The 71058-nt window shown below is 49.8% G+C and overlaps 2 long non-coding RNA genes across 2 annotated transcripts; one reads left to right on the top strand and one right to left on the bottom strand.

Annotated features, from left to right (window-relative positions):
- Positions 1-22925: 22925 nt before the first annotated feature.
- LOC114017418 (uncharacterized) lies at positions 22926-33817 on the top strand. The gene is made up of 3 exons (XR_003562486.2): positions 22926-23013; positions 32545-32728; positions 33626-33817. It is a non-coding gene; the product is annotated as an uncharacterized LOC114017418 (long non-coding RNA).
- Positions 33818-45153: 11336 nt separating this feature from the next.
- Positions 45154-48626, bottom strand: LOC114017665 (uncharacterized). The gene is made up of 2 exons (XR_003562848.2): positions 47482-48626; positions 45154-47319 (listed from the first exon to the last, which is right to left on the bottom strand). It is a non-coding gene; the product is annotated as an uncharacterized LOC114017665 (long non-coding RNA).
- Between the last annotated feature and the right edge of the window lie 22432 nt (positions 48627-71058).

Here is a 71058-nt window from a genome sequence, read left to right as displayed (position 1 = left end):
TAGCCTGTTAAATTTGGGGCTGAGGTATAGCCTTTGATAAGACCTGAACCTTAACTTTCCCTAAGTTCACCTGGCTTTGGTCTTAATTTTATTATTTGGATAACTATAAAAGAAAAGGCTGAATCTCAGTTCCAGATCTGGTTTTGAATTAAAAATAGCCAATAGAAAGTTCAAGACTATCCTTATTCTAGCCCACCTCTGTTATAAAATATGCAGACCTGTGTACATCTGCGACTATCATTCATGGTACTAGAAATCAGAAACTCTCCTAGTTAATAATAATATATAACACATGTGTAAGACTTTCCATCCTTCAGTACTACACAGGCGACCAAGTGTCACAATGAACCTGTGAAGTGTTTTCTCCGTGGCAGAGATAACATTTCATCCAGAGGTTGACTGTGTTGGTCAAGGACACCCAGGCTATACAAAAGCAGAGGCTAGAGCTGTGTGGTAGAGCTGGAGCAGGTGGGGGTAGCTGCACCTAACCTTGTCTTATACACTGGATTACACATCAGGGTCCTTGCATGCTTTCCTTTTACATATTTGTACAGAAGTTTTTCACATCACTGGATGAATATTTAGGAAAGCATTTCAAAAAATGATTCAGCTGGCTTTCTGAACAGAGCTGGAAGAAAATACTTGGGTTTTGTCTATGCTAAAACCTTTCTGCCAGCACCGCCTTTGAGCATTTTCAGGGCTTGGATCAGGGATCTCAGCACTTGCCAGGGCAAAAGGAATCATTTTTTTGCTGGCCCTGTGCAAATTTACCCTAGTATGGGTCTGCTCTAACCCTCTGAAGGACAACCTTCATTCCTGCCTCAGCACAGCCCAGGGCAAGCAGTGTCTGCAGTCGCTGCAGGTCCAAGGCTGCTTTGCCAGGGCTGGCTCCAGGGCGGTGTTGGCAGAGCCAGATTTTCCCTGCACTTGCTCCTCTGGATTCTTAAAGGCAGCAAAGGAGCTGGATGCTGCACATGTAAGCATTGACAGGATGACACAAGTTTTCAGTACGTCTCCTGGCACTGCCTGGGGATAGGAATGGGAAGTATCCAGTGTTAGAATGCAAAAAAGGCAAACGGAGCCCTAAGATGGAATAGATGAAGAAGGGCAGTAATGCAGGGAGCAGGAGCAGATGGGGATGAAAACCACACAAGTCACTCTGGGGGATGGAGGTCAGTTACCACCTGTTAAGAGGCAATGGTCATCTTCAAACCCTGACAATGTGTGTAACTCCCATCCCTCTAGATGCTTGGTGAAGAAAGGTTTGCTACAGCTACCAGCCACACCATTAGCTCAGCTGTTGGACATCAATGCCAAAAGCTCTGCTGGGCCAAAGCACCATTTAAATCTTGGCAGCCTTCCTTTTGGTTGTATCTTTGCTTGCAAAGGGTTTTCTCCCTTTTGCTTTTCAAAAGCTGCTGACAGTACAATTGGAAAAAGAAGCAACTTAGACTGTATTGAGGATGCAAAATGGACTGCTGACATCAAATCACCTGTGCAGCTGGATTTGGTGCCTCTGGGTGCAAGCACACCACTAAACAAAGAGCCAGGGAGTGAGGCAGAGCATGGAACACAGGGTCACATTCACTGCTGAATTTTACCTCTGCTCCTTGACACTGAACCAGAGCAGATGACAAACGCTACACCAGCCTGGGCTCCTCCTGCTATCCCCACTACCTAGCTCCACTGCTACCCCAGCAAAACTTGTACTTTCAGCCACCCCTTAAGCCTCTAAGGTGTGCTTCATGCTATGTCATAGATTTTCATACCATAGAAGTCCACTCTGGTGGGCTGCAACACAGCTCTTCTGTTACTTCAGTTGTTTTAAATGGGGGGAAAATGTGCAAGTGGTCATAGTCATCACATTTTAGGACCACAGCGGATGGTTCCTCCAGGCCCAGAGAAGATCCAAGGCCATATTATTTAGGTATAGCCACTCTGGTTTACAGGAAATACCAATGTACAAGCTATTTAGTGTCTCTCGTCTTGGGGACGTGAATTAACCTCTGCACTCTTATTTAGCACTACCAGGGTAGGCTTCATTTCTGGATTACGATGCTGGGAAAGCAGGAAAGGCAGACAGACCTCCTCAGCCCTGTGGCCGGCCACAGCACCCCCAGCCTGGAATGGGGGATGGACCGAGTTCATGTCCTTCCTTGACATCATGCAGAGAGGCAGCAAGCAGGGAAACCAAGGGAGGTCAGACACTGCTATCTGAATCCCCTTTACTGGCCCAGCAGTCAAACCACAGGCACTTCCAAAAAGCAAAAGCTCAAGTTTTGGTCCAGAACTGGACATGTGTCCTTCTCTACATTTGAAAAAAAATACTGTTGTCATTCCACAACAGAGGGGAAAATAACCTTAAAAGCCACTGACAAACAGATGCCATCCCCTGGTACCCAAATGGATAGTGCTGGGGGAGGCAGAAGGGTTTGTGTGGAAAATTAGGCTGTTGCGATTGGGACTGCTGCATTCTTCATTGCCAAAAATGGCCATTGGTAGTGAGGATGACAGAAGGAGATGTCACAGTCATGGGATTAAGGCAAAAGGCTTGACACACTGATTTGTATCCCTCAGCACCACAGAGCTCAGACTGAATGCTAGGAAAGTGGCTTAACCCAAAATCTGTACAGGTTGCCAGGATCTGGGTGATGAAGTCCCCTTTTGTGCGGTATCCAGTCTGCAAGATGAGGGGTTAGATCTGCACTCCGTGCTGTGGTGGGAAGCAGGGGAGCCATAATCTGTACATACAAAGTGTGAAATATAAGGGAAAACAGTGTTCAAATTGCCCACCTGAAACTAGAGACAGAATTTGCCATAGTTTTGTCTCCTTTCTTTCCACTGTACTCAGGCCTTTCCAAAGAGAGGCGATAATCCCTGTGGGGCTCAGCCTCTGACTGTTAGTAAAATGTTTAGGAGCTAACATGGTGAGCAACCTGGCATTCAGCAGGCGTAAAGAGAGATGCAGAGCAGCTGCCCACCAAGTGAACATCCCATGGCTGTTCCCAGCAGCAGGGGTGGCAGCACCCACTGAACACAGGCACCTTCACATCACGGAAAGATGCATGATAAGGAATCAAACCAGGAAGCAGGGAGTGCTGAAATCAAGAGATGCACTTGACAACATGGCAGGAAAAGGGGGGAAATGCCCTTGGCAGTAGATGGAAGGGATTGCAGCACCTGGCTGGAACAGACTTGTGCTCACTGCTGGCTCCAGCCAAATTGATTTCCCTGCCTCCGCTCCATCAAGCAACCCACAGCACCGAGCTCCTGGGCCACTGGAGTGGGAAGTGTGCTTGTCATGGATTGCTTTTTCTCCTCCCTCCTCTTCCAGTGTGCTTTTCCCCTAAGCTGTAGTTCCTCCCAGGTTTTGGCAGACCAGATGAGCCCCGGAAGACTTCACATCTCCTGGCAGGAGCAGCCAGAGGGTCCCTGGAGTGGCAGCTGTCTCTGGATACCAGCACTTTCAGGGGTTCTCAGCTGGCAGCCAGCAGCTCCCTTCCCTTTAACTGCACTTCCAGCTTTCAGCTCTGGATGCAATTTCCAGCCTTGGCTCCACAAAGCTGGAGCCAGGACAGACAAATACCAAGCCTAGGAGCATCGTCTTGCTTTAGCAGTTCAGCATTTGTGTCTCCCAGCTTGGGAATAGAGGCAGAACCCCATGGCAGACATCCCAGGTGCTGGATTGCTTGTTTGCTTTGCTTGCCGGCTCCCTAGCATCGCTTTCCAAAAAGCACCTGCACGTCCAACGTGCCAACAGGCAGCATCTGCACGTGGTCTGAGTTTGGAGTAAACTACAATAGAAATACATTCAGGCTGGAATAGGTGCCTTACACTTTGAAAAGGCCAGCTGGGGACTTGGCCTCTTTATTTCGCTCTCTTGCAGCCCACTCTAATGCTCAGGTAAAGTCAAAGCCTGCCCTCAGATAAATCCCTGCATGGCTTGTTGATTTGAGAGACATCAGTATTTCCTTGGGGATGGGAGGGGAAGAGCTGCCACCCAGCTGTAATTTTTTTAGTGCAATTTTCTATTCTCTCCCTCCTGCAAGAGATTTTCCGCTCTCCAGAATAACCCCAAAGTGCTTAAATTCAGCAGTCCTGACAGGGGAGTTAATCAGAGCTCTCATCCCCCACACTTCAGTTTTCCAGCCAGGCTCCAAGCTCAGTCAGTGCCCCGTGACAGTGGATGGAGTGTCATTGCTGAAGCAGCGGTAACCACACAATGAGGGGATGGGGACAGGCTCTATGCCCAGAGTGTGGACGGACCACAGAGACAACAAGGACATGAGAGGGTGCACGAGTGGAAATCAAGGAGGGTGGCACATCTGGTTTCTCAGGGAGAACTCAGTATTTTCAGGAGGAAGAACACATTTCTGGTGAGAAATGTTCAGCCAGACATCCAACTGTCCACTGATGTTCATGTCTGCCAACTGATTCCAACCAATCCTGACTCAATGTTGGTGTTTTTAGTGAGCTTTCAGGAAATTTCCATCACAATGTCATTATATCACGCGGGCCTGGCAGCTCAGGCTACACTAAGCTCTTAGACCTTGCTGCGTGCATCCCTCCATATGGCTACCTCATGAAGCAGCCACAAACTTTGCACCTCTGGGGGTGACTAAGCCTTTGTTTTAAACCAGAGAAATTTGCATTGTGGTAGGTGCTTTTGGGGGCTCAAACCCTTGCCAGGATTATCAACGAGGAGGGAGTATAAAGATGAAGGAGTTCTTTGACTCTTTTTGTGAATGTTGTAGTGTTAAGTAAGATACACTGTGTTGCCAACATGAAAGATTAATGGTGGCAATGTGGCATATTTCAAAAAAAATGTAAGCAGATTTCTTTATATTCTTTGTTCTTAATTATAGGAATGCTGTTATAAGCACAGGTAGAAGCTGTTACAGAGTGAGGTGACCTGGAAAGGAAAAATCTTTAGGCAAGGCAGTGGAAGATGTGTTAGATATCCTGTTAAAGGTGATAAAGAAGACAGCAATGACCAAAGAAGGGAGGAAAAAACAAACATGAGGAATGATGCAGGGGGAAAATAAGAAGACCAGGCAATGTTGCAAGGATGGAAGCTGGTCTGGAGACACTGCAATCCCAGCCTGATTTACGCTGGGTTTTTGACAGGGCACCACCAGGTAATGGCTCACCTTCGAAGCCTGGCTTGACCCATTACTGTCATAGCCAGTGGCAGAATTACAATCAAAACCTAGATCCGATTCCCAATTTTGGAGGTGTTCGGACGTGAGAGTTTTATTTAAGGCTCCCTTTTAATAAAAACTGGGCAAACTGTGATCAAGGGGAAGGAATTGTCTCCATTTTCATGATTCACATCTCCCGGCACCCAAAAGATATGCATTTCCATGCTCTGATCTGTGCTGCTCTGAAGGACACAGCTGAGAACAGAGCAGGGAGCTGCCGACTAAACGGCAAAAGAAAGAAAAAAAAATGCAGTTCCATTTTATTCTTCCTAACGTTTTGCTAAATTGGTTCAGCAAGCTTCCCCGAGTCTGGGGAGCTGGGAAGGGGAGGGAGAGAAACTTCATTAAGTGAAAGATTCTCGGAGATAATTGGGAGGCCAGGGATAATAGTGGTAGCCTGCATTGTGCTGGGAAAAGAGGGCGCTTGCTTCATATTTGTTAATTGAAGAAGCCAAGAGCAGCTTTCTGAGGGGCCAGGGCTCTGGCTGGAAGACTGAAGGGGATGTATATTTTTACTGGTTTAAATAGACATTAGGGGGCTCCATTTTTTAAAAAATAAGTCTCTGAGTTGCGTTGGCAGCCTATGCAAACAAGCACAAGCAGCACAGTCTGCAGCCTCCCCCACCCTTCTCACTGGCAGCCGGGTCCAGGGCTTGCTCTGCAAAATACTTCAGCCAGGGGAGGTGCCGCTGGATGTGGCGGGGGGACAGAGCCAGGACCCAGCAGCTCCTGCGGGAGGGAGTGTGGGAGGGATGGAGAGGGGGCTACCCAGCCGGGCAGAGGCACATGAAATTTTGAGAGACGCGGAACCTTCCTATGTGGCATGCCGGTCACTGCTTGCAGACTTTGAAAATTAAATTCTCCCCACAGTGCAAGTTTGCAGCTTTATCATGCAGACATCAGGGGTTTGTTAAATAAGATTGCAGTTCTTCTCACTGTGGAATAGATGGAGATCGGTCATTTTTCTAAAGACAGTCTTCTTTTTGTAAATACGTCCAGAGTGCTGTGCCTGGTGATATTATTTGCACATCTATCCACTTGTGCCCTAAAATTATCCAGATTTTTAAAAAAAGAATCTCTATCTGCCTAATTAAAAATCATTAACATGATACTGTCTTACTAGTTTCATGAATACTGCCTTGTCTTTCTTGACTCTTCCATGCAAATCAGAAACATTTTGGGTCTGATTCTCCTTTGCCCTAAGGCTCATTTACTCCATGCAGGAAAAGTCAATCAGCATCAGAAGGAAAGCAAGCAAGGGCTGCACCCACTGCAAGCTTTCTCTGTTCCCCAAGTGGCATAGAGGAATTTCAGCATACAAAAGAATCCAATCCTTGCACATCCAATGCTGTGCAATAGGCTGGGTCCTGTAAACTGCCGAGGAACGTGTTTTTGCTGACGTCAGTTATTGTTTCCCTTCCAAGCTTCTTGCAGTTCTAGGTCTGTTGTGACAATTAGTGATAAATCACTGCTGGGACTTTGGGCCATCCATTGGAAAAGCTCCCAGTAGTCAGTCACCAGGAGAGCACCGGGGCACACAGCAACGTCATGCTTCATATTCTCTCTGTTTTTAATGGTGGGGGGAGGAGGGTTACACTTTAGTTCTGCATATACTGTGTCAGGGTAAAATAATGTTCTTTTCTGGCAGCACTGAATCAGCACGCATCCAAAATTTGCCTTCTTCCGCTGCATGTGCTGCCCCCATGGAAATCAGCAAAAGCCTCATGCAGGCATATGAGGGCAGGATTTAGCCCGTAAATCACAACCCAGATCATAAATACATGCTTGAACCCTCTCTTAATATGATTCATTAAGAAGGAGCTTTTACGGTTGGGGTGGTTTTAATTATCGTTGTGTAATTTTATTGTTATTGTTTCCATTAAACATTAACAAACGTTCCTTATTTTTGGTTAACAAAGATCTTTCTTAGATTGCACAGTAGTTAATGAAAACCACATAAACGCATGCAGAAAGATACCAGGACTCTCATTCAATTAAATATAAAACTTAAAGTAGAAGATCTATAAAAATCCAGATTGTAATGAATCATAAATAAATACGGAAAACTAACAACTGCCTTGGGTAGAGTAGTAAATTTATAGCCTGAAGATTTGCATTTTTAAGGTCTGCAGCATTGTCTGCATTGCATTCGCTCTCACCCAAAGAAGATGCACATCCTCAGTGGCAGAGTCCCCAGCCTCATGTCATTTTCTCGGCTTCTCTAGACAAACCCTACAATTGCCACCATGCCCGGAGTTAAACCTGCCTCTGCCCGGCATGATCTCCAAGTCTCTGAAGCCACTTTCTAACTGAGGAGTGAGAAGTCACAGGCACACCAGGTTTCCTGGGTGTTTGGCCACTGGAGGGCTGGAGATGTGTCCAGCAAAGTTGTCCCCACGCATGCTGTGGAGGATGCATCTGGCACCCCCAGGGCAAGACCTCTCCTCCCAGACATGTTGGAGGAGGAGGAAGAGAAATATGGAGAGAGCAACCAGCTCCTCACCCTTGGCTTCCCACACCAAGAGGGGGTTCTGCAGCCATTTGTTAGGCTGAGGTTGTCCTGTTTTTCCAAATCGGTCTGGAAATCAATTGGCTGTAACTTCCAGCCAGTCATTGGCACCTGTATGAAAAGGGATGGATAAAAGGCTGCTTCAGCTACTGACACACAGTTCTGAGCCCATTGTACATCCAAATGAGTTTTTGTTGAGGGGTATGAAGTAAAAAGGTTTTAGCTGTGTAAAAACAAGCCCACTAGGATGCTCAACGGTCCCATAAGGGCCAGCTAGCATGCTCTTGAGATAGATATCAAGGGCATAACTGGCACATGCACAGACTCCTGCCCGTTGAATGGTGTCAAGTCACTAGTCACCAGCCTCAAAACTCATGTTCCAGCCTCCTTCAAGATTCACGCTGACATTTTAGCTTCGCAAGTGTGAAAAAAATTTGGAAACTCTTCCAGTACTTCTGGAAGCAAAGCAAACTGGTCTCCAGACCAGAGGCTCCACTGGAAACACGGGAATGTCAGCATTGAAAGAGTTAATGCGCGAGAGAAGTGGAAGGATTTGATCATGGCAAAAACTCTGAGGCATCTGCTCCAGCGTTATGAGTGTGTGTCAGTCTGTCTGACACAGCCGTTGCCATGGTGGCAGGGTTCTCCCAAAAATCACAAAAAGCGGACAAGATGGATGAGTGCCTGAGCAAGACACAGGAGAGGGGAGATGGCTGCAGATGGGGATGACTTGGCCTTTGTAGGTGGGGCTTGGTGCTGGTACTGTAGGCCAGCTAATGTAAAAACGAGTCTCGTGAGATCCATGGTCTTTTCCAGCTGGACAGATGTTTCAGGGGCTGGAGCCAGCTGTTAAAAAAAATGGAAATCCCTGGAAGTTTCACCCAACCTAACCTCATCTCCATTGTTCCAAGGAACGTGGCATGATGCAGGGAGCCACTGCCTGCAGTAGTCATAGGAATGGCTGTAGAGAACCTTGAGAATTAAGGCTTTCCCAGGCAGCCCAAGATTCTGAAAAATGTGTCCGTGTGTCTGCTGCAGCTGTTTGGACAGGCAGGAGTCTAGATGTGACTATTAAAGTGAAGAAGTCCCTCAGCTGCTGGCCTCCAGCAGCCCTGGGAGGGAAAGGCTGGGAGCCCTACGCATGCCAGGAGCTGGGGCCAGCTGGGGCTTGCAAAGCACAGGGGGACCAAGGCTGGACATGCTGGGGAAGCAGGGAGGGGTATACACACCTTTGGGCCTGGAGGGGCTTGGAGGAATGGGATGGGGCAGTTGGGGCAACAGAAGTTGAGATAGGAGCATCAGGAGCCTGCTAGAAAGAATTTGGGGTATTTGGACCCTGAAGCAGGAGAGAGAAGGACTAGAGGGGCTGTGAGTCAGGGGTTGCTGTAGTTCTTGAGGACAGTCACCACCTGGGCCCTTGTCACCATGCCCCATGCAAGCACGCAAGGAAGTTCTAAGCTGGGGCTACTTCAGCCTCGATGCAACACTGACAGTGCGAGGAGCCATGCTTGACCAGGAGCTGATGCTGGCACGGGGAGGCTGTAGAGCCAGACCAGGGATTTGTGAGCCCTGAGCAGGAGGACACCTGCTGTTCAACACACTGGATCATCAACAGCGTATCAAATGAGGTCAGCAAGGGAGCTTTAAGCAGGGGTAAACTCATACGAGCAAGGCAACAACTGAGGCAGTGGAGCTGACTGCTCTGGAGTTTGCACATCTGGTAGCATGCAGTTTTCAGTACGTTTGTCTTTCCCTCCATCTTGCCCCTCTGATAAGAGGAACTGGCGGTTCAGTGCTCCCTAAGGAGCAGGCTGCCGCAAATGGGGAACGCAAGCTGCACGTGAGCAAAGAGGTTATCTTTCAGCTCACCAGCGGGAGTGCGGCTCTGACAGCCGAGCCACATGAACCTCTCGCAGGCTGAAGCTGGCCAAGCTGCAGCTATTGGCGCCAGCACACGGGTTGCATCATTCCAGCGCGGCTAGCGAGTATTACAGAACAAGTCAGAAGTATGCTCAACAAACCACAAGCTTAAAAATAAGGGAAAACACATTTCCTCTCCTCGCCAAGGTGGGAGAAGATAGCGCTTTCTCGAGCATTGCCTTTACTAGCACAGTGAGGATAGATCTTAGCTGGTAATTCTTTAAAAGTGAAGCCAAAACAAAACCAAAGTGTTTGGGAGCATGGGCTGGGGGGACCCGCACAGAGAAACCTCTGTATTCATACACAGCGTGAGCAGCAAGTTGTGGTCAGGCCAGCCATACAGGTGAGTATTTTCATGGGTCTGATGCACACCTGCCACATTGTGACAATTAACACTTCTGTACCACTCTTTTTTTAAGTGGAAGGAAACATTTGCAGTTCTTCTAGCCTTGGATCAGGTGAAATAATTTTCTAGTCTTGTTACTTTTCTGTTGTGCATGGACTTAATAGAAGTTACCTTGGATATTAAGGTAGGCATGTTTATGTTTTCTGGTTTTAATCCAGACCTCCAGCACCAAAAGGGGACAACATTAAGTAGGTAAGTGGCTTATATGCCAAGAGTCTTTTTTTTTTTTTTTTTTAATTGATAGACTGTTCGGTTTTGAAGGATCGTTTATGGATTATTTATTGTGGTCTCCAGTGTCCAACTCCAATATCAAGAAGATGGACTGCAAACCCTTAATTATACTTGCATGTCCTGTACATATTAAGAACCTATAAAACAAAGCACATGCATGCTTCAGGCTTGCAATACTTTGATGAAGATTTCTAAATTTTTCAAGCTGCCAGTTCATTTCAAAAGATGGATTACCTCTCTAAGGATTTCATCTACCTAATTATTTCTGTCCTGATTATGTAACTGCCCCGTATTTTTCCTCCTGCTGCTGCCCCTGAGTAGCACCCAGAGTTCAAGTGAATTGGTGCTACTGCTTAGCAAGGTGACAGGCAGTAGCAGCTCGGCTGTATTTGTAGAAAAATGCTGTTAGGGAGGTATATGGCATACGAAGCGCAGGGGCACCAGGCTCACCCCATTGTTTCTGCAGGTGGCAGACAGATAAGAGCACAGAAAAAGCATGTGTCCGGTCAGGTGCGTTTGTACCTAAGCTCTTTGCAACACAAAGTTATCACATAGCAGGGAGCACAAAACGATAATATGATGGTGGGTATACTTAGGTGTCTACACAAGGAGACCTGTGAATGCCTAGCAGGAGGAACATCGCCTGTTGATGGCACGCTGTGGTCCTGCTGGCCTCACTTCCCCACTCTGCAGGAATGACAGGCAGCATTTCAAATGAGACTTAGGAGCAGAAAGCTCTGTAGTGGTTTCAAACCAGCCAAGCAAGCTGTGAGACTGTCCAAGAGAGACCTGCTCCACAGCACAGCACGGCTACAGTTCAAACAAAGCAGCAGTGTGATCTGAGCAGGTCTTGCAGCTGGCAGCCTCCTGCTCAAGGCTTGACGACACACACGGATATATGTGTCTACAAGGAAGGTTTTGTCTGAGCAGAGGGGAGGACAAGTGCTTTCTCCTCTGGAGCCTCAGAGGTCTACATGGCTAAGGGACTGGAATGTCTGCCCCCAGGCTCCAGCTACCAGCAAGGCTCCCCAGATACAGAATTCCAAGCCACCTCCAAAGTTTCCATGTCATAAAGTAAAATATGATAGCAAGCAAGCTTTTTTAATAGTATGACGCTGCAGCTGAGGTTTTAACTGTTGATAACATAGGCAAGGCTCTTAATATTTTTTGCAGGAAGAATTACCCCTAATTGCAGTGCTTTCCTTCTGAAGCCAGCCATGCCATGGATCAAACAACACAAGAAGATGGTGTTTTAAGTTTCTCTTACTTCTTCTTCCCCTCCCTGCCAGTGTATGGCCTTTATTAGCATTACGGCTGTGTAACTCCTCTGTAGCCATCACAGTTCAATGAGAACACCTGTCATTCATTTTCAGTGCAAGGAGGAGTCACAGCATGGGTTTGAAGCCCCCCTCAGTGGGGGTGTGCTGAGAGCTGCTCTTGCCCGTCTTCATGGCAGTGGGTCTGGCGGGGTCCCTGTTGCACTGGCACCAGCACAAGTTTTCCAGGGGTGGGACGCAAAGGTGCCCGTGCTTAGGAGAAGGGGCAATGGGTGCTTCCCCCAGCCATCGCGGTGCAGCGGGATGCAGCGAGCACAGGGAGCACCTCGCTCCTCGGGGACTGGGGAATACAGGTACATCCTGGTGGTGGTTTGGTGTGTCAGGATCCAGCCCAGTCCCAGCATCAGCGTAGGACTGGGCAGCAAGCAAGTTGAGGCAGACACACGTGCCCCAGCTGGTGCTTGGTGCTAGGGCAGAAGGGAACAGTGCAACTTGGGGGGGTAGTGGGTGAGGGGACCTGGCTCGCCCCTACACCTGCCCCACCTGGGTGCCCCGCGCAGCCTGTGTGCTGCCCTTTGGCTGATGCTGCGGCCGGGAGGAGGGCCAGGACCTTTGAAACTGCTGCCCACCCGCCCGGCGCAAGCGGCCTGCCCTTGAGCGATGGTGGGCCTGAGTGGGGCGGGAGGGGAGCGGGGGGCGACCAGGGAGGGAGCAGGAGGGGAGCTGGGGGAGATCAGAAGGGGAGCAGGGCAGGAGCTGGGGGAGATCGGGGAGGGGGGCGGGGAACAGGGGAGATCGAGGGGAGATCAGGAGGGGAGCAGGGAGAGAGCAGGAGGAGAGCACCCCTCGCTCCCCAAGCTGCAGGGTCACCCCCTCTTCTCACACCCTGCCAGGAAGGAGGCATTTGTTTCCAGCAGATTAATTGCAGCCTCTGCACCTGTGGTTATCAGCTTCAATATACTTTAAATTTAACCTGCATCATCTATTTATACACCCAGGGCCCGAAACACGTTTTTCTGTGGACTTGGTGTGGGGGTAGCAGCCCCGGGGAGGGTTGGGGCTGGCTGGGGAAGCTGTACAGCCAGGCTGATGATCCAATTAAGTCAACAAAGAGCCCCAGTGATACGATCTAAGGGTTCAGGAGCTGGGAGTAAACAGGGAACTGCGGCAGAAGGCAAAGCCAAGCAAACATATGGAATAAGTTACGGGGGAGACGGTTGAGACAAAGTGCAGAAATGAGTTCAAGAGATGCCTGGGCTTTTCTCAAGAGAAGGAAAAGGACTCGAGGGGGTATGCTTGAAAAAGCAGGAAGGGAGGATTAAGATAAAGCCAAAAGATGGAGGCCTGCTGTGCTGACTGGCCTTTGCTTGTTCCGGGAGCTTTTTTTTTTTTTTTTTCCCCTGGTTTTTTTTCCTCTCTTTTTTCATTTGACTGTAACAGATATTAATGTAATTAAAAGATGAGGGAGCTACTGGAGAGATCAGCAGTAAGTTAAGGGCAAGCTGAAGGGAGTAGGAGTGGGAGCTACCTAGCAACCAATGCACAGGAGCCAATAAAATGTACGGATAGGCAAAATCCAGGGGAAAAAAATAAAATACAAAGCCCAGGACCATGAACAATGAGCTCAGACGTTGCAGCCCCAAAGTCCTACAGTGGCGTAAGCAGGAGAATTGACAGCTATGCAGTGGGCCAGGGGATGTGACACCAGTCCCAGGGTCCTGGGACAAATTCCCACCTGCCCCCATCTCTGTGTTGCTGTGGCCTTATGCCATGGCTTGATCGTGTCCAAACTCTGGCCAGCACTTTGTAGCACCTGTTGAGGGTTCAGCTGGGTTTATGGCCAGGGCAGTGTTGGCAGGCAGGTGGAGAAGGTGAGAAGCACAGGTCCCCGTGCTGGGCAGCTGAGGGTAGTAGAGGCAGCGGCAGCAAGACCTGGGAACCCAGAGGAAAGTGTCTATAAGTAGTGGGGGCTATTTTGACTGCTGTCTGTAACCCCCAGGGATGGCAGCGTCCCCCACCCCTGGGAGCAGCCTTCCTGCTGGCTCCAAAACCCAGCCTCAGTGGGGTGAGCCACGCTCCTTGCCCAAGGAGGAGGGAGGGGGGAAACTAGCCCACAAAGAGTGTCCCTGCTATGCTTTGACCTGCTTAAGAGCTTTTTATAAAACTTACTTGCAGTTAAAGCTGTGTGACTTTTTATTTCAGGCAAGACCTCACATTTGATCCCGTAATTGTGGCATGATTTATTTTTTAAAGAAGACAGTGTTACAGAAAACGACACCCAAGAAGAGCTCATCCTCAGTCTTGCTGTGCTTTCGGGAAGGACAGTGGCCTTTCTCCAGCAAGCAAACCCCCAGTTTCCATTTTGAATCATACTTCCACATTATTATTGGATGTAAAACTTGTTTGGCTTCAGAGTGTGGAGAATTATCCCAAAAGGTCAAGTAAATTGGACAAGTTGCCTTCTAAATTACCAGGCTGTAAAAAAAAAAATAAAATTATCCAGATTTGAAATTTTGTCCTGTGTATTCTTTCTTTAATGTGGGTTTTTATTTACTAAACTGCTGTTACTATATCACTGAGTTTTTCACCCAGGTGAAATGTGTTGACAAGCTATTTCTAAGAAAATATGGCATGATTAAGGCACTGAGGGGTAAGGAGGGCTAAAGAATTTTTTGCCCTCCCGTGGCAGATTGCAGCTGATATCTCCACTGGTGTCATACATGTCACCTTGCCATGGGCTTTCTCCCAGGCCCTGGGCAGGAGCAACCACAGAACTGAAGAGGAGGGCTAGAGCTCCACTGCATGCTTCAGGGCTTGACCACATCCTTATGTTTATTTGGCCCCCACTCGTGCATGCTGCTCCACACTAATGCCAGTAGCTTCTGCCGTGGCTTCCCTCGGTACACTTGCATAGTTAAAAGTAAGCACATTCATGCTTGCAGGATCAGGGACTTGTTTTGCAGTAATGGATTTGTTGCAGAATTATAGCTAACTAGCTGTGTCTTCTGCAAAAAAGAAAAAAATTGGTTATGCTGGTTTTTGAGTTTCAGGCCATTAAAAATTACCCAGAATGTACAGTCACTCAGTAGCAGCTTCATAGATAAGGATTTAATTATAAGCCCTGCACTTACTTATACTCTTTGAATACCAAATGTATTTTGTGATTGCTTTCAGAGCACACTATTTTTTTTCCCCAGAAATTTGAAGGCAATTGAGCAATTTTACAGTCTGGAGTCCTGATTCAGCAGCCTTCCCTGTTCAGCAAAGAAATGATGTGCATAATTCCAATGGGACTTGGGCATATGCCTAATTGGGACCAATGTTTAAGATCACATTAAAATTAAAATCTTAATTTTTGTACCATTTTTGCGCCTCTGTGCGGAACACAATTTGGTTCTCTGACTCAAACTTTTATACAAAGAGGTCTTCGTAATATCTCCACTTTGCTGCAGATGCTCTTGCATGTACTGCACAAAGCCCAGAAGGTTTAATGGAAACTTTACATTCAGTTTGTATGTAAAATACTTTGAATACTTTCTATGTATTACAACATATGTATGCACTCAGAGAAGGAGGAAGAGAAAAGGAGGCTTTAGAGATGCCCTTTGGAGATGACCCGGGGGTGGGTGGGGGGGTGTTAGCTGAGCAGTTCAGCGTGGGGATAGCTAAAAGTAGGCTTGTAGCTGGAGATTTTCCCTGGCCAATGACAACTTCCACTGTTCCGAGGTTTTGCTTTTGTTTTTACAGTGTTTCTTGCTTTCTTTTGCCTTCCCCATCGCACATCCCAATTCTTGGAGAATTAGATGCTTCAGAACAGCTTTGCAATGCTGAGCTGGCCCAAGGCACCCACTGACAGTGTTGGAGACCCAGTTCAAGTGCAAGCTCTGCTCAGCTAAAAGATTTATACTCAGTCTTCCCTTGTCCTAATCATTTGGCTACTGGCCAGGCAGTCCTGATATTGTATCCTCCTCCAAACTCTGGCTTTAAGCAAAAATTCCATCCTTCTTTCTGTGCAAGTTTATAGCAGCTGCTGTGCTCCTGGGGAACAAATCAGCTCTGATGAGCTTGCATTGTCTTATGGAAAAGCCGTTTTATTCATAAATTTCTAGGCAAGCTGTAGCCAGCATGCTGGGCTTTGTCCCCATGCTCTGAATGACGTGTGATCTGCAGCACTGGGGACCACGCTGCGCTGCCTATCTCCAGCAACCTGGGGGCAACTGAAGAGCAGAAGCCCTGTGCCTGGGATCCATCCTCCCTCCTGCCTTCTCATCCAGTGGGATGGGGAGAGGAAAAGGTGTTTGTAAGCAGTCCCTGCAGAATATGTGGGGAGCATCATGGTCACTTAGCCAGGGTAGGTTAAACCAGCACATGTGTGCTGAGCCCCAGGACTGCTGGTGTGGGTTTAGGGGTGCTAATGGAAATGTGTGGGGCACAGAGAGTGTACATGGGAAATGGTGGTTCACTGGTTTTGTCCAACTTCCATCAGCACCTTGGTTTCACCGGCGAAAGGGATGACCCAGCCAGGGGCTGGAACTCTGGTTACACATATGTTCAAGAGGTACAGTGCATCATGTAAGAGGACCTCCAGTTTGGACTGTAGCTGTGATCTTTCACACCAGCATGTTACAGGGCAGATAAACCTCATTTGAATTTTCCCCAATAGGATTTTTTATGACCTGTTACACCAGCGTGAAAAATAATTCTCCCGGACAGTTGACTTCATTACACCAAAAGGCTTAGGCTGTTTCAAACTGCAGCGCCCTTCATGCTTCTCTTGTCTGCTACAGACTTGCCGAGGAGGAGAAAGACAGGAATATGGGAGTGCTGTATCCCTCCTACCCTGAACCACCCCACAACTGCACAGCTTTGCTTCACTTGTGCTTGTGCTTCCCCTTCCCTCGCTGTTTGGGACACCAGCAAACCAAGCTGAAGTACTGTGAGCCTTCCCAGGTGGGAACCATGGCACTGAACTCACACATCATCCCAGAGCTACAGCATTCTCATCCAGGAGCCCCTCTACTGTGAATAATTGGCCAAACACAGACTAACACGTCATCTGCAAGTATGCCATGCACTGGGTCCTGGGTCCCTTCAGAGTACCCTGCCCACTAAAGGTCACACCACTGGGACCCTAATTCACAGAGGGTCTCCCCAGCATCTGCTCAAACCAGAAGGGTGCACTGCTTCCCAGCTTGCTTTAATGTCCCTTCTCCTGGAGGGCGTCAAGCTTTGAGGAGCTGGACCAGTCTGTAGGGCAGGTGGCAAGCCCCATGGAAGTGTCTGGGGGAAACACATCTCCCTCTCAGCCCCCTCGTGACAGCACAGTTGGGAACAGTAATGGGTCACGGGGCAGTTTTGCTTTAGGAAAGCTACTACCAGCACATTGTACGCTACTATGCTGCAAGGTAGTATCTGGATATTAAATAAGGAGCATAGAGGTTTTTCTCACCATTATAATAACACTGCAAACTGCTATGTTATTTATTGTCATATCATTTTTGCCAAGGGCTTTAGCTTGTCTATTGGTCGTTAGAAGCAGAAGCGTTTGCAAAACAGTTTAAAAAAAATCTTGCGCTGTTATTCCTCAGCTTCCATTTCCGAGCGCTCTACCTCAGGATAATGGTGAAACTGCCTGCACACAAAACGCTGCCAGATGTAGAAAGTAAACGAGCTGAGAAAAAGAAATGCTTTTTATCATTTCTTTCAGCTAGAGTAATTGTACGTGTTACTCGGAACAATTGCAGGAATGAAATTTTCAGAGGGAAGTGTGATTTAGCTGAATTTCAGCTCCCTTTTCCCTGTCTTTTTTTAACACTAGCTGTAACTTGTGTCTATGGCCAGTCGTCCTGGAGGGTCTGTTGGGCTTTCCACAACGTGAGCAACCCTGAAATACAGGCTTTGCCTGTCACCCATCATAGTCTTTAGCAGCAGTCTGTGCCACAGCCACTGCACCGCACACCACGGCCGACAGCGAACAACTGCAGCGCTCTGGCGTTCGCAGCATGTTTGCTTTTCGCCCCCCTGCCACCCCACCACCACCCCCCCACCACCCCCCCGCCCAAGCAATCGACATGTAATTGCAGAATATTTAGAAGAAGAGGAGAAATGAAGGTCAGGACCCCGCAGCCCACGCCTGCTGCCCCCACACCGACCAACCGTCCCTGCCGGCACTACGTGACATGACTCGGCCGCAAGCCCGGCCTCACCCCGGCCGTGACTTGCATGGGATAAGGAGTGGGAAGCGCTGGAGCCATCTCCCCGGTGTCTGAGCCAGGGGCACGGTGTTCCCAGGGCAGTGCCCTGGCTCCAGGAGCCGGCAGGGATGTCTGCTGCTGAGCAAGGCAGGCACCAGCCTGCCAGTCCCTCCGTCAGCAACCCCTGGCTACCGGCTTTTGTCATTCAGATGGTGATGTCCCTGTGTCTGCACCGTTATTGGGCTCTTAATATTTAGCAGCCTGTCGGGCAGCTTTAATTACTTTCTCTCCAGAGCAGGCTGTGGTTTGAGGAGGGCGGCAGGGGTGGGGGGTGGGGGGGTTGCTGCAAAAGGCATTTGCGGAGGTTCACATGCAAGGCAGCTCAGGCTTAAATGCGCAGGATCGTGGGATTAAAAGGAGTGTTAAAAATGTGCCCTTTGTGATATGCCTTGCAGCGCCAGGGGCCGGCGTGCACAGCAGTTATGAATATACGCGGCTGATTTAGGGCCACAGCCTGCCAGCAGAGCTGCCGCAGCCCACACAGCCGAGCAGAGGACGGCCCCCCTGGCCCCTCTGTCCCCACTCTGGTGGAAGCCTCTGAGTACCCCTCAACACACAGGCACCCCTCCCCTCCCCAAACCACCCTCCAGCCCCAGGAGCAGCTGAAGTTCCCCCAGCTCTCCTCCACAGAGGACACAGACCCCAGACCAGCACCCTGGCATTGCTCTACCCCTTTGCTTGCTCCCCCTTGCCCACCCACTGGCTTCCCTAAGTCCCCTCGTGGGCACTCCCCTCCCCGGTCCCCCAGCCCAGTCCTTCTTTTAGTGGCACCCTAAACAGCCAGGATGACACCTTAAGGCCCATTTGCCTTCATTTTGTCTGTCCTGAGTCAACCAAAAAGTTTGTACTCTCCCTGCCACCCACCCCACCGCCCCACCCCGGTATGTTCTACATGTCCTCTACATCCCATCTATTCCAGACCACCAGCACTGGGGAGGGTGGCCATGTGCTTCTGCGCAACTCAGGAATAATCCCACCATGACCTAGGGTGGACCCATGAGCCAGAAATAATAATTCCAAATATTTTAAACAGCCGAAGGAGACTGGCTGAGATAAAATGTCATGGGTAATTCCCTGCCAGCACAAACAATATGAATTACAGAATTAGTAACACAAAGTATCGTTAGCTGTCCTGGCTCCACAAAAATAGGCTGTGTCTCCACAGTCCGAAGGCAGTACAGGGCGGTTTGAGAAGGGTGAGACTGGTGGCACACGGATACTGCTGAAAAGAAGCCAATTAGTGGTTTTCTTCATGGCTTTTGTGGTGTTTCATGACCTCCCTGGTTGGGCATATTCTCCAGAGGTTGCTCTGACCTGGATCGTTGGGATTCAGATGTTAATTATTTTTTTTTATGTGATAGAAGTAAAAGTGGCCAGCCTGGCATTTGGGACATATGCGTTGCTCCCCAGCAGGTTGGAAAAGCATTGGCTCTCAAGGCAGCACGTGGCCTGGCTTAGCTGTTTCTGAAATGAAGGTAAGCCTACAGTGGCCAGAGCAGCTAGTTACATCAGATATTGAATATCTGAGGAAAAAAAGTCCCAGTATGGAGCAGCTCCAGCTTTTCTTGTTTCCCCCTCTGTGTTCACTCCTGCACCATGAGATTCCCACTCTCCTTGACAGCATGTTGCAGGGATTGTTCGTACCAGTTTGCTTCTCAGTGCAGCAGAGGTGAAAGCTGCACAGATATTTAACAGTAATAACCCTCACATTCAACCACTTTGCAGACATTTATTGCAGGTAGCAATATCTCTGTTCTACAGATAGGGATTTTAAGAGAGACAGGGATAACCTGAATCGCCCAGGGTCCCAAAGGAGAAGTGTGGTATATCAGAGCTGCAAGTCTACCTTACAGACCCATGCAAAGCCTGTTAGACAAAATCTTTCTGTATTAAAAGTCTTTCTTTGGGGAAACCAGTGATCCAACTCTCATCCTGTGTCCATTTCGTAAATTGCTTCTCACAGCCCATGCACAGCTTTTGAAACCCATCCTGAACTCCCACTGTTCCACATGCTTCTTGTCGGCTCCAGGTGACGGCCAAACCTCTTCTTTGAAATGAGAAGTATTTTTTAAACTAGATAGAAATTAGTAGTTTATTTTTTAAATGTTGGAATATTTAACTAGATAAGAAATATTTGCTTAGAGAGACTTCTTGTGCAGCTAACCAGCTCAGTAATGCATCACTTTGATAAAAAGCTCTCCCCTCTTCATGTGGTAAATACAGCATACATTATTCCTTTCTGCGTGATGATGTTAAATAAGGGAAGCATGCTGCAGATGGGGGGTTTCCTGCCTTTCTCATTTGATTTAGGCAGTTCCAGATGATGAGAACTCAGATCCGGGAGGGATGCAGTGACTGCCTATGTGGGTTAAAAGCGGCTCTGCCACTGACTGCCTTTATGTCCTTGGTCTTATCACTTAGCCTGAAGTATTCTCAAATTCCTTACTTTTAGGTTTCAGGGAGGGCTGGGGGGTTTACACATTATTGTAATAATTTCCTGAGGCTTTACACGTGACTCCCTGAACTCCCTTCCATGGGAAATGGTCAACAACAGCAAAATCCTGGGTGGGCCCACCAAGCTCCCTGGACCCCTAACCTGGAGGCAAGCAGAGGGGATCCAGGAAGGCAGGATTAGCCAGGAAACACACCCAGTTGTGATGCAGGCTGAGCCAACGGCTGGGAGTTTGCGAGTGAACAAACTGGCACCGCCTAATCAGATGTTAATTCCAGGGAGGGAAGAAGCTGGCTGGAGCCTGCAACGGGTGCTGGCAGCAAGGAAAGGCACGGATCCACTCCCCAATCTGCTCTGCAGAGAGGCGGGATGTGATTTGGGGTGTAAAGCTGTATTAATGTCCAAAGCACTGCTTGGCTCACACAGGAATCCTTTGTGTCCTTAATGAAGGGAAAAAGCAGGGCTTTATTCTGAAGCTTTGTGTATAATCAGATGCCGTGTTGTAAGGCTCTGGAAAACACACCAGAAATAATAATCGGGAGGAAATAAAAGGTTTAGTTCAAAACAGTGTGTGATTTAAATAAGAAGTGAAAAAGAAAGTGCGCAGGATTTGAGCATCGGAAGAATGAACTTTTAATTCATTTGCATTGAGATTACAGGGGGAGGGGCAGCATTTAAACTGGTATAAAAAACTAGTTTAGATGTAAATGAGAGATAATGGTCTTTGGTAAGGAAATAAGCAGGGGGATGAACTTTGGCCATCAGGAGCCCGCAGCAAGTCCTGGCATTGTCGCTGGAGCTGGAAGCCCCAGATGCAGTAATTAGCAATGAGTTTGCAGATCTCAGCACCGGCAGAACAAAAGGGCATCGCTGTGGAGCTGGGCTGCCAGCTGGGAGAAGGGGAGGTGAGCTGGCACGCCACAAGGGATCATTACCCAGCAGTCTGCAGAGGGGAAAAGAAAAGATCCGAGGGTGCAGCCTGGGGCAGGCATAAAAGCGATCTAGGGTTTGGGGGGTTTAATAGTTCCCAGAGCCCTGGCATTTTCAGCTGTAAAAAATTCCCTCGGCAGCTGAGCCAAACGGGTCGAGGTTTTTAAATAGGTCCTGTGACCCACGGAGACAAGTGTTGTTATTCTTTAACCCTTGAAGGCTCAGCTGATTAGTCTGGATCAGGCAGGGATGGCAGGTGGAGTAAGGTGATTTGGTTTATAATCATCTCATATGCTTGTGCTCACCTCCACAAGAAGGGAGAGTGGGAAACCGATCACAAGCCCCTGCTGGCTGCAGCCACGCTGCTGCTCACCCCCTCGTCCCCAGCCCAGGACGGTGTCTGCTGCACAGGCAAGTTAAAGCCGTTTACATACAGCCCATATGCACCTCATGTCCTGCAAGGGTATCAATCTCCGAAGTTTAGCCAGAGATCTGAGGTTCATTACTGGTATTATTTGTATTTATTGGAGAAGAACTGGTCCCCAGTTTGCTCTGGGAAAAGCCCAGCTCTTTCCCTAGGGTCCCTTAATTCATGAAGGGATTGATTGATGTGCTTATTACTATCGTGTTATCATTTTTTAATTGCTGGCAAGGAACGGCCTCCCTGGAATGCAGCATTTGTTTCTGCTGAGGCTGTCATGGCCCAAAATCCTCCAACCCAGGACGGCAGCTTCTGGCATAGCAACCCCCATGCTCATGAAAGAATGTGCCTCTGCTCCTTTCCCTGTGTGTGGTGCGGAGCCGTTTGCTGTGGGCACATCTGATGAATACCGCCTGTTGCCACCTCTCAGTAGCCTGCCTAATCCCAAACAGATTTGTTATAGATTTACATGCGGAGTGACCTGGTTTCTAGGTCCTGTCAGGAAAAAAATAACTCTGCTGTCATCTGAGTGATGCATGAGGCAGGCAGCCCTCAGGTCAGGCCCAGGCTTTACGATCCCAGGACTGGTGGAGGAAGGCAATTTGGCCTCCTGCTCCTGTGCCACTGCGCTTAATGCCCCATACAGCACCTAAATACTGCCGAGGGTGCTGCCAGCTGAGGCTCCCCCCTCGCAGCATCACTGAGCAGGGCTTCATCTCTTCCTATGGGCTTTCACTCACTTTTTGTAGGTGCTGGCTTTGCACACCGTGAGATGGGGTCCCAGGAAAAAGCCCCCAACCCCCCCCCCCCCCAAGAGGTTCCCATGCAGCATTTGAAGCAGAAGAGGTTGAACAGGCTGAAAGCCAGGAGAAAGAGAGGTTTCCACTGCAGGGCAGTGGAGAGGGAGGTGAGGGGCAGCTGTTTTGGTTCCCCACTGAGCTCCAGGTTAGCAGCCAACACCCTAGTGCCATCTGGGCAGAGGGACAGGAGGTGCAGCCCCATCTCCACCCCTGTCCCTGTCCAGGCACATTGAAGCAGCCCTGCTCTTCTACCCGGGTCTCCCACACAGAGACATCAGAGGGTCCTGTGAAGGATGCACAGGGAAGAAAGCACCCAGCCTTCGATAGCCCTGCCTGGGCTGCTGTGATTTAGAAAGCAGGTAGCAAGTCTGTTCCTGCTATGCTCAGGCCCTATTTTTATTAGTTTCTTAGCAGCGCGTGTCAGGGAAAGTCCTGAAGCTCACCACAAGGATCATTTATTTCTCTTTCTCCTTCCCTCCCCCAAACTAATCCCATTTCACCGCAGCACTGCCCAGCAGCTCCCCTGCCTGCATGCTGCCTGCTGTGCTCCTTCCTGCTGCCACACTGCTCTGAGGCCACTGCTCCTGCCCTACAGAGTGTCCATGTCCTTGTGTAAGTACACAGGTGTGTGTGTGCAGGAAAAGCAGGGAGGGAAGGGAAATAGCCCCAGGCTTTCTGCAGCCTTCTGCAGCTGCCCAGTGCTGTAGGCAGCTTTAGCTTTGCAGAGTGGGTGCCAGGGTCCCATCTTTCACTGACGGGTGCTAGGAAGCATTTATGTGTTACTGTGAAAGGCATTGAGTGACCTGGCATGGGTGGTCTCAAGGGGAGGAAGAGCAAAGGCGATGCAGGTCTCTCCTCCCTCCCATATGCCTTCTTTAACCTGGGCTGTGCCACCACTCGCTGCGAGCCTGGGGCTGGAACCTGGGTCCCCAGTCAGGTCCTGAAGGGAGCTCCACCCTGATGGCTTCAGGAGAGCCGAGCCTGGGGACCCACAGGCTTCGCCACTGTGTTTTCAGTGGAGTGAGCAAAGGAGGCATGTGGTCATAATCCTTTGACAGCAGAGCTGGGCGCTGCTTATCCAGATATCCAGTCCCTGCCCTGACACCCATGCCCCAGTGTGGCCCTGAGCAAGCTGTTTGGTCTCTGAGGCTGGAAGCGTGCTATATGGTGGTACCCCTGGCCTTTGGTGAGAGAGATGTTTCTGGTTCAGTCTGAGGTTTCCTAGCAAGCCGTTTGATAGCTGAATATGTAGAAGTGGATGGAGGATTGATATTTGAAATGCATTAGTGGATGGAGGAAAAAAGTGAGTCCCTCCTCAAAATAGCAATGTGCTAGCATGGGCAGCAACCATCTGTCCACTGCGCTGGCTGGCCTGTGCCAGGCAGCACACAGCTGGCATTGCCAGGGGGGCACCGCTCTGCTGTGCCATGCCGGGCTGGTGGGTTTTTTTTTTTTCAAACTTCTCTTTTATTGAAGAAATAGCAGACATTCCCAGCCAGATTTGCTGCTGGCATCATCCCAGCCACATTGCTAGAGTAATGCCAGGAGCCAATTCTGCTCCAGGGCTTGACTGTCATTCGAAATGTGAAGCGGCACCAGTTAAAGCCGCTAAGGTCAGGATCCTGCCAGCCACGGAGGAGGAGGAGACGGGAGACGGGAGCGCAGGCAGGGAAACGCTGTGCAAATGGAGCTGTTTGTAGTAACCACTCCTAAAACACTGCGCTGCACAGATTGGGATTGCAGGTATTTCCCATACCTGTCATGTAAAGCTCTGCTAATCCAGCAGCATTGTGGTTGGCTTTTTCTCCCACACCTGCTCTGCTTTTTCCCAGCAAGAGAAGCATGGATCAGCAGCCCCAGTTCACTCGCCACTTCACACCCCTCCCTGCTTGCATTTGGGAAGAGTAGGCAAGCTTTGGTCTGGGAGCCAGAGCGTACTTGGGAGCCACCCCTCCTAACTCCCAGAGACTCAGAGCTGAGAAACTCACCCAAACTCAGGGGAAGCTTGCACCAAGATGGGGCGTGCTGCATTTGTTAACCCCCATCCCCCTCCTGGTCCTTTTACTGTTTTTCTTCCTTTAGGAAATCAAGAAATGAGTTCTTTGCCACCTAGCATGTCAGAGGAGCCTGGTGCTTCACAGCTGGGGCAGCCCCTGCCTCACCCTGCCCTCTTTGTCTGTCACTGATTTTTATTTCCAAGCTAGCTCTTTATCACCAGTTTAAAAAATCCCCACAACCATTTCTAATGCGTCTCAGGTATAATCTTCCCAGGGAGGCTGCGTCCCCTCGCCACGTGCTCCCTGCACTCCTGGAAAGGCTGGGCTGATTGCATTCATGCATCAGTGTGCAATCATACGGCCACTTCCCTCCCTGGAGGATTTCTCTCTCTGCAGGAGGATCCCTGAAGTCAGGGGGGCAGGGGAAGGATGCACAGGGAACAGCAGTGGCAGCCCTGGCCGTGGCTGCTGGGTACATGTGTGAGGCTGGTATGGCAGGGGCAGAGGGACAGGCAGGGGGAGGAGGGAAAAAACCAGGTAAAGAGGAAACAGCTCAGGCCCTTTCTCTGTGTCCCAGGTAGGCTGCATCACCTCTCTGCACCCCGGACAAGTGCACACCTGGCCCCACCAGGTGTAAATTAAGGCAAATATCTTGCACGTCTGTACCCTATCTGCAGGTGAGACACACACCAACACACAGTTTCCAGAGGGGCTAGAGCAGTAAGGGAGCCTGTGGTGGATGTGGGCACAGCAGTGCAGCGAGGCTCCACATAACCTCTCCAATCTTGGGGCTCACGGCAAGCCCCCCTCCTGCCCCATCACCAAGGGTGCTGGCTCCAAGAAGAGCATGAGCATGGCTTGGAGGCTCTCCGGCAACCCCCAGCATAACTACAAGGCAGCGCCCTGCCACGGCCACGCTCCTGTCCCCACCACCAGCATGGGAGCGTGCCCCAGCTGCTCCTGTCCCGCTCCTTAATTTTTATCCAGTGTCAACAGCTGCTGCGCCACGCAGGAGCGAACCGGAGGAACTGTCGGCTTTAAACTGGCTCCTGGAGAGACCTCCCGACTAGTAAATTTTCCAGCTAATCATGTCCCAGTAGAGGGGACACTCACAAATCAGCACAGCGCCCGGCGCTCCGGAGCAACACTCCCTCCTATGGGTACAAGTAATCCTTCAGAAGAGTGGCCGGGGAGAGGGGGGTGTTTTTCCCTGTGTTCTCAGTTTGCTAACTGCAGGCCTGTGACGGCTCTTCCAGGGTAGCTGTTATCACTGCTCCTCTTCCAGAGGCAATTAGCCTGCTTCCCCCGCTGTTTGCACAGGCCTCACGGGCAGCAATGGGGGCGATGGAAAGATGGGAAGTTAAACTTGATTGCAGAGCCACAAAATCAACAGGATGACAGCAGGAGCTGAGTATTGCGTGAAATAGGATGTAAAGCTCATTTTCTTTCGTTCGGCAATGGATTCATTCCCAGCTCAGGGAGAGCTGCTGGCTGTAGGTCAGACGGCACATTGTCTTCTTGCCATCAGGCTTTCACTCTGCCAAAACCAGACCAGCCAGATGCTTTTATCAGAGTGATGACCCATGTCTTGGGTCTGGAAAGCAAAAGTCCTGGGATATTGTCCCCCTCCATGATGCAGGTGACAGCACTCCACACCCCTGCAGAGCATGGGACAGTGGTGGCCATCCCCTGCGGATGGGCTGTTTCACTGCGTGGCGCAGGGCTGTGCTGTCAGACTGCAGCACAAGGCTTTCCACAGGCAGTTCACATCTCCTCATTCAAAATGTCCCCCCAGTCCTTCTGTCCTTCCTCTCTGCCTCTGATGGGGTGTGAGTGGGTTTGGGGTATGTGGTGCTGGACCAGCAGGAGAGGGATGACACGGTGCTGAGGTGGCTCTTTGCACTTTAGTTTTCTGTTGCAGCCAGAATGCATTATCTGAACCCTTAACATGCATGAAACACCCCAGTTCCAAGCTGAGTCCATTCCAGTCCCACTTCCACTGTAAGCAGCAGCAGGATGTAAATTATGAGTTTCCACTTTTTTAACATTATTCCTGGTTTTGTCAGGCTTATCCAGCTGGTAGCATTTCCCAGGGAAAGCTTTTGCCTTCTCCTAGTGCCCCAGGGGCACCTGAGAGCCAGGCTAGGACAGTTCTGCCACTTGTGCCTCCCACAAGCCCTCAACTGCTCAGGGAGGCTCCTGCGAGGAGCAAGGAGATGACAGCTGCTCCATGAGGAGCCCTTGCACCGGCATGCCCCCTCCTTCCCTGTGCTGTCTCCTCTAACCTGTGGCTGGAGGGGAGGGCAGCCCCCTGCTCTTGCTGCCACAGGGAAGAAAGGCCAGAAGGGAAGCTACCTGGCAGCCTTGGTGTTAACCCAGCATACGTCCACTATGACTGGCTGGGAAAGCGCAGCCTGACACCCGCCACCCATCATTCAAAAGGGGCCCTGACTCCATGTTCTGGTTTGGGGGGCACACGGCCCTCGGCACCTCCCCTAGATGCAAAGACCTGCAGCAGGCACCTGCAGGTGAGTGCGTCAGGCTTGGTCCTTGGCTGTAATCCAAGCTTGAGTCCCTATGCCGTTTTTCCCTGCTGAGACTTTGGGCACTGCTTGTCTTTGCTAGAACCCCTTTAGGGATCAAGCCCTTATGCAAGGATGCTGCTGCCTCTTCCCATAAAAGGACTTTGTCATTTCTTCCAATGCAAAGGCTGAGGAGCATCTAATACAACAGTCAGCAGGCTGTTGCAGAGAGGATGCCTCTTCTCCACTGGCCTCTTGCTGCCTCCATCCAGGCAAGCAGAGGAAGACGTGCACGTATTCACACCTGAGCCCACGCTCACCTGCTGTTTGTGGGAAAAGTCCCTTGGCAGGGGGAGGCAAGTCTTCTCCTGCTCTGCAAAGTTAGAGCTGCTGGGATATTCCCATCTCCTGCCAAAAGCACTGCTGCTGAAATCACATTGCTGCAAATAAAACCGTCTCCTGGCTAATTACTAGGGAACGGTTCACCTTCTATTTTTAGACAAGCTTGCAAGCGTGCGTTGAAGATTATCCTGCTCCTGTTTCTCTCCCGTCTCTTTGCTATGCATGTTTCTCTTCCTTTCTCTGCCTCGCTGTGAGTTGCACTGAACCAAGCTCAGCTTCCCCTGGGGTCGTGGAGCAGAGGACAGCCATGCACTTGCATGCCAAAAACAGTGATTCTAAAGCCATCAAGAGCAATTGCTTTAGCATTAGGTGGAGAGGAAGCAGCGTTTAGCAGAGCCAGGAGTTGCTTCTCAGCTTGCCATGCCCAGCCTCAGCCTGCTGAGTGCTCCCTCCACCTGGCCACAGCTAGGGACCTGCTTCCATCTGCTCAACACACTGTTCAAATCGTCCTGTCCAGGTTCTACAGTCTTCCAAGACAAGGGGGAATAATAAAGAAGGAAAAAAAAAAAAAGCTCTTGCCTGTGGGGCAGTGAGCACATAACATGGAAGCAGGGGGCAGCTGGATGGGGACAGAGGTGGGCAGGAATAACCGCACGAGTTGTAAATCCTGCATGTGCAGCGGCTGCAGGAAAGCATGCCATGGCAGTGCTGCTTGGCACAGAGCTGCACGCCATACTCGTCCTGCCGTGCTCACAGCCGCAGCAAAGAACGAAGTCTGTTCCACTCGCCTGCCAAGGGGGACCAGCCAGCATCGCAGCAGTGCTGGTGCTGCCTCAGGGTGGCAGTCCTCCCTGCCAGGATACCTGAGATAGCACGGCTCAAAGAGCGGGGGTAACACATCCAAAGTAACCCTGGAGCCTGCAGGCATCCCCCCTCCCGCGTGCACGGATGCAGGAGGCCCCAGCCAGAAGGAGTGCATCCAAGCCTGCTTGGCGGGTTAACCTTGGTCCCAAAAGTCGGTTAGGCAAATTAGCACAGCGTTTTCCCTGAGCTAATTAACTTCCCTCACAGCAGGGCTAATGAGCTCCATCGCAGCGCTTGGCTGTGGCAGCTAGCTGGCCCCTAGGAGAGGGGCTGGCCTCGAGGGCTCACTGCAGCCTGCAGCATCACAGACTCCCTCCAGGAAACCCCCCTCTCCAGCCCCCACTGCGCAGCACCACTGGCCCAGGAGTAGGGAGGTCAGTCTTCCCCACTGGCCCTGGGGGCCACCTGCAGTTTGGAGAGTGTGTGGGAGTTTCCATCTGGCACCAGGCGGGTCCAGGATGCTCCTCAGAGCAAGGCAGTAGCAAGCACAAGCCTTGGCACCTCGGAGCAGCTTCAGAGGGACATGGCTGGGATTCCCTCCACCGGCGAATGAGAGTGTTTGCGAGCTGCCTTTCAACATGTCTCTTTTTTGGTGAGCATGGGTGCAGTCCAGCCCTGTGTCCAATAAAGTCAGTGGCCAGTTTTCCATTTATTTCAGTGTCCAGCGAAGCAAAATGTCTTCAGTATTCTCTTCCTCTCCTCCCATCCCCGCAAACCACATTTATTTTACCCTCCACTCGACTCTTCCAGGGATCGATGGGTCGTCAAGATGATGAGTTAGTGCCTGTAGTGACAGTGGCACTTTCCATTACTGCTGATATACCTGGGGGACACATGTCTCCCAAAGACTCATCAAGGGGGGGAAATTCAACAAAGAGGCTAAAACTGTCATTTCAGTGAAGCCACCCCAAAGCCACAGTCCTGCAGTGCAGACAGGACCTTCCCAGACTTGTGAACACCCCCTGGACCCTGGAGAGCTCCAAGGACACCAGCACAGGCACTGCAAACATGGAGCTGAGTACAGGCTTGCACCTAGCCTACTGCTGCTTTGTGGGGTTTTACTTTCCCCTTTTCACTGACTGATTTTCCCACGGAGAGCCATTTGAGTAAACACTTCTAGCTGGGGAATGATTTCTTTTCCTGCGTATCTTTCATAACTAGCAGACACTGGGGTTTTTTGAGGTTGCGTTATTATGACGTTTTAATTGGCTCAGGACTAAGCAAGTCTCAAAGCCCATTTGGCCCCGGCGTTTTCAGGCAGAACTGTTTTCTGTCTCCATTTTGATAGATACTTTACAGTGGCCAAAATGTCCTTGCATTAAATAAAACAAAACCTCCTCTTCTTTTACAGCTCATGGGTGATCTGGTTCCTTCCCTTTCTGCTTTCATTTCACCTTGAAACATGAACCGTACCTGTTCCCCCATCACGAGCTGCCCGCCCCCGCGGGGATGGCTGCAGGGTGAGCGAGCGGCAGCTGGGCTGCCTGTTCCCACTCGCCTTTGTTTCACTACGGTGCGTGCAGGAGCCAGGTCTGAGCCGGCACACTGAGTAATTGCAGGATTTCAGTCAAAGAGGAGGCTGCAAGTCATGAACCGCTAATGAATGGGTGTAGCTGGAAGGGCTGGTGGGGCCGGTGAGGGATGCTCAGGGCCCGTGGGGTGACAGCCAGCCGTGTGTTGTGGCAAGGGCACTGGCTGTGCCACTCCAGCAAGGCTGGAGGATGTATCTGAAATGTGCCACACAATGTGATGTCAGTGGCAGTCAGCAGTGAGACAAACCCCCAGTGGCAGCAAAGCCCACACAGATCATCCCCACGTGCAGCAGTGCTAATCTTTAATTTGTCACACCTGCATGGCTCCCCGGCCTCCTTCCTCCCTGCCTTTTCTTTTTTTTCCAAAGGTGCTGGCTTTGACACTACCTGACACCCCGATGCTCCCGCTGCTTCTCCAACACCCCCCAGCTACCCCTGGGCTGCCCTCCTTTCCCATGCTTCCCATCTAGGGGGCTGCAACCCACAGACCCTACTGCCACCTGGGAGCCACCCCGCTGCCCTGTGCCTCCCTCCCACCCTTTCCTGTTGAGATTTCCCTTCAGAGCAAAGCTGCTAATTGCTGGGTATCAACAGCTCCCGGAAGGGTCTCCAGCGAAGCCAGAGACGACCGCCTGAATGCTGGGTACAGTGCTCATCCACCTCCGGGTCCTGCCCTCTGCAGCGAGAGCAGCAAGCAGCCCTGGCCACCGGCACGCTGCCTGGCTCGTTAGGGTCACCACCAGAGGGCTTTTAATTAGCGATGGCCAAAATGCGCAGATCAAACCACTATGATGGCCCATGCCACGGCTCTGATCCAGTGACACAGCACACACAGGCACCAACCTAGGGACATGCATCATTTATCAACTCCCCTGCCTGGAGCACTGCTTGCTTGCAATAGCAAAGATGCAGCAGCTCGCCGAGCATCGGAGGAGAAAAGCGACAGAGCCGCCAACTAATACCGCACCGCTACCAATACAGTGCCTGTCTGCCCCAGTCTTCCTTGGACTGGAAACCTTTTTGGTCAAAAAACCTCCAGTTTGCTTGCGCCACGTCTCAAAATCTTTTGGGTTTTGGCTCATTCTGAGCTAAGCCACTGAGAGGCTCCGGGAAAGGAAAGGTGCGGGACGGGTGTCAGGCAGCTGAGGTGGGTATCAGGCCTGCGTAAACCCTGCCCTGGGCTTGGGTGTGACACACGAGTTGATGTCTGTAATGTATCACCCTAGGATCTTGTGTCAACAACTTCCCTAGCTTCATTTTTTTTAACCAACCTGCCAGGTGTTACTGCAGTTCATGACCTGAGATCCATTTGTTTTTCTTCTGACTTTATGCTTTCAATATGATTTACAAAAATTGCTTATAATAAAGCTCATTCAGCAGCTGGATAATGGTTGTCAGCGAGTTAAGAGACACTGTGGTGTGTTTAGCACAGAAGCATATTGTGTATCTGGGTCCCAAAGCTCTGTGGTCTTGGGTAGCTTCTACTAAGGGTGGGATGTGCAAAGGTACCTATGAGGTGCCAACAAGGTCATTTGTTGCAAGGGACATGAGGGCTGCAAAACTGAGGAGGGACAATAAATGGCCTCAACAATGAATTCACAGCTGTAAATCCAGATTAGGAGAAGAGTTCAAGGTCTTGGAAAGGCTGCATTAATCCCTTCCTAACCTTGGCCTTAAATACTTGAGCGTCTGGCTCTCTCCCCACTGCATCCCCATCTGGCAGCTGTGACCTGCCTGCTGGGTGCTGCGTGGGGCCAGGGAGGGACACCGGCTGCAGCTGCCCATAGGACCTGACAAAGCAGGTCCTCATCCCTCAGAAACATCTTTTTGTCCTGATGTTACTTGCATGCCTAGAGCACGGGCGCTAAGAGCATGGTGCTTGCAAAGCCACCCCTGCGGGTGGGAGCCTCTCCTGGGCAGGAGGGGAGGGTCTTCACCAGCAGTGGGGCTCCTTCCTTACCATGCCTGTGCCCCAGCAGAACCTGCCCTTCTGCTCACCCTTTCTTGCTGGCATCACCTCAACCACCCTTCCTCGTTTTGGGATTTTTTTTTTTTTTTTTTTGAGTTGGACAGAGAGATGCTTTTGTGGCTAGCAGCTCTTGGGTTTGCCCATCATTCTGCCAAACTCGCTCCACATAAGCCAGCACTAAGTCTGTGGGCTAATTGGCTTTATTTATTGTCTCTTTTGCATAGTGCAGGGGGTTATTTGCTGTTGCTGCTGCTTTGCTTATTTGTTTGGGGCAGGGGTTTTGTTTTTCTTTTTGCCTTCCTCTCAAGGGCCTCTGTAATTATCACCTCAGGCATCAATTATGGCTCAGCAGTGCTTTTGGGCACTGTCCGAGTTTGGGAATTGAACAGCCCTGGGGAGGGGGAGGCTAGGCAAGGGAGCCTGCATTGTGCAGATGCCACGGGGTGATGCTGTGGGGAGGGGCTGGGAGCACCACAGGGATGAGCTCTGGGGTTTCATAACCAGGGCTTTTGGGATGTTTGCTGTCATAAAGGTCTCCCCGCTGAAGCTGAGCTGCATAAACTGTTGGATAATCTGTGTTAGAGGCTTTTCCTCTCTGGCAGGAGAGCTGCTGGATGCCAGCCACATGAGTGTTTCATGCTTGCAAACCTCTACTTTGCTTCCCAAATTCAGCCGCTCATAATTCTGCCAATTTTGCAAACAAAAAATTGGAGAGTTTTTTGCATGGTTTATTACCAGTAAAATCCTCTTGCTGTTTTTTTTTTTTTAATTGCCAAAAAGTGCAAAGAATGTTTCATTTCTCCTGAAACATGCAGAAAACGTATTTTGTGGGTTTTGGTGTGGGGTTTTTTTTACTTGTTTCCCCTGAAATGGAGGATTTCCATTGCAGCTGTCCCATGACTTATTTTTCTCTCCAGGGGAAAGAGGCTGGGAAGGAGTTACCTTCCCAGAAGGTTGTCTCAGGATCAACACACCCAACTTCATTACACTCCTGAAAAAGTATCACTGCAGAGCCCAAAGCATCACTTGGCAGAAAGAATGTGCTCATATCAGCTGTCTTCCCTTTCATCCTCTGCTACGCCATCTCTTCAGAAAATCAGGGTAATTAATGTAGCTGTGTCTTGTCCTGCCTAACACTTTGCGCTGTGCTTGCCATGTGCTAAGAGCCGTCTGCCTGATTTCTGGTTAGTGTAGATGGAGGGGAAAGAGGGAAGCAAGAAAGATCAAAACCAGAGTGATGCTGTGCAAAAGACCTGAAACTGCATCTGGGCTCCCCACCACAGCCCCATCAAGGGGCACATCCCCATGCATGAAGGGGCTGGCCGCAGGGATGCTTGGAGCCCAGGGATGCTAGGGGCCCATCTGCCTTGGAAGCCATGTCCTAGGAGTCAAGCAATGGGATTAAGAAGTCAGCCAGACATGCTGTCCGCTGGGTAAGATTAGTCCCTGCTAAAGCATTTCTTAATCCTAGGCGCAACTGAAATAATCTAAGCACAGATTAACCAGGTCCAGCTGGAGTTAAGCTCCCTGCTCCCCGTTTATTTTTGGCAGGCAGAGACTACTACTGCTCTGGTGCCTCATCAGATGTTTGCACACCAGACGCTGCCCAGGAGAGTAGGATTTGGAAACTCAAGTGTAGTAGATTCACTTTGCAACAGAGGTCCCAAATCCTGCAGTTTTATCACAAGTTTTGTGATACAGGGTGGCATTTTGTTCCCGGGGCCCAGTGTCTCAGATTTCTCTGACTGCATAATAAACCATCTTTTAGCTTCCAGGAGAAAAAAAAAGAAATTGTTGGCCCTCAAAATGCAAATAAAAGTGTCAATATGAAGCCATCTTCAAGAAAGCCTTTCCCTAGGGCTTTTCTGTGGGGTAAATCAGTGACTAGCTCAGGGAATTACCTCCATCAGCCTTCCACACAGCAGTATTTGAAAAGCTACAGGGTTTGGGGAGAAAAAATATAACTTCATTCCATGAGTCTCCTTTTTACTTTCTCAGCTGAAGGCTCACGTGTGGCTGGGCCTGGACACAGGAGCTGAAGGTCGTTTTGCTTTCAGGATCTCCCTGCTGCAGCATCTTGATTTTCTTTACGTGAAACTATCAGTGAAGGCTCGTTGAGTTTGTAAAGCTTTGAGAATGTTCCTATTATTCTTAGATATTACAAAAGCTTGCTTTTCAAAATAAAATAAACTCTGCCAAAATCTCATCATCTGCCTTTAAGTAATCAAGGAAAGGAACAGCATAAGGAGCATTAAAAATGTAAACTGGTATTCCCAGACCCTTAAAGCAGCTCTGGTTTTGGGGGGTTTGGTTGTGGTTTTTTTTAAGAAGAAACATCTAATTTTCAGTCTCTCAAACATTTCTGGATTGTTTTAAGGTAGCAAGAACACTGTGGCAATGACTCACATTACTGCATTTCGATACGTCCCGTTGTCATCTCCAGTATGAGACACTTTGCATTTTGGCTGAAATATAACTTTCTCACAGGCACATGTATGCATGCATGCATCTGTGTCTCTGCACAGAAATCATATACTGTGAGAAAAAGCTGGGTGCAGGGTTCTCTTGGAGCTAGCGGCTCCAGCGTGCTGTGTTAAGGGCCGGAGGGAGCTGCTGGCATGCCATGCAGCCAAAGAGGCTGTAGCAGGGGTGGCACTGGGTGCTGGTAGCACTCCTTGGGTGCTGTGGGATGCTCTCTCCAGCCTCTCTGCATACGTGATTGCTCTGCAAGAACTGTCAGCTCCGAGAGAGGAATGTCCTGGGAGATATGGGGCAGCTCAGTCCTCTCTTCAAAGAAGGGCCCTGCCCAGGGAGGGCAGCAGGAGGCAGGCACAGGTGCTGACCATCCCCAGGGAGTACCCAGGCACCTCAGGTCTAAACCAACAGGAGCCTCATCCTCCCGCACTGCCACGTTTTCCTGCTGCTGGCAGCCATCCAGGCTTGTTTTATTGCTTCAGTCTTAATTTCTTGCAGCAACAGGCTGGCTGGGTGAGTGGGCACCTCACTGTTTAACGAAGAGCCACGTCTCCATGCTGCATCCTGGAAACTTCTGCATGTGTTTTACAAAGAGGGACAGGTTAAAGAGATGGATTTATTTTTCCCTACAAAGGCCAACACTAGACTGCAAGATGATTGATCAAATGGTCTTTTTCCCCATTTACTGCCCTTCCCAGAAACCTGTTGTATCTGCACTGCAAACACCTCCGATGGGATCTAACAGCTGTGCCATGCACGCAGTGCAAATGCTGCACACCTCAAATGTGTGATGCCTTTATCAGCCTTCTTAAGCGAAAGGTTGGAATTAGACACACACTGTTGCCACAGCACTTTGTAGCCACGCAAGCCTTCTGTATACCAGCAACACTCCGCAGCATCCTGAACGCAGAGCTGCCGGTCCTGCGGCAGCTACGGGGATGAGGTAGGATTGCTGCTGCCCCTTTCTCCTCCCACCATCCTGCTTCCTTTGGATGCATGCTTCCCTTCCCCAGTCTCCAGTGGGATGAAGCAGAGGGCAATCAATTCAGGGAAAAACCCCCACGAGTTTCCCAGGCAGCACCTTTTCCCCCTTGGGGAGCACAGCATCATGGAGCATGGTTATTAACCAGACAGTCCTGAAGGACATTTAAAAATAAATGAAAAGGGCTGTTCCGCTCCTGCAGCTGATTACAGGCATGCCTGTTGGTTTTTTTTTTTCCAGAGAGTGGAAAAGAATGCTTGGAAAAAATTCTGTAATTTTCCCTTTTTGCCAGATCAGGCCTCTGTGTAATAACAAAACCACGGTGCTCACCGCTCGCTGCTCTCTTTGGGACACCCAGGCTAAGCGAAAGCGCGTAAATCTGCGGGAGGCCTGGGGCCAGAGCACAGCTGTCCTGACATGCTATCCGCCTCCCGCCTCCCTGCTATGTCTTTAGCATCTGAAACGCAGGAGACACGCAGATCTGGAGGTAAGCCCTGGTGGGAAGGAGAGCAGCACCAGGTCCTGCAGGTCACCAGTTAAGCATTTCAGCCCAGAGCAGATCTCTCATAAGCCACTTTTTGGAGATAAGCTTATCTAGACCCGACAGCTGAATTTAACCCTGAACTTTTGATCTTGATTTTTAGCCTCGGCAAGCCTATACATTTCCTTGAAATTATACACACTAGATTTCAGCTCCCCTGTTACAACGGCTCCACCGCTCCCTTAAAAGGGACCTGCACGGCTGTGCATGACAGCATCATCCAGTAATGCCCTTGGTTTCACAGCCAGCCCTGCAAGTTAGACAGGCTCCTGGCTGGGGAAAGCCTTCAATTAATGACAGTGGGGCTCCAGCAGGAGAGGAGCTGGATTTTACACTTCCAGTGATAATGCATTTGAAGGTAATATTGCACAGGAGTGGATTATAACCCCAGCACTTTGCTATGCGGGCTTTTGGAAATTTGTTTTCAGTGCATAGAGGCAGCTAGAAACGCTCTTTCTCACTGCATGAAAAATGCACTTGGTAATAGTCTTTCTATTTTTTTCTTTCTGGACAAGCTGACTGCGTTGGGGCTGTCAGAGCCATGACAGACTAGCCAAGAAGGGGTTTGCTAATCAGTTTTCCTAGCATCAAATCAGCATCTGCTATATATGATCAAGGAAATTGAGGAATCTCAATGTTTTTGCAATATTGCTTAGTTGGCCATGAAATATGGGTGGTTCTGAGAGGAACAGCTTATTTCTCCCTCACGAAGATAAAGCAACTTTGGCTAACGATGAAGCATCGCTGCACGATGAAGCCAGCTAATAGCAGCGCTCTGATGAGGGCAGATACACAGCAGCATCCCAGCAGAAGGGAAGGGAGGCGTAAACAGCTTTGCAAGTAAGACATTATTAATATGGTTGAACTACAGAGGGCAGAAGGGATTTCTTTTCTCCTCTTTCACTCCAAAAGCAATATTCTGAAAACGTCTAGGTTCCCATGTTTAGCCAAGAAATTAAACTCTTAGAAATTTAACTGGATGTTTTCTAGCTTGAGTATTGTTTGGTAGCACACAAGACCAGTGTTCCTGGGCAAGGCAGTTGTCTGGAATTGGGCTGAGGAAACACTCTCCTGGCCAAGGGGTGGATAAATAGTATTTAAACAGAGCCAAAGTCCTACTTTTGGAAATTATTTGGGGCTCTACTTGCCCAGGTCGCTCCTGACACTAGGGTCTGAGCTCTGCAAGCTCTCTATGGCTTCTGAAATGTACCTTCTCCATTTGCCTAAACAGGTCTGTAACACTCCCTTGTTTAAGTCTATGACATTTGCCACAGCAACAAAAAGCTCCCGGGGTCAGTGTGAAGTGCCATGACTTTGTGGAGTTCATGGAGACCAAGAGGCCCACAGCAGCTGAGGGCCAGGCCCTTTACGCTCGAGGCAGGGCATATATCCACACTACCATGGGTACCCCAGCCCACCTTTGCAATGGGAGCACCCAGCTCTCAGGCAGCTTTTCCTGGTCAAAGTGATCTCTCGGTTTCTGCTTGGCAAGACAGCTGTGGTAGCAAAGACGGAGGAATTTGCTTCCTTCCCTCCCTCCCCAGCACTAGCATTTTTTCCTAAGGGTGAAAAAAAAATAATCCCAGAGCCTACCACATGCCTTCCCTCCCTCTCCATCCAGCTGGCGAGCGGGGGAGTCACCGCTATGCAATGGTGGGGCTGGCTGTGGGGAGACTGCTCCCAGGGCCAGTGCGGCAAAGCTCAGCACTTGGATGGCTCACAAGGGAGGGAACAGCCTAGTTTTTGTGGCCCTTGTGAGATTTTTAGGCCAACCACAGGCCGGTCAGTTGAGATCCATGCTGAAAAGTGCAAACCTGTTCCTGGGACAGAAACACATAAGCCCTTTTTATCTAACAGCCCTGTGATATAAGCAGCAGCTGGGGATTTATGCTGTCTTTGAAGTAAATTGCATCCCGCTGCACTATAGCATGAAAGTTAAGATTTACCATTGCCGGGACACTGAAGACCCTGGTGGAAGCAAGGGAATAAATAGTGCGGCACTCTTCTTGCTGCCTTCTGCTGTGCGACTCAGCTTCACAGACCTTCCTCCCCTCTCCGCCCCTGCTTCCACTTGCATTGTGTCGGGGAAGCAAATTGGTCACATCTGCATCCAGCCAGAGAGGAACAAATGTGCTGGCTAGGCAGCGAGGAGCTTTCTGAGGGGGGATACCTCAAAGTAAAATGAAAGGCTGGCCATCAAAGGTAGAAAACAGACCAGTGGATGAAAGGGATTCTTTGCTTAGCTTTGGTAAGGCTATGAGGTATTAATAAAATTTAAAAAAGCACAAGAAAACTGGGGCATCCAGAGCAGCACGTTTTTTTCCCCCTCCCCTTTCCCTTCGCTCATCCTCTGTCATCAGCGGAGGGGAGGGATCGGCATCCCCCCATGCTGCGGCAACCACTGTTTATCTTCACTCCTCAGGACGCTGCCATTAGCAGGGCTTCAGTGTGCCGTGATGCTTCATCATTAGCTGGAGGTGCTTGATCTGGCTGGAGAATAAATGAGCCGTTCCCCCCGAAGAAACCCTTGCGTTTCATGGCCAGCTGAGCAAATATTTTGAAATATTCCATCTCTGCAATTTCAGCAGGCAGATAAAACAAAGGAGGATCTGATACAAAAGGGCTGAATTCTTCTGTTTGCTCTCCGGCAACCCCACCAAAGCCAGTAGCAGTAACAGGGAACTGAGTTCAGCACAGCAGGGAAGCACATGCATAAGTCCCATGGAAAATCCCTGTGGTCTTTACAGTTAATCATGTCCAGAGGTGGACAAGCGCTCAACTGATGCGCTGAATCATGACATACAGGCAATTACCCTAAATCAGAGCAGTACCTTCCCATCCCAAAAGGCTCCATTGTGCTTCACCAACTCCTGAAGGGAAGGCAAAAACCCCAAGCAGAAGCACTGTGGTGTAGGGAGGATGAAACGGCCAGGTGTTCTTCTGCCGCCTTTCCAGCACTTTTCTAACCTCGTGAAAAGTTCTGCCAGCTCTTTAAATCCAGGCAGTTGAGATTTACAGCTCCAGGCCCTCTGGGCAGCTTGCTGAGTTTACTCTGGGCTTCTCCCAGCCAGCTGCCTCAAGCCCCGCAGACAAAGTTTCTCAGGGGCTGAGACTTATGAACTGGGCAGTGTTTGGCCTCCTTCCCTCTGACTGCAAATATGTGTCTTCCCCTCTTCTGAGCATCCTGGCCCCCTTCTCAGGCACTCTGCTGAAGCAAAGTCCTTTTGCCACCCTTTCATTGCCTGGGCCCAGCATGGCAGAGGGATGCTCTTCATGCATGCTGACAGAGATCCAGAAGAAGTTGCTGCCTGCTGGGAATAGGCCTGCCCTCACCCCATGCCACTGCCAGCAGCTCAGGCACCTGATGGGAGTTTGGCTCCCAGAGCATCTCAGCTTGTGCTCGCTCGGCATCAGCAAGGAAAGAGCCCCTGAGGAAGTATGTTTGTTAGCTGCAGCATCTCTCCTGCTGGCCAGGCTCCCATGGCTGCACAGCCAAGACCTTGGAAAGCTGGGTTATCCAGCCCCGGGATGGCAGTGCTTCGATCGCCTCCAGGCACTCAGCTCAGCAGGATTCCTCGCTGCACCACTCTGCAATTGGAAGCATTTTCCAGTCCACCACTTGCTAGGAGAAGAGAAATACCCAAAATGAGAGTTTTTGTGGGGAGGGGATGTGATGCTGGGGTGGATGGATTGGTGTCTGATAAAGGAGAAGGAGACCCCTTCCCTGGCTGCTTACACTGTCTCTGAAACAGGCACTCCCATCCCAGGAACAGCTTTGGCATCCATTTATAGGATTATAATATTACCACACATAAAGACACAAGCTAAGCTCTATTTTTCATTTGTGCACAGGGGAAAAGGCAAGGCAGGAGGAGGGCCTGTGTATTCTTGTTTAGGAGCCAAAGACTAATGTACCCAGCAAAGCAAAATTAACACAAATACCATGATTATGCAGGAAAAAAAAACCTGCCAGAGAATGTCATTTCACCAACGATATCCTGCAGTTTCCCACCGGCAAGAGTTCGAGAGGTGGCATAGTTACAGAGTACATCAGGGCAGGCATTTGACTGGAAGCATTAAATACCTCAGAAAGGTGAATGGCCAAGGTCTTTCCAATAATTAAAATGTGTGCAGTCTTCATAGACCAAGAAAGGGACAGAGCTATTGTTTAAACAGGTAATTAGAGCTGTATTTTAAGCAAACTTGAGGAAGTAACGAGCTCTCTCAGATGGAGAGAGCAGCTCTCCTGCTCCTGGTTCCAGCATGAATAACTATTGTCCCTCCACTCACTGGTGGGGGACCGCCACAGTGCTCCCAGCCCCACTCCCTGGCAACTGCGTCTGGGTGGGGAAAAAAAAAAATCCTATTTGATTTCACATTTTTCACTCCCTGTCTCCTTCCTTCTGCGTTCAGGTTCAAGAGAATTGGCTGAGCCACTTTTTTTTATTAGAGCTGTAGCAGGAGGGAAAAAAAAAAAAAAAAGGGACCCAGTCAAGCCCCAAGGGAAGGGAGGAAATAGCATGAGCCAGCGCTTGCTTGCTCGCACACACACGCTCACACTCTCTCACACTCTCTCTCTCACACACACACACTCCCCATTCACACAGGAACAGCAAAAGGGCAGCCATCTGGTAGAGCTGGCATAGAGGCAAAATCAGGCACCCCCACCCCACAACCCAACCCCAGGAGACTAGATAGTCTCCTCGGCAGCCAAATCCATGTGGAGGAGCCCCATGGATGTGCCATAATCTCTTTCTGGACAGCCAGGGATGCGTATTCTTCTGTTGGAAGATCCACACTGGAGCTAGGCAGGGAAAGACCTAAAGTCTTCACAGTGCTGAGGAGGGGGCCAGGGAGCCATGCTCACCCCGGCTCTGCCTCCTGCAAAGGGCTAATCCCTCCCTCACCTCCCTCTAGCTGCTGGCTCCAGATCCCTTTCCACATGAGCTGGGGTGGGTGGGTGGGTGGGGGGTGGGGGGAGATGCCAGCTTCTAATTAACCCCCTTGTACGCAAAACCAGAAAAAACAATCAGACCTGGGGGAAGGCAAGGAGGCACCTTTGCACCATCAGCACAGTCTTCCATGAAAAATATATAAGGGCTAGACATCAGCGATAAGGAAACAGGAGAGTACGAAGAACTGCGCTCAGCTGCCTGGCTTTGCAGCCCACGTTACTTGGGTTGCTCTGACAGTCCAAAAAGAAAAGCCTCAAACAAAATACTTTGAACTACAAAGGGCTTTGGGAGCTGCCTGAAAACCAGGCTTGTGGAGAGCAGCAGGGTGAGGGCATACTGCTCTGACATTGAGCAGGGCGAAGCAAAAGCCCCTGGAAAGCAAAGGGCAGGTCGCATCTGGGAACAGCCCATGGCTGTGCACTGACCACAGCGATTGTCTCATGCTCTGTTTGTTTGCAGCCTGGCTTCAGAAGCCAGGCCCAAAGTTTTGTATGGAAAACTCAGGATGAATTTTTGCTCTGTATTTTGCTCCAGAGGAGAAGACTGATGCCAGCAAGCATGGAAGGGCCAGCCTGTTTTGAACCTGGTCATCTCTCACCCCTTTGGGAGTAGAGCTGGAAGACAAGGCACAACACAATGATGAAGGACATCCTTACCCCTTCAACAACTCACTACGCTCAGAGCCACCTCTTTGACGGTCAAGGAAGGCTTTGGGTAGTTCCCTGAAGCAGTTTGGCTTGCTTAGATTTTTTTCCTTAAATACCAGGTTAAATTATAATAATGACAATACCTGCAACATGCAGAAATCTTCTTTCCTCTTTCCACTAGAAAGGGTGGGAAAGAAAATGAGTGAGAGTATCTTACTGCTGGTTTTGACTGCCCACACGGTACGGCGTGAACTTCAGAAATAATTTCTATTTCTTGTGTCAGGATACCAGGAGGTTTTGTTGCTGCCCCAGCTCCCAGAGCCCTGTAATAATGTGAAACTGTCGCTGCTCTCATTTTCTGTAACGCTATTTCCTGCAAGAAAGCTGTGAAAGTGTTAATGGTGGGTGGAAAGCAGGGGGAAGCTCATCTATGTGGTCTGTAAAGAGCCTAAGGTCAGATTTCCTGTCCCCTGTGGCTGGAATGCTCAGCACTGCTCCGGGGCTGGGGGTCTGGCTGCTGGCAGGACCCACCGTGCCAGCGAGCGCCACGGCACGGGGCCGGGGAGCGTGCGGGGTTAGCCCGGGTCTGCAGGAAGCTCCCCCTCCTGACTTCTTGACTAAAACCACCGAGAGCTGTCTCGGTGGCTGCCGGTGTGTCAGTAGCTGTGAGTGTCCGGCTGCCCTACCGGGGGTCTCACCCCCAGCCCGCGGGAGCCGGGGGCTGAGCGCATGGTCAGAGGGGAGCTGAGTTTCGTGGGGCCGGGTTGCACCACTGGAGCATCTCGCCGCTCTTCCCCGGCAGGGCTGGGCAAACCCCGGGCTTTTCCCAGGAGAGGGGCCAGCCTCAGCAGCACAGAGCAAAACAGCTCCGTCCCCTGACCTCCACCGTGGGCTGACTCTTAAACAGCTCAGAGCACAAACATCCCGGTGACTCATACTGCGAAACTGGGGTATTTTATTTATTTTTTTTTTTTTGAAGTAGGCGCGCTGCTCCATCAGTCAATTACTTGAAGAGCCGCTCTAATTTGGCACCAATTGTTTCCCCAGCTGCTGCTGCGTCTGATCTCTGCTGTGGGCAGCAGGAGCAGGCTGCCTGCACTGGGGCGGGAGCACTGGCTCCCAAGGGGGGAGGAGGCTGCCCGGCTGAGCAGCCCCACGCCCGCAGAACAGCACTAAAAATGCAGGCATTAAAAATATCTCAGGGTCACAGGTGATTGCTAGATAATAAAAATGACTTCGGGAGGCGGTAATGGGAGGGACAGGTCCTGGCGGCAGGGGAGCAGCCAGCCAAGGCTGGCCTGGCCACAGTGGCTATCTGTGAGCCATAGCTGTGGCTGCCGCTGCTCAGTAATGAATGTGATGTGACATTTATGGCTTTTTCCACTGTGGATTTTAAATTGTTTCACAAAGGTTGCTTAACAACACTGTCCCCTTCCTCTCTTCCTTTCTCTCCCCACCTCCTATTTAATATAAAAAATAAGTGACTTCTCTCCCATCACACGAGAAGTCAGCGGCTGAGCCAGCAGCAGAGCACAATTCCCCAACCTCTGTCTCCTGCCCTTTAGCCCCTACAAGCACTCCCTTTTTTCCAAGAAATCCAAGAATAGGAGCTGTACCACGACAGCTGTTTCTAAGTCAGTGAGGACTTTTGACTGAAAAAGAAGAGGCTGGCTTTCAGCGAGGAGCGTTGATTAAAACTGCACTGCCTCCCAGGCATTGCGAAAGGCTGCGGGTGTTGTGGTGAGGCAAGCGGGTGTGATGCTCCCCTCTCCAGAACAGAGATACCCAGAAGCACGAAGAGGCTTTGGCATAGCTCCAGCCAAATATGTGTCTCTGGGCTGTAGCTCCTCTTTCACTCTTGTAACACAAGCATTTCCATATTCTGTCGCAGGCACGCATGCATGCGTTCACACACGCACATGCAAACGCCCACCTCATCCTTCAGTGCTGCCACCAAACTGCTCCTCCAGCTGCACCCGCAGGCAGGCAGGCAGGCAGGCAGGCTCCCCACACACCCGTGGCAGAGAGCAGCCCCTGCCTGCACAGCTGCTCATCTGCACTCCTGCTCCTCTGTTTTACCTCCTGAGGCCTGTTCAAGTTGGGACATATACAGCAGCAGTTCCAGCCAAGGGCAAAGAAGCAGCACAGTCGTTTTGGAGGAAGCCCATCTGTGCTGTGTGCAGTAGAAGAGATGCCTGTGGAAGGACAGGCTGCAGCAGGAAGGCAGAGCGTGACATTCCTGCCCTTTTCTAGTACAATTCTTGGACTAGGCTGTGAAGTTTTTAGCATGTCCTCACAGTGCCTAAACTGACTTATGGCACATGTAACTCTTTTTTCTTCTTGGTGGGAAAATTAGGATTACTCAAAGCACTTGCATTCACACATGCACTCATACGTGCACATATACCCATTTGTATGCCCTGGTGCTGCCTGTAGCAATACAGGCTCTCAAAAGTCATTCCTGCAAGTTTGCTCCACCAGACTGGACCTTTCTGCCTTACTCTGCCAGGACATTGTCTGCTGAAACTGACGCATTGCCCAGACAACAAACAAACCATTGCACCTCATCCACAGAGTTCTCCAGGAGCTCCAGGTGAACCTCCTGCAGTCTTGGATTCAGGCCACTGTGTCTGCAGGTGATGAGGCCTGAGACCCAGGACTTGCTTTGATGTGCTCACAGCAGCTCCTGCTTGAAGGCACTTGGGCTCCACATCAGGTGGCATCTCCTGAGGGCAGGTGACTCCCCACCAGAGGGGAGGAGATGCAGACCCGTGCCAGTGAGGCTGGGTCACTCTCCACCAGGCCAGGCAAGAGAGTCCCAGCCAGATGGAGCCAGGAGAAAGCACTACCAAGTTGTTGGCCAACTTAGGATGTGATGTTGGCTTCACAGGAAGCTACTTGGCTGCCTGTCCCTGAATCAAGATTCAGTGATGCCAGGAGACAGGCACAGCAGGGAAACTGAAAGCAAAAAATGGCAGAGTGGATGGCAACTCGACATTAATTCATTTTTACCATATGTCTGACTATTCATTACACTCTACCATTCTGTTATACAAGACTCCTGGGGGTCTTCTGTGCCATTTTATGGCTAGCAGGGTTCCTCTATGCTTGCGGCACCATGTTACCATGCGCTCAGGCTAATGGCTCACAAGGTCCAGTGGCAGAAGCAGCCCCATCCCGTGCACAGGCAGCTACTGGCAGCGATGTACTCGGGCGTTCACAGCCTGTCCCCGGCACACCACAGGCCTGCCAGGTCACCTGGCGCAGGGGTCTGTCCCCTGGGAGCACGCACAGGCAGGTGACACCTGCTGCAAACACACTCTGGCACCTGCTGAGAGACCCCTACTGAGAAGCAACGGGGGGGGGCGGTTTATGGATTTGCAAATTATTCTGTATTTCTCTGCGGTCTCCCTCTGGAGTACGTTCCTGGCACGGGACCAAGCCCCAGCTCCAGCAGCAAGCGTGATTCATCCTGGCAGGCGGCGGTCTGGGAGGAGGAGGATCACCCGGGCTGGGAAGCCAACACCATGGCTTTCCTGCGTGCACTGTCTGCAGTGGCAGCAACAGCTGTTTCTCCTTGTAAAGTGGGAGGATTGAATTAGCGGCCCCATTGCCTGGATCTAGCTGTCCAGACCCCTGTGCGCCCTCATGGCTTCTCACCCTCACTCCCATCACATGCACACGAAGCAGCAGCGCGCTGCCTACACGGCTGCCTGCACTCTGCCCTCTCTGTATGCCTCCTGAGCAGAGCTCCTGTCCCGAGTCTGCGCAGACCTCCGTCTTCTTTAGGCTGCAAGACTCTGGACCAACTCCTCGTGGATAAGCCCCTCTGAGGGACATCAAGGGGAATCAGAGGGCATTCTGCACAGGGAGGTGCAGGGGTCTCTCTCTGGATGTCAGTAAGAAAGGCATGACAGCAGGTAGTGTAATGATGATATTGCTTTATTAATAAGATAAAATAAGAAGAGGAATACAAAGATAAAGTAATTATTATGTCCTTTCAGATGCTGGGAACCCCACATACGTGCTGCATCGGTTGGCCTCCAGCTGAATAGCCACAGCACAGACTGCAGATCGCATCAGTGAGGGGATGGGTCTCCCTCCTGTAGCATGGTGCCTTTAACCTCACATGACAAAAAAAATCATATTATCTTCTTCCAACAGGCAGGGACATTCTGTCTTTCAGGATGTCTGCCAGAGCACACCACCAGTGACACCAATATCCATCTCAGCATTTTCCCTCATGTTGCTGCATACATGGGTCTGCAGCCTCCCCAGGACAGGCCCCAGTAAAGCAGACATGGCTTGCTCAATGTCACTAGCTCCTCAAATATAATGTCTTCCTCAAGGCTCCCAATAGGGAGAAGACCCTTATTTTTCTTTCTGTCAGACATGTCCTTTTCCGCTAAGTTTTTGTGCCTGCTAGTGATCACAGACTGAAGCCCGACCACAAAGGCTTTAGTTACCCTGTGTAATATTGATGATAAAAAATTGCTTCAGTGTGTTATTTTTCTTTTAAGGGGTGCCAGGTGGATATACTTGCAGGCCTAGCATGGACTCAGTACAGCAGTGACCTGTAAAGCACAGGTACACGTATTTCCTGGAGCACCTTGGGGATACTGAAATTGTGTCTGATGTGAACAACTATTTAGCAACAACTGTATCAAGACAATCAAGACTTCCTGTGTCTGCTTCCTTTGCCATCAGCGACAAAATAAAGCTCCTCGCAGTCTGACATGCCTGGGACCTGGAGAAAAGCACCCAAGCAGCTGTGTGGGAGAAGTCCCAGAGGCTGCAGGGGGAGATCCGATTCCCAGTCCTAGGGTTGCAAGCCATGCAAAGGCCAAGACACACATGATTGAGAGCATAACTAATATTTTTGGCGTTTGTCCCTAAGGCCACTTGGTAACCCACTCTTGGAAAACTTCTCATATTCTGCTTCCATTCTGCTGAAGTGTCTGATCCCCAGTATCTGCACTCCTTCCACTCCTGCACAGCCAGTTTTCCAAAGAGTTGGTGCTTTACTGCAGAGTGCTTTCATTTGAGATTCCCCATTCTGTGCCAAACCAGGAACTGGGGCAGGGTTGAGGGGAGAAAAGTCTTTTAAAAGCAGTATTTATATCATTCACTCAGATGCAGTCTTCTGTGGCACTAGGATGATCTCCAGAAAAGGGGGAATAGGCTGCAGATACTCCCCTTAGTTTGCCTGGGAGCCCAGAAGCAGATTTCCCCTTGTGCTGTGTTCGATTTCTGCAATATTGGCTGCACATAGGAGCGGCTTTTTCTTCTGTGGGAAAGGAAGTGTCCCTGTTGAACGCTTCTGGAACCTGACTTTATTTTTTCCTTCTTCTTCTTCTTTTTTTAATTCATCTCCCACGCAGTTCCTTGCAGCTCTGTGCCTTATGACAGCAGGCAAGCCTTTGGGCGGCACGCCAGCAGTACGAACCAGCAGCGCTTCCTGCCAGAGCCAGGAAATCTCCGCTGCAGCTTGCGGTGCTGGGAGGCTGGCTGCTGCCCTCAGCGAGGCACGGCTCTCCCCACCCTTCCTGCCGGTGGGATGAGAGCTGCTGATATGCCCAAGGAGGGATTTACTGATCCAGTGTGCTCCCTTTTCCAGTTCACAAACTGTTCATCAGCAGCCTGCAACCATTTCGCGTTTATTTAATTTAATGAATGAGTTTCACTGAGAGGCGCTGCAAAAATTCCACATCTAAATCGGTATTTGCGTTCGTATTGGCATATTTCCTAAGGAACCTGAAATCATTTATGTTGCTTTATTGGCTGCCTGCTATAGCTAATTAACAACATGAATTAGCATGGAACAGTCCCAAATTCAATTCTTGGAAAAGCACATAGTTTTTGTCCCTGAAATTAGAAGGCGTCAAATCACATACACAGCACAACATGTATGATACATATGATACATACATGTGTGATGCACATACACCAAATACAAACCTAAGCAATCAGAGATGAGAGCTTACTGACATTAATCCACTTCAAATCATTGTTCAGACTACTTGAGAGACAAACATGCATTCAGTGACCTTGCAGAGCATGCAGTTCCTCAGCTGATGCGACACAGAAAGCTCCTGAAATAAATGATGACTAAATCCTTACCAAAGAAACACGTAAAAAGGATGGGTTAGAGAGGTACCCAGATGAACCCCAATAGCCACCAAGAATATAGGAAAGGATCACATCACTTACTTCTTCTGGTGGAGTAACAAGTAGTAAGGCTAATTAAGAAATACCCGAGCAAGGCTTTCGTGAAAGGTCTGTTCCCGAGGAAGACTCCAGCTCCTGGAGGAGCCATTGCAGAGCAGCCCTGAAGCCAGCCAGGGGATGTGGGGGGTGATATCATGGGTATGTGCAGACGAAGCTCGTGTCAGCAAGAAGGAGACTTGCAGCCCCTGCGGGAGACCTCGCCAGCGGGAGGCAGAGCACCAAAGGGAGGGCCAGGAGGGTGAATGCAGTGACCGGCGTGATACAGGGCTGGGACAGGCTCTGTATTAAAAGTGTCTCTGCCAGTTCCTTGGAAACAACCGAGAACTGAAAGCATCAAAGAAATAAAGCTGTTGCCAGCTGGAGGAACAATAGGCGAGCCAGAGCTATCTTTAGCTCACGGGATTAAATTCAAATTGCAAATGCAAAGGCCTGGAAGAAAAGGCCTTCCTGCACTACCGAGCGCCAGCGTCAGTGCACAGCACAGCACAGCACCAACAAGCATCCGCAGCTTCTTTGTCATCCGCTGTCATAACCTTACCCAAAGGAAGGGTAAAAGGAGAGACAGAGGGGAGGGGGAGCCCATCCCTGCCTCATGGCAGCTCTCCCAAAAGACCAGATTTTCCCCTGGGAGGGATGCTCCCAGGAGTGTGCCGTGCCTCAGCAGAAGTCTTGCAGACTCCAGCATCGGTAACTGTCCAGCTACAGCCACACAGACCTCAGCGCCTGCTGGTTTTCCCTGCTTCTTGTTCAAGGAGGGGGGAGCAGGCAGCAGCTGGATGTACAGGCAGTCAGCACAGCCTCCTGCAAAATCATCAGGCCTCCAGGACAGCAGTGTGGGACTTGGTTCATCTGTGATTCTGAATTTGATGAGAGATGATAAAAATTGACCCCATGTACTGTTTTCCTCTGACACCTTCAGGCTGGGTGGTAGCTCGTGCCGACTCAGTTTACGGGCAGTGGCTCTGAATCTCTGGCCTACTGACAGCTCCCGAGGGTCCCTCTCAGCACAGCAGAAGAAAGCAAGTCCTCAGCAGCGGTTTTCAGGCTTTTCCCCTTCATCAGAAATTCTGTACAGACTGAAAATTAAAGAAGTTCAGCACAGCTCTGTGGCAACCGGGACATAGAGGAGGACTGTTGGGAACACATCCCTGCTGCCAGCCTCTGAAAGGGGGTGTTGATGTGCAACCCTAAGCCAGATTTGGCTAGTTTAGGTTGCATTAAGGGACACATTGTCTTGCCTTTAAGACACTTTAAGATGTTGTCTTAAAGCATCATCTCACTTTAAGACGTTGCTAGAGTGTGCTAGCTAAGGGGCTGACAGCTCACTTAGGTCTGACAGCGCACATCAGGCTGGCTGGCCATGGGGGTACATCTGCACCGTGCCCTCCAGATAGCTAAGCTCACTCCCAGCCAGCTCCCACTGCTCCTGGCTGCCAGCGTGACCGATAACCCTGCCGTGGAGCACAGGGCAGTCCCGGCAGAGCTCTGGGCTGCCGCAGCTATGCCGCTACCTGACTTCATTCATTTATAGCCATCCCCGGTGGCTGCAGAGGGCTGGGGAGCAGGGGCTGAACCCACAGGGCTGCAGGCAGCACTGCCAGTTCCTGCTCACACAGCAACTTGCACTCAACTAAGCACAGATTTTGAATCTGGCTCCTGCGGTATCAAATTGGGAAAAAAGCAAGCTGCAAGTTAGGGATTGCAGGCATGGCAAAGAGAGAGCAGGGGAGGCTGTTGCCTGATAACTTGCCTAATGAATTGCAGGCTTCTAAGCTGGTTTGTTCGGCTGGGGAAATCCAACAAACACCTCACACCCAAGCGCGAGGAAATTGGTTTAATAGTCTCGATGCCTGTAATGAAACACCACCAGGGAGCAGAGGTCCCAGCTCTCACCTCCATGTGCAGTTTTCATGTTATAAAAAAAGCCAACTTCTCTATGATTCCACCAAGTGTTTCGAGGTGTTGTTTTAGAGACACAACAACAATTTTTAATAACAGCGTAAATGACAGTCGCAGAAGATCAAGCATGTAGCCGTCCAGCTAGGGCTATGTGCAAAGCCTGCCAGCAGTGCAGTGATTTTTAACTCTGTGCTGCAGTCATCTGCCTTTTTATGTTTGTTATTTTGTTTTTAGGCAGCCGATTAGTGGTATCTGGAGGGCATTTGCTACTCAAATACTCAGCCTGAATGTGCGTGAAAGGAAGGGCTTGAACAAGTGGCTGGGCTTTTTTAGGAGGAAGAAAAAGGAATTCCTGCTGGCTGCTGCAGCGCTAGAGCTGGGGGAGAAGGCAAGGAAAGGAAAACCTCCACCCCAGCCCTGCTTGCCGAGGGAGGGGAGCGGTGCAAGGAAAGCCTCTCTGCGGTGGGGCAAGCTGCAGCTGTGGCGACGTGCTGGCACGGCCTCCGTCCTTGGACCGCCAAGGCAGATGTGCCGGCACACAGCGGGTTAACAGCTAAGTTATAACTTCAGCTGTTAAAATTCATGAGGTGTAAAATACAAATTGCACGTGGTGGATGAGCTGTCTTTAAAGTTTATATATTACTTTCCCCCGCCCTGCTCTGGTTCAAACCTCTGTTGGCACAAGCTAATTAGAGCTCACCAAAGGGGGAAGTGCGGCCGTGGTGGGGCGGCGCAGGTTAGGGGGGAGGTCAGCCAGGGCCCCTCCAGACCCTGTTTATAGATGTTTGGCTCCGGGAAGCCAGGGGAAACCCACGTCCTCCGCATGCATGAACAATCTCAGATCAGAATTAATCGTTTACTCTCTCTTCTTCCTCTTTCAGACTTCTCAGTTTGAAAGATACAAAGCACTGCCTTTGAAGTTTATGCTCTTTTGTTTGATTATTCCCACCGCTCGATTTAAATGATTTTCCTATTAAAAAAAAAAACCAACCCAAAACAAAAAACCAGCAAAATATTTAAAAATAGTTCCCATATCAGTAAAGGTTTTGCATGGGGTTTTTTCAACAAACTCCAATCTCATTTTTTATGTGGACCATACAGCTTGGCACACTACACCTTCCAGAAGCAAGCTTTTTGCATTTTTTCTTACACTGTTGCCCTCTCCTCAGTACCACTACTTTCACCATCCTAGGGAGAGGAGGAGTAAGTGGAAAAAGGGCAGGTACTGACATGCATATGGGAGTACCATCCCCATCTGTGAGGATTTCTCCATGCCCTAGGTGACCCTATGTATTCTCACTCCGAATTCAGTCCCTGAGGGAGGTTTACTTACATAGTTCTTTCCCCACCCAAGGACTTAGGGATCAGAGATTCAGTACAGAAAAAAAATATGTAAATATCCAGAGCACGGAGAATGAGCATCAGCTTATGCATAGCTGACTGAATTGAACACAAACAATGATTGAGAATAGGATGGGTTGGAAGAGGAAATTTAAATATTTATCCTAAACGCTCTTTCTTTGCATTTCTTGAAATAAATTACTCCCAGCAATTGCAGGCAGAGATTGTTGATTAATTCCAGCAAAGGCAGAGAGACGGGAAAAATTACTGTACATCGTCTATTTCTGAGTTTCAGACGGCGCTTTTCATTTTTCTTTGTAGTCTTTGTGATTGGGCTTTTTGACTCCAGGGTGATTTGTGGGTGGTTTGCAGAGGAGTTTGCTGCTCACGTCATATGTACAGATATAGATAGTGAAGCACCGTCACACGTACAGTATGAGTAGGAAGTGCTTTTCATCCAGGGGGGGTGGAAACACAGGTTATTAACCTGGCCAGAAGGTACTGGGTTGAGCAGCACAGATGCCCTAAAGAGCTATCTGCTGAGAGGCACCTGTGCCGGGGCCACTTGCACCCGATCGCTCTCAGCCACCAGAAAAAGCAGTGAGCACTGGGAGGAGAAGCTGAAACCAGGATGCTGTTACAGCTGGTTGAGCCACGGCTGACATAAATGTCCCGGGGCCACTGGCAATTGGACATAAATTAGAACAGTTGTGAAGCTGCTTTGGTTTATACCCGGGCATCGGTCCAGCTCCAGCTGCCTCAGCAGCGGAGGAAGGTCTTAAAGCAGCCTGTCCTTTCTTGCATGCCTGGCCCAGCACTGCACACAGGCTGTCTGAGCAAAGGGGCCTCGCCATCCCACGTGAGTGTTACTTCTCCCTCGGCCAAAACGGGACCACTTGTGTTACGGTAGCAAACCACAGACTGGTTGTGCTGATATCTCAGTGGCTTTAGGGAGGCTGCAGCAGTTAGCCTGGTCTAAGGTGTATGGGATGTCTCAAGTAAGGCGCTGTGAATTCACTCAGTGAGGGAAATCGTCCACACAGCTATGGGAAAAGGTGGTTTGTCATTTTTTTCCAGCCTCAGGAGTCGGAGCTGAGTTTTGCACGCCCTCTGAAATTGTGTGAGCAGCTGCACTGCAATGCACGTAATGAAAGACTAAAACGGCTTAAAAAACACTGCCATGCGGCTAATCCCTCTGAAACCTGGAGAAAGTCTGAGCTGAGGTCTCACTTGGCCGCTCCCTCCATGCCCCATGCCTGCTCCCGCGCTTCCCTGTGCACGCATCAGTCCAGCTGTGGGGCGGCAGCTGTGCTGCATGCAGCACGCTTGGCAGAGGCAGGCAGCACTGCCAGCACTGCCTGTGACAGCCGCTCCCCAGCACAGCCGGTGTCTGCGGTCCCTGCTCCCTCTGCGAGGGGATTTTCTCATGTGCCAGCTCATGCTGGGCACTGAACCACCCCTTGTGTGACCTGCAGCAGGACCTCCATGTGCAGCCATGTCAGCTGTGAACACCCAGCAATGCCTCTGAGAGCAGCCAAAAACCATGGCAGAAAATCGGTCCCTGACCCCGAAGCCCTGCAAGGTGGCCTTGCAGCCCAGGGCGCTGAGGCTTACCCTGAGCAGGCACAGGCTTCGTGGCTCTCCACACTGCTTTAAGCAGTGCCTGAGGGGCCGGGGACCAGGCAGGACAATGACCTCACCGAGGGTGCTGCAGGGCCTCCCCTCTGCCTCCCTCCTTGGGGCTTGGCCCAAGCGCCTCAGGTTCATGCATTGCCTGCAAGGGAGCTGAGCCAGAGGCTGAATTTGACTTCCATGAGATCTGAAGCTCCAGCAGAGGACATCAGAGGGGCTCCGCAAATTCAGAAATCCATTGCAAACCAGAGGCATGAGCAATAGAGCAGGTACATTTTGCTGGCAGCTCTGCTAGCTGGCTTATAGATAAGTGGCGGCACATACCATGGCTGACCCAGAGGATGGATGGAAGGGAAAGGAGCACCTTGCTTTTCTCTGTTGTCACTGGGATTCAACAAAAGCTTCACTACCATTTGCATTCAAGCCTTTGCAAGCAGTGCCATTGTACATAGGGGGTCTGCAGGCAGTAACGCAGTGCACGGTGACACAGATAAAATTGTGTCCCAATAGCTGAGACTTTGCAGTATGAAACATATTCCCCACACTCCCACGAAATATTATTGCCTCTTCAGTTAATGCAGGTGTCTCATTGGTTTCTCTGTTTAAAGGTATTTCTAATGTTTCCCTCTGATCTAGTTTTCTTTCTTGTAATCAGTGAGAGTGAGACCCTGGGGTCTGCTGGAAATCCAGTCAGAGTCTTCTCTGCATCTGTGGATACCCTGTGAGGTGTGAAAGACCAACCGATGTCCATAGGGCAGCAATTCCTTGCAAAGCTGTCTACAGCACCTTGCAGAAGGGAAGTCTTTGTTTTGGCCACAGCTTTGGAACCCCTGTGGTTACATTAGCAGCATGTTAGGGCTGGAGCATTATTTTCTTCATTCTTCAGTCGTTGTCTTGGTGCTTCTAATAAACAGACGGATAGACCAGAGAGGTGATCAAAATGTCCCCGCGCTGGATACCAGCCCGATAACTTGACATCAGGCAGCAATAACATATAATAAGCCAGTCTCCCTGGCCTCTGCCTCCACTCAAAAGCCACACTGTATGTTGAGTTAGCCAACATGGACAGCCTGCTGTCAGCACAGGCTGAGCTCTTCCACCTTCCTCACAGCTAGTTGTGTCTCACCCCAGACCCACAGTCACTGTCTCCTCCAGTGGAGCAAGGGTTAGACACCAAGCATTAGGAAACTAAAGCATAAAGCATTAGGAAGCCCTCAAAAGATCTCCATAAAGGGAGCTGTGGCCACAGTAGCTGTCCAGTTAACAGGTTGGAAAGGAAGACCTATTTCTCTGGCCAGAGCAACCTTCACTACCACATTGGGCCAAGACTGTGCTAGCTGCGGCTGTGGGGTGGCAGGCAGGGGGTGCGAGACATGTCTGGGCTCCAGTGCCACATGAGCTCAAGTGTGTGGCATCAAGCACAGCATTTTGAGAAAGCAGATCTGGCTGCCCAGGCTGCCAGAACCAGCACCCAGTGGAGAAGGTGCCCAGCACAGCTGGGGAGCCAGCAGTCGCTGCCTCCCCATCAGCGCTCCTCTAACATCCAGTGTTGGTAAGGCTGAGTTCTGTTAGCACCGGGACTTAAGAGAAACAAGAGGCTATTAAACCGTTAGCAGAGCCTGGGGGAAAAGAGTCTTGCTGGTTCAAGGTACACAGAGGGATTCTAAAACCCAGGCTTAAGAATAAAAAGCAAAAAAAGATTGCTCGGAGGCAGTGCTTTTCAAGAAACCTGCAATGTAGTGACCACCTGAGGTTAATCCAGGCAGAGTGGGTGGCAGGCATAAGGAATTACTTGATTGCGGGGGATGGACCAGCTGAATAAGGGATTTACTTGTGAGAAGGGCAGAAAAGGAGGGCTGGAGGAGTAAGCAACTTGGTGGTGAGCCTTTTCACAGCAAGTGATTAACTGCAGTTTCTAATGAGCAAAGAGAGACTAAAGCTGACTGCTTTTTTAAAGCCATTTCGATAACATTGGCCCCGATGTAATAAGCTATTTGTTTGTGCCTACTGGCAGGGACAGCAAGTCGCTGCTGAACATAATCCTCTAGACCTGGTGCCGTCAGCTCGTTTAGATGTGTCAGCGACAGCATCCAAAAGGGCCCAGGCCCCATCACAACAACCATCCCAAGCACTATTTAAATGCCTCGTGCTCTTTTGTGCTCTTTCTCTCTCTTTCTGCCTTCTCTTTACGCTATTCTTCTCCCTCCCCAAGCGTCAGCGGGGCTGCTTCCCAGCCCTGTGCCCCTGGGCTAGCTGGGAGGCTCAGGGTGGGCTGGCCCACAGCCGGGGATCCCCAGACGACCTTCGAATCACAACCCTGCCAGTTCACTGAGCTGCCCTTTCTGATAAGCGTCACTGCTGGTGAAAGCAGGCAGATTATTGATGGGGGGGCACAAGGGGGGGCAGAGGGCTGGGGAGCTGGTGGGAGGGGGAGGGGGATCAGCCTGCCTGCCCTGGATAGTTGAGGAGGTTTGCTGGCTCCTTTGCGATGAGGGGTACTTGTGGGAATCTGTGTTTCTCTGATAATTTTGATGAGTACACAGGCTTTCTTAAAATAGCATGAAAACATCACGCAACAGCGCAATTAAATGCAACCCAAAGAACAGGCTGCACACAGCACTGAACTCGCAGCCCCAGCCGAGCCCTTTTGACCAGGAACACAATGCTCCTTTAAAGCCACAGATTCACAAATAAACACCACTTTTCTTATAAACTCCACTTGCTGCTTCGATGCCAAATCATTCCTTTTGCAAAAGTACTCAAGATCACCCACAAACTCAAAAATCCCAAAGCCCTGCCTGATCTCCCAGCATGTCAGAGCTGTTAACATCACGGTGCGTGCAGGGAGCCTTGGTGAGACAGAGGTGCTTGGGCAAAATCACCAGCAAGCAGAGGGTCCACTTTTATCCCTCTTCCAGGGGCACAGATGAGAAGACTGCTTGTGTTTTGCCTGAAACGCTGATGCTGGGTCATGTCAGAGGCTGGGTGGCTCTGGAGGGGGTGGACATTGGGAGTGGCAGTAGATTATTTTTATTAGCTATTATTTATATTACTGTAATTCCTTCTCCCAGCAGTTTCTGCAGCCCTTGGCTCTGGATACATGCCATCTCTGGCAGGCAGGTGTGACAAAACTCTTAGGAGATGGAGGTTTTTGTGTGAGAAGGGGCACGCTCAGTTTTCTTCTCTGAATTTGCTACCTGGATTCCCTGTTGCAAAACAGAAAGTCAATTGGTTGTGTGCCTCTCAGTTCAAAATCTGCTAAAGGCATGCAAAATACACCATGCTGCTATCTGTACACTTGAATATACAGTGCCTGATTTGCCTGAAGACTTTGCATGTACACTCACACATAATCTCTGACTCTGTAAATTGCCCATAGGTCCCACTCTTGCTCTAGCTCTCTTGATAGTTCCTGGTATATCCCTCTCTTCCCCAAGGGCTCCCCCTTTTTTGTCTGAGTCCCCCCTACACTTCATTCCCCACGCTGCTGGGATGAAGGATCACTTCATTTTAGAGACTTCCAGCTTCACCATGCTGGTGGACCCCCAATCTGCAGGACCTCCGTGAAAAAGGGCAACTGCAAAACAACGTGCTGAGTGCCGCCTTCTCAGGGCAAGTTGGCTGAACTTGTCCCCCAGGCTCAAGGCAGGGCAGCAGGCAGGAGACTTTATGCTTTTAAAGGCAGTTTCATCTAAAAAAATGATTTGGATTTAGTGCTGTTTAATCCCATGGCCGTGGCCAGAGAGAAAAGCACAGGCAATGCCATGCCCATCGAGAGACCTCACGAGGGAATTACCGATGTCACTCAGAGCTGGCAGCCTGGATATAAATAGGCCTGCCCAACAGCTGCTGGGTCTCCACCCTTTTTTCCTTGCATGAACTTGTGGTTCCTGTTAAAGACGCAGGATTATTTGAGGTCTGGCTGGAAAAGAGCAGATGTTCTGCAAATGACACCGAAAGCCCCGTGCCTTACGGAGGCACAGACCTCCCAGGGCTCTTCCCTTGCACACGCTAGCTGGCAGGGAGGGTTTGCAATAGGGACAGGCTTCCTTCTCCTGAAAAACCAATTTTCCCACAGCAAATTCTCATTAACAAAGTCCCACTCCTATAGTTATTTTTAAAATGAGGTGGAAAAAACAGGCTGAAGTTTCATGTTTGTCTGTTCAGCTGTGGAGAATAATGTAAAATAACAAGAAAGCCTGTTTCTCTGGCTATGCCTCCCCCCCTCTCAGCAAAAGATCCTCACTTCAAATGGAAAATGTAAACCTCCCCCCACCTTCTTGCATTATTTTTTTCCCCCTGAAAATCTTTTTCTTCCACATTTCCAAAGCATTGTCCAATTAATTACTTCTAGACTGCATCTCGCAGCATGGCTGAGCAATAATGAACGAATCCTTGTGGCTTACATGCTGGTGGCTTTTTTTAAAAAAAAAGACTGTTAATCAGCTGAATGAGCACAGGGGCAAATCTTATTGAACTCGAGCATTAAGCAGAGAGCCCAGAGCAGCACCGAGAGCAGAGCGTGGCTGCAGCCCGCTCAGTCTGGCCTGCGGCAGGAGCCTTCCCTCGAGTGGGTCCCTGGAGAAGAACGAGTAGGCACTACCTCATGCACATTGCAGCCACTCCTAGGCTGCTTGGCAGGCAGGTGAAATGGTTTGTAAAACATTACCGTTTTCTCTCTCTCCCACCCTCTCCTTTTTAAAGCCCCATTTTTCAAGCTGAGTGATTCCAACGAAAGTAATTTTCATATGTTCCCCCTCCTCCACCAGTGCAAGGAAAGATGCAGCAAAACTTCAGCTCTACCCGCAAAAATCATGAAGCAAAAGTTGTGCTTTCCCTCCAATGACATTATTTCTTTTTCATTGCAAATATTTTGGGACCAGCATTCTCTTTTACTCTCTGTACAGCATTAAACAGTGAGATCATCAGCGTGCTCTCTATCTCCTACCGCAGTCTGAATAATAAGGAGTAATAACAATTCCCATTCCATCTTCTGGTCCTGTTTCTGAGCAGAATGGATGCAGGCTTCTGTGAAGCACAGAGCTCTTTGTTCCTACCTTCCCTTGAGGTCTCTAACAATAAGATCCTTTAACATCGCTTTACTACATACTTCAAGTGCCTTTTCTCCTAAGCACCTCCTGCCTCTGTATACCTGTCTCACTCCTGTTACAGACTTTTGTTTTTTTTAATTACTTAACTGTATACTCTTAAGGCACAATTTATTAATATTTTGACAGTTAGCAACATGCCTCTCACCCAGAAAATGCCTCAAAGCCCTGTACAATTCTACTTACAGATTGCATCTTCCTTAATCTGATCAGTGGCTGTACTGGGCTAGTAAGGAATTCTCTACTTGGGGTGAATACTGGCAATTCTTTAGCAAAGAAATTTCCCACTCCTTGCTAAAATTTCAACACTCTGCAAATGTTGACCAGTGTATGGGTTGAAGATGACCAGCTTGTGACAATATTGTCACATTTTCCTCCTCTCAATATTGCAATTTCAGTAGATTTTTCTGCCAGCTCCAGAAAAAAATGCAGCCAGCTCTGATCAGCAGTGAATCACCTGGCCCACACATCAAGCATTGCATCCTCCAGGGTGGAATGCAGCATGAGACGTTATGCAAAATTAATTAGTATTGCACAGGCTGATTAAAAGCACTTCCTAGGGCAACAGGCTGCTTCTGCCTCTCTCTCTCTCTCTTTCTAAAAAGAGAGCATAAGTTTCCCCAAAAACTGACCAATACAAAACAAACCTGTGACTTGGGTGAGAGGTTTGTACCAGCTGCTGTTAAAGTTGATCTCCACCTGACAAATGATAGCTCTCCCAAAAACCATAGCCATTTTACTTCAAGAAACTGTGATCTTTCCCATGTTTCTTGCACTAACTGGACATGATAATAGCAAGCCTTGGACCTACAGTTTGAGAAATTTCTGGTATTGTCTGTGAGTGTCACAATCACGTTATCATCCATAATTGGCAGTGTACAGAGGAACTTCTTGGGGCCCTTCTAGCTCACCATGGTCTGTCCCTTCTGCTTTGGCCAGGCTTGATGCTGTGCAGGGAGTACAAATGTGGCTTGATTGGATTAAGGCCTTTATTTCTGTGAGGTCTGCTACTATTCACCAAGGTTTAATTAAATTTGTGACCTCCAAGTGGTCAGGGAATGTGTGTCAAGTCAGGCACGTAGGAAAACTGATTCATTCTGCGAAAGCTTTGGAGGTGGACAATGCCATTTGAATCTTTCATGATACTGATACCAAGAAAAGGGCCACAGCATCAAGTATTATGCTTTTGCTGAGCCTCTGGGACAAAGGTTTGAGCTGGGAAGGTTCAGGAGTCCGGGTGAAGGCAAATTTCCCTTTTTATCCCTCTCTAGTTCCTACTACTTAGCTGGTCCAGTTATACTGGGGCAGTGAAACCCTTCCTGAGAGACTGCATCCCCTGGCAAAACTTGTGGAGTGTTTGGCACTGGGGGACTTGGTACGGCCTCTCCCCTCCCTCACACCCCAACCCCCAGACACTTCCTTGGGGCAGTCCCCTCCCTCACCCACTCTGCTCAGTCTCCTGCCTGCCCCAGGGCTCTGCCCTGCTCCAGTGCTTTGTGGAGAAGAAAAGGAGCAACACAGGCCACGTTCTGTGCAGATAAGGTCTTCCTATTGCTGGAGACAGAAGCATAATAGTCTGCAGTGGAGACCAACACACAAAGCAGAGCACAAAGTTAGTCTTGTGGAGTTTGTGGCCTCAGCACCTAGTAATTTTGGTAGCACTGGATAGGGCACACTTTTCAGATTGTAACCCCAGTGTGGTCTGATTGCATTGACCATTACTACTTCAAACCCTGTGGGAGCACGGGATGAGTTTGGCAGTCATATATTCCAGTCAACTACTTTGGAAGTGGTCTCCTACTTTGGCAGCAGGTAGTCCTCATATCTCAGCTGGATGAAGACTCTCTGCCTGGTTTTCTAGAGAGCTGAAGGGTGACCTATTGCTGTTCATGACAGTGTGGTAGGGACTCTTACAGCAACATGAATTTTAATAGTGACAGAGACAGAACAGGGCTGTTGCTTCCAGTAAGATGGCAAGAAGCCTGTCTTTTCCGAGAAAGTGTGTCTCTGAATGGAAAAGACTAGACAAAAGAGACGTGTCTCAAGGAAGGAGATTGTAACTCAGCATGTCTTTGCCTAAAAGGTTGGAAGGGATGTAGGCAGAGGTAGCATCGTTAGTTAAACAAAATATTATATCTGAGAAAAACAACCGAACAACCTGGCCTTTGGGAATGTAAGCACTCCTTCAGGTCTGAAATGGGAAGCAACAATCTCACCAAGGTAAATGTGGGTGATAACAACTGGGTTTATGCTAATCCGCTGGACGATCTGAGGGAATTGATAGCTGGTATTTGCAGGGCAGGCTGGAGGAGATGAGGAAGGGGAGGAGCATTACGCAGAGGTGACAAAAGGAGGTAGCTCATCATTCATTCCTCTCCCTTTCCTCAGGGTCCAAGGCCAGGAAGGTCCTTCCTCATGCTGAGGAGGGATGCGGCTGTATCCTGCCGCCCCAGCCTACAGCTGTCTCCCAGGGCAGCTCACACATGAAGAGGATTGGGGGATGCTGAGGTGGCTTTGCCTGTGATCCAAAGCAACAATAGGTATTTTTGGTATTTCAGACAAGAGCCCAGTGAAGATAAGAAGACCTGTCTTGACGCACAGTAGCAAGTCAGTTAGTACTGGGACATGGTCACAGTGTGGAGGGTAAGGAGGAGACAGAATGACCTTTCTTATAAGAGGAGTGCCATGACACTGAAGGAGGGAAGCAGAAGATAAGGAACAGTAGAACAGAGCTGGGGAAGACAAGGAATGACTGACAAATGCACAGTGGAGGGGGGTGGGAGAGCAGAGGGAACTGTAAATGGCTGACAGATTGGGAAATGCTCTGTAGGTGGCAAAAGGAAATTATAGAAAAGAGGACACGCTTTTCTAGGAGAGAGGGAAAGATACTGCAGCTAAGAGGTAGCTCATAAATACTGAAAAGGTTGAGGGAAAGACACCTAAGCAATCACCCTACCAAAACAAGGCTCCTGCCTGGTCTGCCTCAGCAGAAGTGCTTTCTCTGACAAAACTGGTTGAGGGATCCAGAAGGAGCAGCTTAATCACCAAGAAACATTTAGAAATCCATAAACATTTTTTAGTCTAAAATGAAAGGCAAGAGAACCCTGAAAAGAAGCCCTCCAACTGAAGAGAGACTCCAACTGAAGTATTTCCAAATGGGGTAGGATTTGATCATCAAAAGGACTATTTTCCAAATGTAAATAAATATGCTGGAAATATACCACCCAGAGCAGTAACACATCCTGCAAAACAGCAAAGAGCCCTGTACAGTTTAAAAACACTGTCTTATATCTGCAGGCAACCGCTAGCCAGAATTCTTGTTCCATCTTCTTTGAACAGCTATGGAATTACAGGAAGAGAACCTGGACAAATGTCATCTCATTAGAAGACAATTTAGGTGTCCGTCTGTCATTTAGAATGAATTAAAGCCGTGGAGAAGAAATTGCCTGCTGTCCCCAGGCACACACCAACGAACATCTCAGCAGAGTTTTCACTCTGGTGATGTATGCTAGAGCCATTTCTTGTTCCAAGAGTCAACAAAAAAAATCAGTCTTAACCATGGAAAAATTGCAAAATAACCACATTTTGAATATTTCTTGTAATACGTGTGCCTCTTCTTAAGCTTTGGCTTTGTGTCTTTGTTGGGTTGGTGTTTTTTAACTACGACCCTAAATTTTACTGTCCTTACCCCTTAAATACAATAATCATACTTAATGTGGAGAAGGACAGTCAGCAAATGGTCCTAGAGCTTTAAGATTTCTCTTCCATGGCATTATCAATAGTCTCTTGGCAAAAGAACTCATGGCTTTCCTTGTGTCTGATGGTGCTCAAGTGACTTTAAGTTTAAGCAAATAGCTTAGCAAATGTATTTCTAGGCAATCATCCTCTACACCGTTGTCTGAGCACCAATGTCAGAGAAACACAGTAAGTGCCCTGCTGCTCAAAGGATCCAATACATCCTTCGTCCTCCAAAGCCTGCAGTTTGTAGTAAACGGCCAGTTTTATCGATTCAGTACTTGCCCTTTTCCCCTTTCCGTGTTGCTGAGGTCTTCACAAGGAACCTTGAAGGACAGTTGTCAAGGCTTTGCAGATAAGTACATTTGCATACACCAGGGAGCCCAGCACTGCCTGCTCTCAATTAAGCAGGGAAAGTGTTTCCATGACTTACAGCAGTCAGACGGTGAGCTCTGTAGTCCACATCAGCAGCCAGCTTGACTTTAGGTCATAAAGAGAAGGGCCAAGACGGTGTTTGGTCCTCTGATCTAGCATTCTGCCTGATTTGTGAAGTGTCTCTCCTGGGTCACCTGTGAGCTTGGTCTCCAGCACATCCCAGGGACACAGACAAAACTCTGCCCAAGCAATGCCACAGTTTCCTGGGGCCATCTGTGTTGAGCCCTGCAGACCTTCCTCACTTTTTCAGCAGTCAGTCGGCCACCAGTCTGTTTGCCAGCTGGGCTTCCACACAGCTACCCCATGTCTGCAGCAGATGGCCGGATCCACAGCCCAGGTGGTAGTTGCCAGCACCTTCCCTGTGAGCAGGAGATCAGAGGGACTCTCACACATAGTCCTTCCTGGCTCTGATTCACACTGGATGACGCTTCAAGGTCAGGGATGGCTGAATAGAAATCACAGAGGCACCTGTCGTTCGATCTGGTTGCTGTGGTCTTTCCTTTTCCAGTGTCCCTGCCACAGGGGCTCGCCCCAGCCAAAAAGCAGGAAGGGAGATGGGCTGTGCCTTTTGGCAGCGCATCCGGGGGAAGGAGCATGAGACAGCACTGGAGGGTCTCATGATGAAGCTGACCTCCTCTTCTTCCAAGTGCCTTGCACGTGCTGATCTTGTCATTGCATTTTACCCAGGCACGCCCTTTTGCCAGGCTGAGAATTCATTCATTAATCAACTTTAACATTAAAAGCCACTTAGCGGCAGATGTAAGAGGGTCATCAGGGCAGAGTATGAGAGTCACCTCTGGTTGCTGACATTACAGGGGTACAACCCTGCCATGTGATCCATTAGCCTCTGTGAGAGTTAGGGTACATGAGGGGCGGACACCGGCTGCAAATCATTTTGCATATGGCTTGCAGCCACTTGTGCTTTATCATCGTTGTTGGATATCATTAAGATGGATGTCAATATGTTGCTTATCTGAGGTTTTCAAAGGCCTGTTTGGTCTTCATCACGGAAGGGGCTCCTTGTGCCTACGTTGTGTAATATGGCAGACAAGAGTAGCCTTTCGCTCAGTGCCCTTATCATTTCATGCACAGAGGAGGAAGACTGTTCTCCTCACTGAATATTTAGTGTCTTCCTTTTTCTGTTTTGACTTCTCAGGATGTGTGGAGGTTAAGTTTTCCTTAACTGTTGAAGTCTGGGGCCTTCACTCCATGCCTAATAAATCTTGCTGAACTTAAAAAGACCTTCCCCGAGTAAAAACAAAATAAAAAGAGTAGAGTATTTGGGGTTTGCTTTATCCTTTCTAATTTTCCTATGATTCTCTGTGCCATTTTCCCTTTGATGTATATTTCCATCTGCCGGGTGTTATAAGAACTTTTATATTCTTCCTACAACACGTCCATGTGAAGGAGACCAAGGAGTCCAAGCAAAGGCCTAAGAATCCCAGTGCTGTTTACTCTTGATTGCTATTGAGACCTCTCATAGCTGTGATGCTCATGCCTAATGTCTTGAGCCCAGACATGTTGAGATTAGCTACAGAGATGCAGTGACAACTTCTTCACCCCCTGCAAGATCAGCCTGCAACCTTGAACTGAGACAGGTGCTGGGAGCATGTCTTCTCCTTGCATTAACGATCCTCCCTTTCAGACTGGCTGGTGCTGGGCAAGCTGGCCCTGGCAGGAGCAGCTCCTGTAGAGCGTACTAAAAAGGGAACAGCAGCGTTGCTCTTTTAGCTGTCCCTTACCCCACAAAATCTGCCAAATGCACGGTTGCCAGTGGTGTGGTAGATCCTCCTCTGCTGGGCGGTGCAGCACTGAGCTCTGGCATGACTGATGGCAGTCTCCAGGCTCCTGCTGCTGATCAACACTGTCAGTGCCCCTCATATAATGATGACTTACCTCTTCCCAGATTGGAGAAAAGGAGGCCTGTGAAAAGCACCGTTGCTCATAAGTAACTACTCCTTTCAGCTTCAATGACATGCTGCATCCATCTTTGAGCTCTTCCAAAAATTCCCTCCTGGGACTTTGCTTTCCCTGTAACTTGAAGTGACATGCACCGGCGAGGAGGGAGACGAGGGTCTCGCTCGGCCTCAGTCCTGCCATGTGTAAATGAAAAGGCGGGGTGGCAGGGGGTGGAAGGAGAGGGCTGTGGCAGAGTAAATAAATTGCACCCTGCATGTGTTTTGCCAGCGGGGTTCCAGAACAGTTCTACAGGCTTTCGTAAATGGGAATTCACCTCCTCGATCGCTCAGGGCAGTGCTGTCAAACAGTGTTGCCAGGCTTGTGCCTCATCCAGAGGTCTTGAATATTTCCCAAGTCGCCCCACTTCAATTTACTTTCATGAAATGATTTTTCCCTTCTGGGAGAGGATGGGTGGGTGGGAAGCAGAAAAGCAAGCCCAGAAAGCCCATTGAGAGGCCATGAAAGGAGGGGAGGGGAGACAGCAGGTGAATGGGAAGGGACAGGAGGCTGGATAAGACAAGAGCTTTCATAACACAGGAATTCAGGCTCTTCCTCCCATCTTGTCCCCCGTTCCACCCCCCCCACCCCCCGCCCCGTTGTTTGAATTTATCATGCGTCCTCCTATGGCGTCGTAATTACTAAGATCACCAAATGAATCTTTTGCTTCTGTACACACCGGGCATTCAGCGGAGCTCTAATAGTTGTCATTAAGTTTTCAGGGAGGTGGGAGAAGATAGATTGAATGCATGACTCCAGTGCTGCACAGAGCCCATTGATGGCTGCTGAGTAATGATTTTTTTCTAATTGGTGGAGAGCAGCGGCCCTAATGGATGGAGCCTCTCTGTGCATTTACACTGTCTCCTCAATCAATAACCCTCGCTGTGCCTGGCACGGAGGAGTTCCTAAAAGCCCCTTTGTAATAATGGATTGCTGGAGGTTACACAAACCACTGCCTCCTGCTGAGTCAGCCCTCTGTCAGGCACCTCGAGCTTCCACAGGGCCCCAGCTTTCCAGATGGGACATCCACACAGGGGGCCCTCACCTCAGGTCTCTGCCCCCATCCTGCAGCCACCAGCACCCCGCAGGCTCCCCGGCTGCTGGGAGGGTTTTGTTCCCTGCAGAGCCCATGCCAGCTCGGAGGAGCGGGAACAGCTGGGAAGCTTTTTATTGGCTTTGGCTTGGGAAGTTCAGCTTTTTATAGGAGGCTTTGTGGTTTTTTTTCCCCTCTCATCTTCTTAAAGAAAAATCCACGGGTCAGATGCCAAATCTTTACTGAAGCCAGAATCATTGAGAGGCCAAGCCATGCCAAGCAGGAATCTTGACTTGGCCGGGCTGTGCGGAGCAGGAGCCCAGCTCAGGGAGGACAAACTTCAACTGCCCATTAACCATTTTCCTGCAGCATGTGTGCACAGGCTGCTTGTATCTTATCCCTCAACATTCCCCCATTTTCTGCTTTCCCTTCTGAGGGACGACATGCAAGTAACAGTCACAAGACGGCTCTTGAAATTCAGCCTGGCCAGTGGATTTCCAGGAGGCAGGCAGGTCTGGCAGTTGTGGGAGACATGAGAAAAGGGATGTTATGGGGTATCTTAAAAGGGAGGCTTCAACAATGTGCCTGCTCAGCCTTCCTCTTTCCCACACAAGGGAGCCTTTTACTGGGAAAAAAGAAGGGATTTCCATGGTTTGCTGAGATTTACATATGGCTAGACTTGGTTTCTTCACTGTTACTCTGTTTCTGTGAAGACTGTGTCCTCACAGCCCATTGCAAAACATTTCCAAGTGCCAGCATGTTGTCAGCTGTAAACTCCAAGCCCCCTGGGAAAGGTGCACATTGCTGGGACTGCTGAGAAGTGAACCTGCCCTAGTTATGTGGTCCAGACCCCCATAAGTCACAGGTCCCAAGTGCCCTGTATTGTGTCTGCTCTTGCTGGTTTGCTAGCAAGGTTTTTATGTCTCATCATGTACCTGGGATTTACCCAGCTGCACAATTTGGGCCATAGTCCACCCCAGTCTCTGGAAGGGACATTACTGTGAGAAGGAGAGGGAAGGCTTGGGATTGCCCTGCTGACATGGCTGGCTGCAGCCTGTTCCGCCATGAATGTCTGGATCTTCTCCGGCATTGAGGCAATTGGCACTTTCTGTTGTCCTCTCCAATGCTTGGGGTCCTCAGAGCTTGTAATGATCTCCAATCCTTCTCCCTGAGACTGAATGTGAGTTTAAGGTCTGCCCCCAGCTTGCTTTGGTTAAAAGCTGAAAACACTGAAGGATAAGGCACAAGAGTTGATTTTACTGGTGGGGCCATTAGAAGGGAGGATCTAGCCTCAAAACTTTACACTGGGTGCCAAGCCTAGACCTTAGCAAGTGGCTATTTGGGGCTGGGTGGCAGAGGGCATCTCAGTATGAAAGCAGCATATCTGCTGATTCCTCCAGGGCTAAGGACTTAGCAAAGAGTGGGTCCCAACATCCCTGCATCACTCCCAGTAGCCTAGGAGCATGGCTGGGGACAGGAGGGTGATCTGGGACTCTGCAGTGGCATGAATGTCCTTGCTTGGCACGTTACCACTGGGAAGCATCCCTCAGGGTGAACTTCAGCAGAGGCTATTTCTACACTGTTGGGTACACACCTTAGTTTCAGCTGAAGAACGGGCAAGTAAAAGGATTGTGAAGAAGAAATATTTTTTCTTGGCTCATGCCACAGCAAAGGGGAAGACTACTGAATTGGTTTAGGAGGTGGAAGTCTGATTCATCCTCATTGTCGCTCCTGACTCTCTGAGTGCAGTGAGTGATTTTCTCTCCCTTTCACAGAGGGAATCAGTCATACATAAGCTACTTTCTCACTGAGCAAGGAATGGCAGAGGGAGAGGGAGGGAGGTGGCCTGATCCTCTGTTTTTCAGCAGTATGTCTCCCCAGCATGGGCAAAGGTCTGGGCAAGAAGAAGGTGAATTCTTCCAGGATCTGTGTCCACCCCAAGGTATCATGGCCCATGGGTGTGAGATCATCCCTCGGGTCTTCCTGATCCCTGAGATCATCCCTGAGATCATTATGTTCTCATAATCTGGGGCTGCTCCTTGCCTGTGCCCAAGGTGACAGAGTGTGCACTGGGAGGACAGGGTGGCAGAAACCCCAGCCTGCCAAGGGAGACACAAGCAGCATGCCAGCAGGCAGTGACGATATCAAGAAAGAAGAAGGGTCCAGCAAGGCCCTTTTTTAGAGCAACCAGGACAGAGGGTCTTCGAAGGGAAACTAGTGTGACAGTGAGGCAAAGGTGCAATAGCTGAGGCATCCCAGACAGAGACCCACAGCAGAGGACAGCATGTTTCCTTGCTGCTGCTGTCTTGTGAGTGGAAGAAGTTCCCTGGCCATCAGTAGGGAGGGGCTGGCTCACCACAGACCAGAGGCAGCAAGATAGACTGAAGCAGCGTGGAAAATTTAGAGGGAAGGGCAGGGCAAGAGGAATTTTATTTTTATCTTTTATGAAGATGTTTTAGAACCCTTTTGTAAGGATTATTATCACTTAAGCAAAGGGGCAGGCCAGTTCAGCAGTGTAATTTGTGCTGGAGAAGGGAGCTGTACCTGGAGAAGGGGGCCTGGAGCCAACCCAGGGAAGACCTGGAGATGCCAGCAGGTCTGCCCAGGGGAGCCCTGCCTATGCTGTAAGGGCAGGATGGGCAGCAGCAGGAAGATCTGCAGAGGCAGCTCCGGGGCAGCTGGCCCCACAGGGCCCCAGCATGGGCAGCAACAGCCTGCCCCTGTGGCGGGGGGAACATGGAGCAAGCACTCAGGGTTGCTGCTAAAAGGGTCCCCAAAGGGGAAGGCTATTGAGAAAATACCCAGATCAGGAAAAGCTCCTTAGCTGGCAGAGAGGAGAAGCCAAAGCAATGGCAAATGATACACATTCAGGAGCAGGATTTGGCCCAGCTTCCAGCCCTGAATTGCCAGTGCAGATGGTGGCAAAGGGAAAGGATCTGTCTCATTCACTCTCTCTGTGATAGCTGTGTTAGGTAATCAGTGTTGCAGGAGTTAAATATATAGGTTTTCAGAGCAGGACCATGCTTCACCTATTGTGCAACTGATGTGTAGGTTAGAGCAGGTTTGGCTCATGTCCCATCACAGCAACAGAGATCCTTGCAGTGGGACTTGCTGATGGTCTTGCAGCACAACCTTGGGAAAAGAGCACAAGATCTTGGGAGCCACAGTGCAGCCTGAAGGCATCCAGCCATTCATTTATGCTGCTGCTTCTTCACAATCCACCTACTAGCAGGTGGTTCAGATAAATCAGACTGGAAATATTTCCATAAACTGTACTTTCTATGTGTTTTTTGGAACCAGAGAAAACCTGTGGACTCCATCCAGGAGTTCAGGTAAGGGGGATTATGATAGCTCAGGCAGAAGTGTTCATGCCTCTCTTCCAACCTCTGTTTTTCTGCAGTGCCCTTTCAATGCAAGAAGCCTGCCCGTCTATCTGCAAGGCAAGTCAGTGCTGTGAAGTAATGCAAGATGCCCTCTCTTGCTCATGGCAATAAACTTTTATTCTTTGTTTATTTGCAACCCTCCTCGATCTAGAGGAAATCGTCTTCACTTGGGAAGCATAGCTTGCTCTTTGTTTATAAAAAGCACAACCTTCTCACCTGCATTTGTGATTTCTCCCCTGCCCTGACAGCTCCTCAGGGACTCCAGACCTGTCCTCTGCAGCTTCTTTTCCTCACTTTTCTCCATGCTTTAAGAAAATAATGTCTGCTTTGGACTTTATTATCAGGCAAATCAGACAAACCAGGATCTTTCCAAACTGTCCCTCAAAATAAGCCCATACTCCCATAATTTCTGTAAAAAAGCTTGCAATGAACGATGTGAAGAAAACCTTTTTTTAAAAAAAAAAAACAAACAACACACACAAAACAATAGGAGCTGTCTGAAAGAAAATTGCCACAAAGGAAAGGAGCGAGGGCTCAGATTCTCTGACAATCAGAGTGCTACAGCTTGCGTGAGAATTTATTTCAGAATGCTTCTTCAGCACACACCAGACTCCCAGGAGGGTGTTTCATATCTCATTTCCTAACTTTCCTGATTGGAACTGAGGCTTGCATTCGCTTGGCTTTTTCTGTTTACACTATCGTTCAGAGTCCTGCTTGATTTCTTACAACCTTCCTGCCCTGTGTTCCCCACCCCTTCCCCAGTCCCCTCACCACAGTCCAGAGAGATAAGGAAATACTGAGGATGTGCCAGTGACCAGCAGCTCCAGCAAACTTCAGTTAATTTCTGCCCCTCTCCCAGCAGAAATCACTCCCTTCTCAGAGGTAGTCCTTGGCTATTTACAGCAGTCAAAAGTTCAACTTTTTTTCCCAAAGCAAGTTCTCATTACAGCTCAGGGTAAAGGCTCCCCAAGAAAAGCAGAAACATCTCTTCCATGCTTTCCAGTTCTGGAAAAACCAGCTGAACTGGCCCTTCTGATGGTCTCCAGGGTCTCCTAGAACATGGAGTTAGCCAGTCTTAAAAGGAGCCAAGGGATGAATATCCTGCATGAGTTTCAGATGCGTTCCTTTGACACAAGCAGCAGCTTGCACTCTGTGCAATCCCATTGGCCAAAGAACAGCAGCATCCAAGTCTCACAGGTGGCCTGAGGGTCTAGGTCGTGGCATCTCATCCTGCTTTCTCCCCATGGTACTTCAATTTGACACAAGAAAGTTTCTTCTTCCAAGTGCCATTTCAGTTCAATCTTGCTTCTTTCAGGCTTTTTTTTTTTCAGCTGATGTGGGAATACAACCTGTTGGGAGCAGGAGATTCCTGCATTTGATTACAGATCTTAGGGCAGAAGACCAAAGTGGTATTTAATAAACCGTTACCTTTGCCAAAAGCAGCAACATCAAATCCTGTGAAATGGGCAATTCTGCAACGGAGATAGCTTGAGCTGGTGGGCTGGCAGAGCGACAGCATGTTGTCTCTTGGCTACTGCTGAGCCAGGTTCAAGAGCTTGAACCTGGCTTCAAGATCTGGCAGCAAATCTCGAAGGCACCACATGCCCAAGCATCCCAAGGGCAGCAAACCCCCGTTACATCAATGCCTGCCACCCAGTCTGTGAAGGGGTGTTGCATCAGTTCCAAGAGCAAGAGGGGAGAGTGTGAGAGAGAGATGTTCACTCAAACTGGCAGCTGCTTTTTGTTTCGCGATGGCAGCTGCCAGCAAGAGACAGGCAGGGCAAGGGAAAAACACACAAGAGCAACACGCTAGATGCAAAGCATATTACACGCTAGATTTAAAATAAAATAGCATGCATGAGGGGTAAATATTCAGCATAATGCATGACGACTCAGCCCCAGCATTCTCCTTCCAGTTCCTAGGAGCTGTGGAACTGGATCTCCCTGGGCTGCGCTGGCCATTCTGGAAGAAAAGACAGGGGCAACACTCACATTTTATAAGCAAAGGAATCAAGTGTCTAAACATCAACTTTCTTTATCCACTTCAAGCAGGTGAAAGGAGAAATATCACTTTGGTGGAGAAGGGTGGTCTGTGGATGATCCTGTACAGTGGGCTCATTGTTTCTCTCTCACTGCTGACAGCTCACTTGCTTCCTTTCTGTATTTCAGATGGTTTAATGTTTTTGGCAGGGCAACAGCTCTGGAGCCTGACCTCCCTCCCTCTGCAGAAGCAGTGCTGGCAGCAGTGCCTCACATCCCTCTCCTCTATTTCAGCCTCCCTGCCAGCCTGGTCCCAGCACAGCACCCAGCACCACCTTCCACCCTGGGGGAAGCGCTTTGCCAGGGCAGTATCTGCTTTGCAACAGCTGCCGGGGCCTGGGCAATGGTGCATAAGGTCCACATCTGCAACGCTGAACATCCCTGGCCCTTCACCTCCCCATGCACCCCAGTGTTGTTACTCAGAGACATGCCAGCAAAGGTAGGCATGCATTTCGCACTCCTTTCTTGAGTGCAGAATTTGACAGCAAAGTGAATCTGGCTCTGAGCTCCGTGGTACCACAGCAAAAACACTTTGGCCACGTGGCAGTCACTCCACTGGTTTGAATTTATTTTAATGGTTCTGACAGGCCACCTTTGTACCAGCAGCTTCTTCTGCCAGATCAGATATTGTTTACCTGCCCCACTTTAACTTTATGCCATGTTCAATATCTTCTCTCCACACTGAGCTCACTTCATGCCAAATCAGGTATCATCTGTCCTCCCTTGGCCAGCACAGAGCATAAAGCTGGCATACATTTCCCACCGTGTGCTCTGACTAGTTCAGCAGAAATGCAAGCACACGCCTGCACCTGATCCGGACCATATTCCTCCTGCTGAGCGGTCTGATGGTGCACAGATCTGGTGTTTGCTGCCAGGGGAGCATGGCCTCGGCACGCTCTGGCAGCTGCCAGGAGCACCGGGCACACCATGGAAGCAGGCCTCCAGCTTCTCCCAGCCCTGGCCAGAGCAGCGGGAGCACCTGGCAGCTGGAAGGGTGGTGCTGGGACACTGGCATGAACATGCCAGTGTGTCAATGGAGGG

The sequence above is a fragment of the Falco cherrug genome, chromosome 2, assembly GCF_023634085.1.
Source record: "Falco cherrug isolate bFalChe1 chromosome 2, bFalChe1.pri, whole genome shotgun sequence".
NCBI lineage: Eukaryota > Metazoa > Chordata > Aves > Falconiformes > Falconidae > Falco > Falco cherrug.
This window is presented reverse-complemented; position numbering and strand designations above follow the sequence as displayed.